The sequence below is a fragment of the Oncorhynchus mykiss genome, chromosome 16 (assembly GCF_013265735.2).
Source record: "Oncorhynchus mykiss isolate Arlee chromosome 16, USDA_OmykA_1.1, whole genome shotgun sequence".
Lineage (NCBI taxonomy): Eukaryota > Metazoa > Chordata > Actinopteri > Salmoniformes > Salmonidae > Oncorhynchus > Oncorhynchus mykiss.
Window position 1 is genome coordinate 40,403,851 of NC_048580.1, and position 72,089 is coordinate 40,475,939.

Genomic DNA, 72,089 nt, shown 5'->3' on the forward strand with positions numbered 1-72,089 from the left:
TTTAACTTCCTGACTGATGTCTTGAGATGTTGCTTCAATATATCCACATAATTTTCCTGCCTCATGATCTATTTTGTGAAGTGCACCAGTCCCTCCTGCAGCAAAGCACCCCCACAACATGATGCTGCCACCCCCGTGATTAACGGTTGGGATGGTGTTCTTCGGCTTGCAAGCCTCACCCTTTTTCCTCCAAACATGCTGATGGTCATTATGGCCAAACAGTTCTATTTTTGTTTCATCAGACCAGAGGACATTTCTTCAAAAAGTATGATATAGATACTTTTATACCTGTTTCTTCCAGCATCTTCACGAGGTCCTTTGCTGCTGTTCTGGGATTGATTTGCACTTTTCACACCAAAGTACGCTCATCTCTAGGAAACAGAACCATTCTCCTTCCTTCCATTCCTGAGCGGTATGACGGCTGCGAGGTCCCATGGTGTTTATACTTGTGTACGATTGATTGTACAGATGAACGTGGTACCTTCAGGCATTTGGAAATTGCTCCCAAGTATGAACCAGACTTGTGGAGCTTTGCCATTTTTTTTCTGAGGTCTTGGCTGATTTCTTTTGATATAACGATGATGTCATCCAAAGAGGCACTGAGTTTGAAGGTAGGCCTTGAAATACATCCACAGGTACACCTCCAATTGACTCAAATTAGGTCAATTAGCCTATCAGAAGCTTTCCAAGCTGTTTAAAGGCACAGTCAACTTAGTGTATGTAAACTTCTGACCCACTGGAATTGTGATACAGTAAATTATAAGTGAAATAATCTGTCTGTAAACAATTGTTGGAAAATGAATTGTGTCATGCACAAAGTAGATGTCCCAACCGACCTGCCAAGACTATAATTTGTTCACAAGACATTTGTGGAGTGGTTGAAAAACTAGTTTTTAATGTCCCCAGCCTAAGTGTATGTAAACTTACGACTTCAACGGTATACTATTGCAGCATACAGGGGGTTCAGGGGACACTGAAACCCTCATATCAATAGAATACACTACTATTATCAGCAAAGGGAGGGTATATTACTTTCAAAGTTTACCGGTAAACTACCAGAATCTTTGGAAAACGATCACAAGACGTCTAGTGGCCCTTTTGGGTACTTCATATTATCACAGGTGTCTGTAATAGTCTCTGTCCCTCTGTGTGGCCTCATCAAATGTTAATAAGGGTGGGGGGGGGGGGGGGTACTGTCATGCTTGCTCCAGCTCTCCCTCCCTGGTGCTCAGCACTACGCACTCCTGCCGCCATCATTGCGCACACCTGTTTCCCTCGTCACGCACATCAGCGATTCATTGGACTCAACTGGACTCAGTCACCTATGTCATTACCTCCCCTATATCTGTCTGTTCCCCAGCTCAGTTCCCGACTTCAGCATTAATTGTCGTATGTCGTTGTGCTACCCGGGTGTGACGCTTGACATTTATACACAGTAGTAACATTTATATATACATATTACACTTTGCATAGATGTAATCAGACGTCTATATATAGTGTTTTCAGTCAAGCTATTACCGATCATGATATTCTTTGACTGTGCTGTGATGTCTTACAAGACAGCATAGTTTGCACAGATCGTATGTTAAAGATGAACAATTTTCCTACGGGTAATATCATATTATTGATTGATTGAATATGGCTTTCCAAATCTCCCAGCACTGCTATTTGTACGGTTCATTTTAAATGAATGTTGTTATTTTTCAGCTATTCCTTAACCTGTGTCCAGGAAAGCGTGGTAATTGCTTTGGAGAAGAGCCTGTCATGATGGACAGGTAAAGGATTCATTTGGCCTCCATACATCCCCTGTGTTGCTCTTCCTTTCTCTTATGGACATCAGTGAGTCTATTGTGTGGAAAAGAGTGGTATACTGGTATTCATCTTATGACGCCTGGCAACAAGGGCACATCCGGTGTATCCCGATTGTTTTCCCACTCACAAACAAGCAAAGCATCGTACAATTTGTCTAAACTATGAAATAAGCTGCACATCATTTGAAAGATATGTTCATTATATGTTGAGGCAAAATTATGCTGATGCTAACGAATGGTGGCTTCCTATACTACCGGAAAACAAGCGTTTCAATATGAGCGGTAGGGGGAGTGAACACAGTTATGCAACGATATCAATGAAAGCACAGATTTTCAGGCAATTGGATGTTACTGAGCTAATCGAGGGTCTCTGGAACGGAGGTATCTGTGTATGAGAGACGACTGTCGGTGTGCCTGTGTTCTCCTCAAAGCCAGAGGTATCTGTGTATGAGAGACGACTACCAGTGTGTCTGTCCCATTGAATCCCCACAATGTCGCCACGAAGACGCCAAAACGTATTAGAACAGGTGTCCCTTCTCCCTGGGGTCATCTACTCATCTACCTGCGGGCTATCCTGTCCTCCACTACCTCCCCTATCTCTTAATTTTGCTTGTCTTGCTGCTAGCCAGGTTTATCAGGTGATATGAGACTTTAAATGAACCAATCCACGTGTCCAAGCCCCTTGTGCCCTGGGCATGATGCCATAACGACTCAGGAAGGCACGCACCTGAAGTTGGCGTCCACTTGAGACCCGGGAAATGGAGGAGGCTCTTGTTAATTGACGCTCCGTAGCAAATGGGCTTGGTGAAAGGTTTCGAGGCAGCTGCGGTTGTTTCTGCCTCTGGGTTTGAAACTGAGACTTCTGTAAGCTTTACTGCTCATCACCGCAGTAAGAGTGAAGAGTTGGTGAAATGATATTACTCAGCTCAACTCAGCTCTGCTCAGCTCAGCTCAACTCAGCTCCCATCAACTTTCATTGGCATGATTTGTATGTATCTCGTGGACTGGTGCCCCACCCCGATCCCTCTTCTGCTGCTTATTGCCTTCTCTCCTGCCTGCTCATCAGAAATATTCAGGTGGAAATTAATGGGCATGACAGGGATCATGGTGGTTCAGGCAATAACAGAGACGGAGATTGGAAAATACAAAACACTTCCAGATTGCATTATGCACCTACTGATTGCATTGGAGTGGTTGTTATCGGGTCAGTCCGGTTGTTACGGGGTAATGTGCGTGTGTGCGTGCTTGTATTCGTACATGCGTGCGTGTGTCTTTCATTGGAATGATTTGTGCCTCCTTACTCCATCCTTACTAGGCAAAGCAGTCCGTTGAAGAAGTTGATGAAAATGACGCAATATCAGTATGATCACGACAATAAAAACAGATAGAGGTTTATTTTCCTACCATCATGCATTGTGTTGTGTCCCCCCCCAAAAAAATCAAAAAGGAAACATTACAAGCTTGCAACACACGTCTGATTATTCATTATGAATAGGATTTATTACATTTCTATTCTCAATTGTCACCGCAATGTCACAAATAACTGAACACACACACACACACACACAACATGAGCAGATTAACTTGGTCAAAACATTTCTTTATTAAAGACAATCACACATGGTACATATTTATTTTGATCCAAAGCCACAATGAGTGAGTCACTCAGCTTTATGCTGACAAATACAGTTGTATGCTGCAAAATAGCCTACTAAATAGGCCAAGCCTAAACGAATACATTAAATCGCCGAAATAAACTAGAAACATTTCCTAAATAAAAGTAATTCATTAAGTAGCTCAGGTCTTTAAAATATGGGCAACCTTTAATCCCCTCCCTATCCTCGCTGGACTCTCTTTCATTCAGTTTCTTCTTCACATCAGCAAAGAAGGACTCTGTGTTTCAGAAACTCTTTCACCCTGTGGTAAATAAAGGTAGTTTCTTATTTAGAATGATTTATTTCTGTTTCTAGAGGGAGAGAAACCTTTAAAGCCCACCGTGCCTATTTTTCAAAAATCAGCAGTCCACATGTCACGTGTAAATGCGCCATTGTATTTACCCACGTTCTCTGGCAACTTTTTTTGTTGTTGCCTGATGCAGGACTCTAGTGCCAAAGGAGAGTGACTCTCAGACTGAAACATTCACACCTTCATTTATTTACAAAGCGACAGTCTAACAGCTCAGCTAGTTGTGAAAAATCCCCTAATTTGTTGCCACAGTTTAGACTACCGATAGATCAGCGTTCTAACTCCCCCTTGTGATGGTGTGGTGCAATGATAGAATGACACAATTTACCACCATCTGCCACCATCCACCACAAAGTGTTTCGGCATAAACTCAAAACTTTTAATTGAGGAACCACTCTACATACATTATGACAGGATTAACCTGGGTAGCGTTAGCATCCTTAGTGTTAGCTTCATTAAGGTTAGCATCATTAGCGTTAGCATAATTGCCGTTTAGGTCTCATCCGTGGCTCTAGAGGCTGAAGGCAGAACACCTGGCAGAGCAACACAGCTCTCAGTGGGCTCCTCTATCCTTGCCACAGCTGGCTAGCACCCCCCCCCCCCCCAAGCCACAGAGCCCAAACCACTTTCCAGAAGCCACAGCATGCACCATGCACCTGCACATGTAGTTAATTTCTTTGTTAGTAAGACATAATACACTGCTCAAAAAATAAAGGGAACACTAAAATAACACATCCAAGATCTTATTAAATACTTTTTTCTTTACATAGTTGAATGTGCTGACAACAAAATCACACAAAAATTATCAATGGAAATCAAATTTATCAACCCATGGAGGTCTGCATTTGGTGTCACACTCAAAATTAAAGTGGAAAACCACACTAAAGGCTGATCCAACTTTGATGTAATGACCTTAAAACAAGTCAAAATGAGGCTCAATAGTGTGTGTGGCCTTCACATGCCTGTATGACCTCCTTACAATGCCTGGGCATGCTCCTGATGAGGTGGCGGATGGTCTCCTGAGGGCTCTCCTCTCAGACCTGGACTAAAGCATCCGCCAACTCCTGGACAGTCTGTGGTGCAACATGGCGTTGGTGGATGGAGCGAGACATGATGTCCCAGATGTGCTCAATTGGATTCAGGTCTGGGGAACGGCGGGCCAGTCCATAGCATCAATGCCTTCCTCTTGCAGGAACTGCTGACACACTCCAGCCACATGAGGTCTAGCATTGTCTTGCATTAGGAGGAACCCAGGGACAACCGCACCAGCATATGGTCTCACAAGGGGCAGAGGATCTCATCTCGGTACCTAATGGCAGTCAGGCTACCTCTGGCGAGCACATGGAGGGCTGTGCGGCCCCCCAAAGAAATGCCACCCCACACCATGATTGACCCACCGCCAAACCGGTCATGCTGGAGGATGTTGCAGGCAGCAGAACGTTCTCCACGGCGTCTCCAGACTGTCACGTCTGTCACATGTGCTCAGTGTGAACCTGCTTTCATATGTGAAGAGCACAGGGCGCCAGTGGCGAATTTGCCAATCTTGGTGTTCTCTGGCAAATGAAGAACGTCCTGCACGGTGTTGGGCTGTAAGCACAACCCCCACCTGTGGACGTCAGGCCCTCATACCACCCTCTGTTTCTGACCGTTTGAGCAGACAGATGCACATTTGAGGCCTGCTGGAGGTCATTTTGCAGGGCTCTGGCAGTGCTCCTCCTGCTCCTCCTTGCACAAAGGCGGAGGTAGCGGTCCTGCTGCTGAGTTGTTGCCCTCCTACGGCCTCCTCCACGTCTCCTGATGTACTGGCCTGTCTCCTGGTAGCGCCTCCATGCTCTGGACACTACGCTGACAGACACAGCAAACCTTCTTGCCACAGCTCGCATTGATGTGCCATCCTGGATGAGCTGCACTACCTGAGCCACTTGTGTGGGTTGTAGACTCCGTCTCATGCTACCACTAGAGTGAAAGCACCGACAGCATTCAAAAGTGACCAAAACATCAGCCAGGAAGCATAGGAACTGAGAAGTGGTCTGTGGTCCTCCTGTATTGGTCTGCAGAAGTGACCTGATCAGAACACATGTGGTCACGAGACAGAAAAGACTGGATTCAATCGCAGATGTCCAGCAGCATGCACAGTGGACAAACACATACAGACGCATGGCACGCACGCACGCGCGCACACACACACATACCAGCGCATCAGTGGTTAGCTACAGATAAAAGCAACACTACAGTCAGTGCCCCCTAACAGTCCACGTTGCCATATGGGCCCAACCAAGGAAAATGGTATGCTGACAGGTTAACAGTCTGGGGACAGTCTACAAACACAGTCCATGTACAGAGCTGTGCTTTCTGTTCATTCAAATACTCTTAATCTAGAAAAAGGTTTGCAGTATCGATTACCGTCAGAAAGTGACAGAATAAACATTGACACTTTATTTGTATAGTCCATCTGTAGATGCTCTACAGATTATCTCTACGTAACATTTCAATTCACCCTAACCCTAGCTCTAACCCTAACCTCAACCCTTACCCTTATTCTAAACCTAACCCTAACCATGACCTTAGCAAACAGTTCCTTATCAACAGATAGTTTGTTGATAGTATCATCTGTAGAACATCTACAGACGGACTATTCAGACTATCCAAATAAATTGTGAGTGAATTAACACTTCATTCTCTCACCCATATGCAGTGTGAATGACTACAACACATCAGCCCATCACTTCCCAGTTACCAATGAAAAGAGGACGTACAAATCTAAATTCTATACATGTACAGTATAATGTGAGCATTTCATGTCTAAATCAAGACGACTACCTAAATAGGACTGAATAGAAAAGCATGTCAAAGGGGTGTTTTCATGGAAGATTTACAAGTCCATTTTATCTGTAACAAATCTAAATAGTGTTTCTGATACTGTGCTCTGACATGTTGTAGTCTACTTTGAAAATCCAACATTCTGGTTAGAATATAATCTTGTCCCAAGCCAGGTCTCTCTGTCATATTTGAGCCTGAGTGCAAGGTTAGTTAGTTGAATGTAATATTGAATGTTTGGTTGGAAAGAGGGTCTGGAAACTAAATAATTTTCCAATTGTTTCGTTCTGAACAGATCCATATTTTTTATTTTGTTCTGTTCCAACAAGCAAAATAAAGTTTTGAACCGGTTCGAACATTTCTGTTCCCTTTTAAACCTTTGAATTTAAAAAAAAAAATGTATGTGAAATTACTTCACCAATCATGCAGTGCGGATGGAGCAGCTTGCTGTAGAGCGGGCAAGCTATAGTTCAGTGAGTTGTTTACATGCGTGATGGAAAGACAAGTGTAGGGTGAGAAATACAACTGAAATTTTGAAGGTGGGAAGAGAGTGCGAGAGGGTGGAGGAGGAGGATTGTGATGACATTAATTGTCCAAATTAGGCCCACAGAATTATACCTATGGAGGAGTGGCTTCTGTGGAGGGTCTTTTAATGTCTTTGAACTTCAGAGTTGGCTTGACATTGGACAAGAGAGGCTAGCTAGCTAACAAGCTTGTGTGTGCAGAGAGACACCAGAATTAAAAACACGTCTTACCTTTTCGTAGTTAATAAATCCAAAATGAAATGGGATAACCGTAGTATCCCTAACTAGCATTGAAAAAGTTAATCCATTCTCTAATAAAAAATCTTCTCTCTATATTCTGAATCATGCTTGTGACTACAGTAGGCTACAGCAGGTAGGTAGCCTATACGCACAAGCTGATTTTCAGCTGGCAGGCAGACACTGGAAGAAGTTTCTCATTGACAGAGGGAGGGCGTTGCATAGGCACTATGTTGCATGGTTTCCATGCTTTTAAAATAATGGTTATGTTCCGGAAACAGTATAGATCACAGTCATTCCCGGTTCTGATTCTGTTCCTTGAACATTTTTGTTCAGGTTTTCGATTCTGTTCACTAGTTGAAAAAAACATCTCAAGACTGCTGCAGTTGCAGACAAGAATACAAATAAGAGGATGTTTCTTGATGGAGCCAAAAACACACACACACAGAAACACTGATTGCCCCTGTGACAGGACACTAATGTCTTCTTCCTTGCTAAACCACTTTTATTTCTTTATCAACTGAATGACGAGCAGTAAATGGGAATCAACTCTACCAAAAGCACCAAAACTGTCCTCTGATTTAAAAAAAGTTTGAGGCTAAACAACATTGAAGTGTCTTGTTTTTCCGGTTTCTCTCGTACTCACCATCTGAATCGTTTTCATTGTCATAAAGTGCAGGAACAGATTTTTGAAGAGAATACAAAACACTTTCAGGCCCTAACTGGAGAACATTGAAACCAGACACACATGCACTCATGCACTTACACACACCAGGCAAATCACTCAAGATTGACTTCGAAATTGGACGTCTGTCCATGTCCTGAGGATGTCGGGAAATGCCTTCAAAACCAGCAATTAGGGGCAACAGTGAGCGCTATTGCCATCAAGTATTCCCATGACTCTGAATCCGAAGGTTACGTGTTCATTCCCAGTGGTAGACATTAATTTAAAAAAAATTTAAGCCTAAGCCTTAACCTTAAACTTATTTTTTTGTGATTATAATATTCACTTGGAAAAGTCCATAGACCCACTCCAAAAGGCTTTCGGAGCCATCATCGACTCAGTGGGTTTTGTCCAACATTTCTCTGGACCTACTCACTGTCACAGTCATACTCTGGACCTAGTTTTGTCCCATGGAATAAATGTTGTCTATCTTAATGTTTTTCCTCATAATCCTGGACTATCGGACCACCATTTTATTACGTTTGCAATCGCAACAAATTATCTGCTCAGACCCCAACCAAGGAGCATCAAAAGTCGTGCTATAAATTCTCAGACAACACAAAGATTCCTTGATGCCCTTCCCAAGGACGTCAGAGGACAAAAATCTGTTAACCACCTAACTGAGGAACTCAATTTAGCCTTGCGCAATACCCTAGATGCAGTTTCACCCCTAAAAACTAAAAACATTTGTCATAAGAAACTAGCTCCCTGGTATACAGAAAATACCCGAACTCTGAAGCAAGCTTCCAGAAAATTGGAACGGAAATGGCGCCACACCAAACTGGAAGTCTTCCGACTAGCTTGGAAAGACAGTACCATGCAGTATCGAAAGCCCTTACTGCTGCTCGATCATCCTATTTTTCTAACTTAATTGAGGAAAATAAGACCAATCCTAAATTGATTTAAAAAAGCTAACTAAAAAGCAACATTCCCCAAGTGAGGATGGCTTTCACTTCAGCAGTAATAAATGCATGAACTTCTTTGAGGAAAAGATCATGATCACTAGAAAGCAAATTACGGACTCCTCTTTAAATCTCCAAAGCTCAGTTGTCCTGAGTCTGCACAACTCTGCCAGGACCTAGGATCAAGAGAGACACTCAAGTGTTTTAGTACTATATCTCTTGACACAATGATGAAAATAATCATGGCCTCTAAACCTTCAAGCTGCATACTGGACCCTATTCCAACTAAACAACTTAAAGAGTTGCTGCCTGTGCCTGGCCCCCATATGTTGAACATTATAAATGGCTCTCTTTCCACCGGATGTGTACCAAACTCACTAAAAGTGGCAGTAATAAAGGCTCTCTTGAAAAAGCCAAACCTTGACCCAGAAAATATAAAAAACTATCGGCCTATATCGAATCTTCCATTCCTCTCAAAATTTTTAGAAAAAGCTGTTGCGCAGCAACTCACTGATTCCTGAAGACAAACAATGTATACGAAATGCTTCAGTCTGGTTTTAGACCCCATCATAGCACTGAGACTACACTTGTGAAGGTGGTAAATTACCTTTTAATGGCGTCAGACCGAGGCTCTGCATCTGTCCTCTGCATCTGTCGGAAAGATATTAGTTTGTCTCTGTGAATGGCTTGTCCTCTAACAAATCAACTGTACATTTTGGTGTTCCTCAAGGTTCCGTTTTAGGACCACTATTGTTTTCACTATATATTTTACCTCTTGGGGATGTCATTCGAAAACATAATGTTAACTTTCACTGCTATGTGGATGACACACAGCTGTACATTTCAGTGAAACATGGTGAAGCCCCAAAATTGCCCTCGCTAGAAGCCTGTGACATAAGGAAGTGGATGGCTGCAAGGAAGTGGATGGACAAAACAGAGATACTTGTTCTAGGTCCCACAAAGAGATCTGTTGAATCTGACAATTAATCTTGATGGTTGTACAGTCGTCTCAAATAAAACTGTGAAGGACCTCAGCGTTACTCTGCACCCGGATCTCTCTTTTGACGAACATATCAAGACTGTTTCAAGGACAGCTTTTTTTCCATCTACGTAACATTGCAAATATCAGAAACTTTCTGTCCAAAAATGATGCAGAAAAATGAATCCATGTTTTTGTTACTTCTAGGTAAGACTACTGCAATGCTCTACTTTCCGGCTACCCGGATAAAGCACTAAATAAACTTCAGTTAGTGCTAAATATGGCTGCTAGAATCCTGACTAGAACCCAAAAAATTTATCATATTACTCCAGTGCTAGCCACCATATACTAGCTTCCTGTTAAGGCAAGGGCTGATTTTAAGGTTTTACTGCTAACCTACAAAGCAGTACATGGGCTTGCTCCTACCTATCTTTCCAATTTGGTCCTGCCATACATACATACCTACATGTACGCTACGGTCACAAGACGCATGCCTCCTAATTGTCCCTAGAATTTCTAAGCAAACAGCTGGAGGCAGGGCTTTCTCCTATAGAGCTCCATTTTTATGGAATGGTCTGCCTACCCATGTGAGAGTTGCAAACTCAGTCTCAACCTTTAAGTATTTGCTGAAGACTCATCTCTTCAGTGGGTCATATGATTGAGTGTAGTCTGGCCCAGGAGTTTGAAGGTGAACGGAAAGGCTCTGGAGCAACGAACCACCCTTGCTGTCTCTGCCTGGCCGGTTCCCCTCTCCACTGGGATTCTCTGCCTCTAACCCTTTTACAGGGGCTGAGTCACTGGCTTACTGGAACGTGGACAAACGTCAGAATCTAAAGTCAAATTGGTCAAACTGTGAGATCTTGATGCACACACACCCCACAATGAAAGTGTATCTTGTTGCACACACACGTTTGTGATACACCACTAGACTTCCCTCTGGTTGTTTTTATTTCTGGCTTTGCTGTGTCGCCGTTGGCCGTTTACGTATTTCCTGGTAGTGTGTTCACACCTTCTTCAAACGCACACACACACATGTACACAAGCACGCACACACACGTATGCACGCACATACACACATACACACACAAACACACACCACATCGGTCCCTGAAATTCATTGACAATCGATCATCAGTTATGTCTCCTCTCATAGCCTGCAGATACAGCTGTTTTTACACCCACAAGCTCTACTCACAGCTCCATCCTCTCTCTCTCTCTCTCTCTCTCTCTCTCTCTCTCTCTCTCTCTCTCTCTCTCTCTCTCTCTCTCTCTCTATCTCTCTCTATTTCTCTATCTCTCTCTATTTCTCTCTCTCTCTCGCTCTCTCTATTTCTCTATCTCTCTATTTCTCTCCCTTTCTCTCTCTCTCTCTCTCTCTCTCTCTCTCTCTCTCTATATATATATATATATATATATATATATATATATATTTCTCTATCTCTCTCTATTTCTCTATCTCTCCCTTTTTCTGCTCTTTCAGAACTCACATATTCATTACTGTTTTTATTGTGTTTTCTATTTCCTTTTTATCACTGTAGCAAATATTGGTCTTAATCTTTAACTCTGCATTGTTGGGAATGGACTCGTAAGTAAGTGTTTCACTCGAGTGACGTCACTCACACTCTCTACTCTTTTGACTAGTTGAAGACTTCAAAACTAGAAAAAGTTGTATTTTTCCCTTTCAGACCTTTTAGGGATAGGGGGCAGCATTGGGATGTTTGTATGAAAAAGCGTGCCCAGAGTAAACTGCCTGTTCCTAAGGCCCAGAAGCTAGAATATACATATAATTAGTATATGTGGATAGAAAACACTCTAACCCTAACCCTACGTTTCAAAAACTGTTAAAATAATGTCTGTGAGTATAACAGAACTCATATGGCAGGTGAAAACCTGAGAAAAATCCAACCAGGAATTGGGAATTTGGAGGTTTGTAGTTTTCAAGTGAATCCCTATCGCATATCCAGTGTCTGTGGGGTCCGATTGCACTTCCTAAGGCTTCCACTAGATGTCAACAGTCTTTAGAAGTTGTTCCAGGCTTCTATTGTGAAAGGGGAGCGAATAAGACCAGTCAAAGTAGTGGCTCAGCTGAAAGCCTTTAGTTTAGTCACGCGCGTGGCCTTGAGCGCGAGCTCCGTTCCCTTTCCTTTCTAATGAAAACAATATTGTCCGGTTGAAACATTATTGAATATTTATGATAAAAACACCCTAAGGATTGATAAGTAACATCGTTTGACATGTTTCTACGAACTCAAAGGGAACTTTTTTGACTTTTCGTCTAGACTTTGTACCTGTGCTTTGTGCATTTGGATTACTGGACCATGCGTGAACAACGCATGAACAAAAAGGAGGTATTTGGACATGGAACATGGAGACCTGGGAGTGCCATCAGATGAAGATCATCAAAGGTAAGTGATTAATTTTATTGCTATTTCTGGCTTTGTGACACCTCTCCTTGGTTGACACCTCTCCTTGGTTGGAAAATGGCTGTATGGTTTTTGTGGCTAGGCGCTGACCTAACATAATCACATGGTGTGCATTAGCCGAAAAGCCTTTTTGAAATCGGACACAGCGGCTAGATTAACAAGAAGTGTATCTTTAATCATATGTATAACACTTGTGTATCTTATATCAATGTTTATGATGAGTATTTCTGTAATTTGATGTGGCTATCTGCATTTTCACCGGATGTTTGTTTGAGACAATGCATTTCTGAACATAACACGCCAATTTCAAATTAGGTTTTTGGACATAAAGATTAACTTTATTGAACAAGACAAACATTTATTGTCTAACATGGAGTCCTGGAAGTGCCACCAGATGAAGATCATCAAAGGTTAGTGATTCATTTTAACGCTATTTCAGACTTTTGTCTCCTTTTTTGGAAAATGTCTGTATGTTTTTTTTGTGGCTAGGTGCTGTCCTAACATAATCTCATGGTGTGCTTTAGCCGTAAAGCCTTTTTGAAATCGGACACTGCGGTTGGATTAACAAGAAGTTTATCTTTAAAATGGTGTATAATACTTGTATGTTTGAGGAATTTTAATTGTGAGATTTCTGTTGTTTGAATTTGGCGCTAGCGGAACCCCCTTCCCAGAAAGGTTAAAAGCACAAATAGATGATACATCAGCAAAGCAGAGTGGAAGGACAATAAGGGTATTATGAGGATGTTATCCTGTCTGTGTCTGTTGATGTCCTCCACCACAGGCAAGTATTCTGCGAACAAAGAATTTTGATAGAAATGTGTTATCTCGTAGACATCCAAATCTAAAGCAACAATACTGTGTTATAATTGTTTTTGCATGGTCTTTTACTGAGTGGGAGTGGGAGATGTGATCAACAGTTCAAATTCACACTCCTTGAACACACACAGAGTCATTTACAATGACTGAGGACCCTAAGGTCATTCCAATTTGTTCTAACTCCTCTTCTCTCTTTTCATAGGTGTTCTACATCAAGGTTATCATCAAATTTAACTCGTAGTTACGGTGACTGTGTCTGGACACAAGGAATGTGAATGGCACTGAAGCCAAGGAGCATAGGGAAATGATTAATCGACGACCCAGTAGGCCTTTACCATTGACTGCAGTGTACAACATCTTAAACTAGCCACGGTGAAGGGCGGAGGAAAGTGCCCTACATGTTACCTACAACAGAAGAAATCGCTCTGAGAGGAGAGAGGCATAAAGATAGAGTTTGAATTGGCTGAAAAGGACTAGGCCATAATAGAGTTTCATTTCCTGAGTCACACAAGGTCCACACTCTTCATAAACTGCTTCAGATTCCTTTCCTGCTGTATGACAGTACACTGCCAACTCTATGGTAAAGAGATTCCATTGACAAATGGGTAGTGCATAATTGGCCCGTAGGGTAATGCGACCCAATCAACAAATTTTCAATGTCAACGGATTCAGTGCATCCCTAGGTTTTCAACTCTTCCAGAAGAGACCCGCGCACACACTCACGTTGCACTCATCTCAATTTCTTGACATCTCAGTCAGCCAGACAGGTCCTACTGCCCAGTTGTGTGGTCAGGTGCAGCAAAGAAGGACATAGGCAAATTGCAGTTGGTGCAGAACAGAATAGCACGTATTACACTCAGATGTACATGAAGGGGCGGATGTCAGTAGCATGCATGTCAATCTCTCCTGGCTCAAAGTTGAGGAGAGATTGACCGCGTCACTACTGGTCACAATATGGTGATCGCTGTATCCAATGGGTATGGATACAGCTTTAGAACAAAGTTCTACAGTATTGTACTATGTATGTAGTGTTATGTGACAATTGGTTGTGTCGCCTGGCTATCTTGAGACGAATGCACTAGCTGTGGGTCGTTCTGGATGGGAGCATCTACTAAATGACTCAATTGTAATGCAGGTATATACTACATGCATTCCATTTGTTGTGTCTTGCTTCCTGTTTGGACACCAGGAAGCGTAGTCATTGCCTCGGCAGCAGCCTCACGTTTGTGTCGCGCGATTCAAATGGTTGTCAATCACAGCAGCCCCAGTGCTGTCTTTGTCTCTGTTGTTAATGGCGTTGTTTATTTACTGTATGACGCTGGTGTGGTCTCCCATGACGCCCTCCACCTGCTGTGATGGAGTTGACCATGCGGAGCCCATGCAACCTGCTGTGTGTGTGTGTGTGTGTGTGTGTGTGTGTGTGTGTGTGTGTGTGTGTGTGTGTGTGTGTGTGTGTGTGTGTGTGTGTGTGTGTGTGTGTGTGTGTGTGTGTGTGTGTGTGTGTGTGTGTGTGTGTGTGTGTGTGTGTGTGTGTGTGTGTGTGCGTGTGTGTGCGTGTGTGTGATTCAGTGTGCTGTCAGACCCCATCATTTCAACATGTCATCTGTCACCTCTCAATCACTCACTATATTAACTCCTATTGGCAGTAGAGGGTGTGTCTGAAATGGCATCCTATTCCCTATATAGTGCACTACTTTTGACCAGGGCCCAATGGGCTCTGGTCAAAAGTGGTGCTCTCTGTATGGTACAGGGTACATTTTCGGACGCACCGCGGATATGGTTGAGGTTTCAACCAATTGAGCAAGGTTCAGGGAGTCCCAAGCTCCGGACACGCAACTCTGATCCCCAGTGACTGTAGATGGCACCTCGCCACTCAAGGAAATCTTACTTAGGCTCTATTCAGTCTGTATCGCTGGAGCGTTATGTGATAGAAATGTTAAGGTCATTTCCGACTGAACCGACGTATGCAGCGTTTACCATGTATGCAGTTTTCGTTAACGTGGGAACATTGTTTTTAAACTTTAATCACACTGTAACTCTGAACTTCCGTGATACAGATTGAACATAGCCATTACTATCACGTTTCAGGGAAGACCCAGATGCAGACGGTGTCGAAGTAACAAAAGTTTATTACTAGAACAGGGGGCAGGCAAAACGACCGGTCAAGGGCAGGCAGAGGTTAGTAATCCAAATCAGAGTCCAAAAGGTACAGAACGGCAGGCAGGCTCAGTGTCAGGGCAGACAGAATGGTCAAAACCAGGAAAACTAGAAATCAGGAACTAGAAACAGACAGGAGCAAGGGGAAAAACGCTAGTAGGCTTAATGAACAAAACAAACTGGCAACAGACGAACAGAGAACACAGGTCACTGGGGATAATGGGGAAGTTGGGCGACACCTGGAGGGGGGTGGAGACAAGCACAAAGATAGGTGAAACAGATCAGGGTGTGACACTTCATTCTCATTCACCTACAAACAAGCAAGATTTCTGTCTCTCACAGACCTGTAATTTCTTCTTTAAGAGGCTCCTCTGTCCTCCACGTGTTACCTGTATTAATGGCACCTGTTTGAACTTGTTATCAGTATAAAAGACTGTCCACAACCACAAACAGTCACACTCCAAACTCCACTATGGCCAAGACCAAAGAGCTGTCAAAGGACACCAGAAACAAAATTGTAGACCTGCACCAGGCTGGGAAGACTGAATCTGCAATAGGTAAGCAGCTTGGTTTGAAGAAATCAACTGTGGGAGCAATTATTAGGAAATGGAAGACATACAAGACCACTGATAATCTCCCTCGATCTGGGGCTCCATGCAAGATCTCACTCCGTGGGGTCAAAATGATCACAAGAACGGTGAGCAAAAATCCCAGAACCACACGGGGGGACCTAGTGAATGACCTGCAGAGAGCTGGGACCAAAGTAACAAAGCCTACCATCAGTAACACACTACGCCGCCAGGGACTCAAATCCTACAGTGCCCGTCTGAAGTTTGCTAGAGAGCATTTGGATGATCCAGAAGAAGATTGGGAGAATGTCATATGGTCAGATGAAACCAAAAATAACTTTTTGGTAAAAGCTCAACTCGTCGTGTTTGGAGGCCAAAGAATGCTGAGTTGCATCCAAAGAACACCATACCTACTGTGAAGCATGGGGGTGGAAACATCATGCTTTGGGGCTGTTTTCTGCAAAGGGGCCAGGACGACTGATCCGTGTAAAGGAAAGAATTAATGGGGCCATGTATTGTGAGATTTTGAGTGAAAACCTCCTTCCATCAGCAAGGGCATTGAAGATGAAACGTGGCTGGGTCTTTCAGCATGACAATGATCCCAAACACACCGCCCGGGCAACAAAGGAGGGGCTTTGTAAGAAGCATTTCAAGGTCCTGGAGTGGCCTAGCCAGTCTCCAGATCTCAACCCCATAGAACATCTTTGGAGGGAGTTGAAAGTATGTGTTGCCCAGCAACAGCCCCAAAACATCACTGCTCTAGGGGAGATCTGCATGGAGGAATTGGCCAAAATACCAGCAACAGTGTGTGGAAACCTTGTGAAGACTTACAGAAAACGTTTGAACTTTGTCATTGCCAACAAAGGGTATATAACAAAGTATTGAGATAAACTTTTGTTATTGTTGTTATTGTTGGATTTTTTTTCTCATCTTGTCTGTCATAGTTGAAGTGTACCTATGATGAAAATTACAGACCTCTCTCGTCTTTTTAAGTGGGAGAACTTGCACAATTGGTGGCTGACTAAATACTTTTTTGCCCCACTGTATATACTGTATTCTAGTCATGCCTCATTCTATATAATTACTGTTCTACACACCTTTACTATTCATATACTGTCCATATTGTCTATACACACCATTCACATACATATATATTTATATTCTGGACTTCGGTCAGGAAGCTAATTTCCGGCAATTTTATCCATGGTGTCATGGGGTTTTGTTCTGTTTCTTTAAATACTGTATTCTTGACATTGTCACATTTTTACTACAGTACATTACATCTTAGTTACACTGTTTATACACACTGCATAATTATGTATATACTGGATTCTTGACATAGCTCACTCTACCATATCTACTGCTGTATATATCATTCTTAGTATATCTGGTGCAAATTCATCTGGTGTACATACATATAGATTGCATTTGGATTACTGTTACAGTGCTATTTGGGTTGTTAATCAGATTTGTTTCAGTAGCAGACAGTATCTGCTGTGTCAACAGTTTTCATTGTATAGAGACCAGTGTCTGGCCTTCAGACTACAAACTGGAACCATCTCTCTCTGGTACGGTATAGAACAGGAAGAACAGAACATGCTCTGGAATGCTCTTTAGGTTTTGTCACCCGAAAGACATCGTAAATCTCCTGTCAGTGTGATCTCCCAGAGGCCCATCCTCAGTAGAACACACACACAATAGTTAAGAATACTCTATTCTGTTGAATAAAACAACCAGTTGATGCAGTAAAAGTATTGTAACACATTCTTGCAATTTTGCCAGAGAGAGAGAGGCAAGGCAGTTGGAGCTGCAGCAGGAGGTGAACATACTCCATCCAGTCAGCACAAAAAATTGTCCGTCTCAACAACACCCCCTCAACCAGACCCAGAGAGTTGGAGGTGGAGAGAGACATAGCTGGACTCTGGTGAGACAACATCGACAGGAGAAAGAGAAGGAGCAGGAGAAGAACATAGCACTAGAGGAGAGGATCAGAGTGCTGGAGGAGAGGGTGAGGGGATGGCGTGTGACAGAGAACAACCTACTAGAGAGGTGGCCACCCCCACTGAGAAGGGAGCAGAACAGCCCACCTCAGCTCCCGACAAAAGTCTTGACACCACAGCAGAACAGTCCACCCCAGACCATAGCGTCGACATCACAGCAGGACAGACAAATGAAGAATCCCAATCCCCCCCCCCCTCGGTCAGCCACCCTGATAGTGACAACCCCACCACACCCGCTGAGGACATACAAAAGCCACAGATTGTACTACTTATGGACTGAAATGGGAAATATGTAAACATCCAGCACGCCCTAGACATTCTGTCTGAGGACCAACTAGGGACACCCAGCCACATAATAATACACTCAGGCACAAACGACCTGAGAGCACAGCAGGATAGTGTGGCCACAGCACTCAAGGGAGAGATTGAAAAAGCTTCTTCTACTTTCCCCAACGCACACGTGGTTATCTCCACCTTGCTACCATGAAAAGACTTCCCCCCCCTGCTACCATAAAGCGGGTGAAAGCAAGTATTTCCCGTGACTTTGCCTTAAAACCAAATGTTTACCTGACCCGCCACTCCACCCTGGACTTGAACAGCCTTTAAGACCAGGTCCGCCTATACAAGGCAGCAATGCCCACCTTCGCTTGGACCCTAAAGGACATCGCCCTTCAACGCAGTCCCAAGACTTCACACAGAAGCAACAGATTAATAAACACCCCTACCAGACCAGCAAGACACGCTCCCAGACCTGCGGGACCCCCCCCTCGGACCTACACATAGAAGACACACGCCGAGAGGGCCTACATTCAGACCAGAGCACCACCAACCACATCCACACCCCCAACCCCAAACAATCAACACCCCCTCCAAGCCAACCATGCCCACACCTCATTTAGGCTCCTCCGATTAGACCTATGCCCCCAAACGCTTCACTATCTCAACCTGGAATATTCAAGGCCTGAGGTCATGTGCCTTTGGCCTAAAAAGCAGGATCCTGGACTTCACCAAAGAAATCAGAAATACAGACATTGTCACCCTACAAGAAACATGGTATAGAGGAGATGGACCCACTAGTTGCCCTCTAGGTTACAGAGAGCTGGTTGTTCAATCCACTAAACTACCAGGTGTGAAACAGGGAAGGGACTCAGGGGGTATGCTAATTTGCTGTAGAGCGGACCTAACTAAATCTATTAAATTAATCAAAACAAGAACATTTTACACTTGGCTAGAAATTCAAAAGGAAATGATCGTAACAGAGAAAATGTCCTCCTGTGTACTACCTACAAAGTCGGAAATGTACATACACTTAGGTTGGAGTCATTAAAACTTGTTTTTCAACCACTCCACAAATTTCTTGTTAATCAACTATAGTTTTGGCAAGTCGGTTGGGACATCTTCTGTGTGCAGGACACAAGTCATTTTTCCAACAATTGTTTACAGACAGATTATTTCACGTATAATGCACTGACCCAGTGGGTCAGAAGTTTACATACACTAAGTTGACTGCCTTTAAACTGCTTGGGAAATTCCAGAAAATTATGTCATGGTTTTAGAAGCTTCTGATAGGCTAATTGAAATCATTTGAGTCAATTGGAGGCGTACCTGTGTATGTATTTCAAGGCCCACCTTCAAACTCAGTGCCTTTGCTTGACATCATGGGAAAATCAAAAGAAATCAGCAAAGTCTGGTTCATCCTTGAGAGAAATTTCCAAATGCCTGAAGATACCACATTCATATGTACAAACAATAGTACGCAAGTATAAACACCATGGGACCATGCAGCCGTCATTCCGCTCAGGACAGAGATGCGTTCTGTCTCCTAGAGAGGAATGTACTTTGGTGTGAAAAGTGCAAATCAATCCCAGAACAACAGCAAAGGACCTTGTGAAGATGCTGGAGGAAACAGGTACAACAGTATCTGTATCCCCAGTAAAACAAATCCCTTATCGACATAACCTTAAAGGCCGCTCAGCAAGGAAGAAGCCACTGCTCCAAAACCGCCATAAAAAAGACAGACTATGGTTTGCAACTGCACACGGGGGCAAAGATCATACTTTTTGGAGAAATGTCCTCTGGTCTGATGAAACAAAAATAGAACTGCTTGGCCATAATGACCATCGTTATGTTTGGAGGAAAAAGGGGGATACTTGCAAGCGGAAGAACACCATCCCAGCAGTGAAGCATGGAGGTGGTAGCATCATGTTGTGGGGGTGCTTTGCTGCAGGAGGGACTGGTGCACTTCACAAAATAGATGGAATCATGAGGATGGAAAATTATGTGGAAATATTGAAGCAACATCTCAAGACATCAGTCAGGAAGTTAAAGCTTGTTCGCGAATGTGTTTTCCAAATGGACAATGACCCCAAGCATACTTCCAAAGTTGTGGCAAAATGGCTTAAGGACAACAAAGTCAAGGTATTGGAATGGCCATCACAATGCCTTGACCTCAATCCTATAGAAAATTTGTAGGCAGAACTGAAAAAGCATGTGCGAGAAAGGAGGCCTACAAATCTGACTCAGTTATACCAGCTCTGTCAGGAGGGCCAAAATGCACCCAACTTATTGTGGGAAGCTTGTGGAAGGTTACCCGAAACGTTAGACCCAAGTTAAACAATTTAAAGGCAATGCTACCAAATACTAATTGAGTCTATGTAAACTTCTGACCCACTGGGAATGTGATGAAATAAATAAAAGCTGAAATAAATAATTCTCTCCACTATTATTCTGACATTTCACATTCTTGTGGTGATCCTAACTGACCTAAGACAGGGAATTTTTACTAGGAATAAATGTCATGAATTGTGAAAAACTGAGTATAAATGTATTCAGCCAAGGTTTATGTAAACTTCCGACTTCAAGTGTATATCCCCCCACTAGAATCCCCATATTTTAATGAAGACAGCTTCTCCCTCCTGGATGGGGAAATCATATCATTTCCAGGCCCAGGGACATGTACTGGTCTGTGGTGGCCTAAATGCCAGAACTGGACAAGAACATGACACCGTCAGTACACAGGGGGACAAACACCTTAGACCTTAGACATCTTAGACTACCAGAACCCACTGTAATCCTCCAATTACATTGAATGAACTACAGGACAAAATACAAACCCTCTAACCCAAAAAGGCCTGTGGTGTTGATGGTATCGTCAATGAAATGATAAAATATACAGACAACAAATTCCAATTGGTTATACTTAAACTCTTTAACATCATCCTTAGCTCTGGCATCTTCCCCAGTATTTGGAACCAATGCCTGATCACCCCAATCCACAAAAGTGGAGACAAATTTGTCCCCAATAACTACCATGGGATATGCGTCAACAGCAACCTTGGGAAAATCCTCTCTATTATCATTAACAGCAGACTCTTATATTTCCTCAGTGAAAACAATGTACTGAGCAAATGTCAAATTGACTTTTTACCAAATTACTGTACAACAGACCACGTGTTCACCCTGCACACCCTAATTGACACGCATACAAACAAAAACAAAGGCAAAATCTTCTCATGTTTTGTTGATTTCAAAAAAGCCTTTGACTCATTTTGGCATGAGGGTCTGCTATAAAAACTGATGGAAAGTGGGGTTGGGAGGAAAACATACGACAATATAAAATCCGTGTACACAAACATTCTCAAAAAACACACACATTTCTTTCCACAGGGCCGTGGGGTGAGACAGGGATGAAGCTTAAGCCCCACTCTCTTTAACATATATATCAACGAATTGGCGAGGGCACTAGAACAGTCTGCAGCACCCGGCCTCACCCTACTAGAATCTGAAGTTGTTTGCTGATGATCTGGTGCTTCTCTCACCAACCAAGGAGGGCCTACAGCAGCACCTAGATCTTCTGCACAGATTCTGTCAGACCTGGGCCCTGACAGTAAATCTCAGTAAGACAAAAAATAATGTTGTTCCAAAAAAGGTCCAGTCGCCAGGTCCACAAATACAAATTCTATCTAGACACCGTTGCCCTAGAGCACACAAAAAACTATACATACCTCGACTTAAACATCAACGCCACAGGTAACTTCCACAAAGCTGTGAACTAGCTTATAGTCAAGGCAAGAAGGGCCTTCTATGTCATCAAAAGGAACATAACACTAGACATACCAATTAGGATCTGGCTAAAAAAAGTTGAATCAGTTATAGAACCCATTGCCCTTTGTGGTTGTGAGGTCTGGGGTTTGCTCACCAATCAAGAATTCACAAAATGGGACAAACACCAAATTGAGACTGCATTCAAAATTCAGCAAAAACATCCTCAGTGTACAACGTAAAACACCAAATAATGCATGCAGAGCAGAATTAGATCAATACCAGCTAATTATCCAAATCTAGAAAAGAGACGTTAAATTCTACAACCACCTAAAAGGAAGCAATTCCCAAACCTTCCATAACAAAGCCATCACCTACAGAGAGATGAACCTGGAGAAGAGTCCCCTAAGCAAGCTGGTCCTGGGGCTCTGTTCATGAACACAAACAGACCCCACAGATCCCCAGGACAGCAACTCAATTAGATCCAACCAAATCAGGAGAAAACAAAAATATAATTTCTTGACACATTGGAAAGAATTATCAAAAAAACAAAGCAAACTAGAATGCTATTTGGCCCTAAACAGAGAGTACATAGTGGCAGAATACCTGACCACTGTGACTGACCCAAACTTAAGGAAAACTTTGACTATTGTTTGTACAGACTCAGTGAAAGGCCGCCGTAGGCAGACTTGGCTCTCATGAGAAGACAGGCCATGTGCACACTGCCCACAAAATGAGGTGAAAACTGAGCTGCACTTCCTAACACGCTGCCAAATGTATGACCATATTAGAGACACATGTTTCCCTCAGATTACCCAGATCCACAAAGAATTTGAAAAGAAACCCAATTTTGATCAATTCCATATCTACTGGGTGAAATACCACAGCGTGACATCACAGCAGTAAGATGTGTGACCTGTTACCACAACCAGTGAAGAACAAACCCCATTGTAAATACAATTCATGTTTACGTTAATTTATTTTCCCTTTTGTACTTTACTATTTGCACATCGTTACAACACTGTAGACAGACATACTATGACATTTGGAATGTCTTTATTATTTTGGAACTTCTGTGAGTGTAATGTTTAGTGTTACAGTTTTTCTCAATTGCTAAAACACAATTTCTGAAACCTTGCTCCATTTCCTGAAAACATTCAACACAAAACCTCATCTTCAAGCACTATTTACAAAACCTCTGACTCCTCTTGCAAAATGAAACATTCACCTCAAAACAGTTTTACCTGTGTTCAAAATCAAACACTGCTCTCAAATCATAAACAAAGTGATCAAAATGATATACACTCTCAAGCAGTCAGTAAACAATACACCGAAAAATAGAAAACACATTGTTCAAAACATACAATTCTCAGGGAGAAGTACATTTTTAATCTAAAAAAATATTCATATTTTTCCGTCATTTTCTTTTGATGAACGAAAACATGTTCTATCATAGTAGCTCAAAATTTATCATAAATTACTACTCTGCTTTGCTCTTTGCAATTTTGTTTTTTGTTCTTCCTCCTCTTTGTACCCCTATTTTTACAGTACTGTACCCTGCATATCACAAACTTGTCCTTTGTCTCGTGTTCTTTGTTGATATGAACCTGCAACCAGTCAAAATCTATTGAGCAGTCAGTACTGTTAACGTTTTTTTTTATTACTTAAGCACGATTTTCAAAACAGGGCCCGTGTTTTCAAAGCACTACACACAATTAGCACAACCACACACCCAATAAGCAAAACACTACAGATCCTTTGCAAAATTAAACACTCTTGTAAAAACTATACACTTCTTTTTAAAAACCACACTTTGTTACCATATGAAACACACGTTTCACATTACTATACTCTGTTTGCACGAGTTACACTCTGCTGTGATAAACCTAAAACCCTTTTAGCACTTCTACTTCCCTATGATTAGAGTAGGCTACTATCAACAAAGTACAAATATAATGTAAATTCACCAAACACTACACAAGACCAATGTTGCAGACTGAAGAAACTCATTTATTTCTCAACACGCCCAAAATGTTGACATGGAGATTCATAATACTGTAACCAAACGTCACTTTACGTATTGTAAGTTCAAAAAAATAAATACAAAAATAACTAGACATTGTCTCTTCGCCTAGCTGGATCTGGCCAGAGAATTTCATCAACATCGCAGGCAATGTTGTCATTAGCAAGACACCTTGGAAAGAAATGTCTTGAACGACGAATCCATCCTTGCATTGCTGCTACCTCCATATGGTCACAGCCCACAGCCCTGGCTTGGATGAGGGGTACCTCAGCCTGGAACGGAGATCATATACCTTCCACCGCCATGCCGAGAAAAAAATATTCTATAGCGTTGAGGAATGTAGAGTATGGTGGAAGATATAGGACTGTGAAATGTGGATGTTGCTGAAACCAGTTCTGAACCAGAGCAGAGCGGTGGAAAGACACATTGTCCCAGACAACAATTGTATTGCATATGATCGATTTGATTTGCTGCTGTTATGTTGTGCAATTGGTCCAAGAATGTAAGTATGCGTGCTGTGTTGTAAGGGCCCATATGGGCATGGCGGTGGAGGACCCCATTCTGTGTAATGGCTGCACGTTGCCCTGGGACATTGACTACAGCCCTGTGGCCAATGATGTTTCTTCCCCTCCTTCGTGTACTCGTCAGGTTGAACCCAGCCTCATCTACGTAAATGAACTCATGCTGGATCTCCTCTCCATCCATTCGTAAAACTCTGAAAAACAGTGTCAGGCAAAATTGTGTAGTTCAGTGTAGATCTAGTATACATATTACAGTACAGTAAAATATTATGAGACAGTATGCAAGATCACACTGCTGAAGTGAATACATACCTCTGCATAATCATGCCGCAGTCGTTTCACCCTTTCGGAATTGCGCTCGAAAGGCACTCGATAAATTTGCATCATTTGAATATGTTATTTGTTTAGGATGCGTGCCAGTGTTGATGTTGAGACCTGATGGATATCGTGGAAAATGGCGTGGTTATTGACAATGTTAGCTTGGAGCTGCTTGAGTGTTATAGCATTGTTGGCCAAAACCATGTTTACTATCTCCCTCTCTTGCTGTTCTGTGAACATAGGAGGCCTTCCCCCTTGTCGTCCCTGACCCTCAATCATATGTAGAAAAAAAACAGTATACAATAGTACAGTAATTTCACAGGAAAAGGTAACAGAAGTGCTGATAGTGCATAGAATACAGTACTGTAAGCAGTTACTGAAACACTGTAGATGTTTTTGATATGATGGTATTTTTACAATACCTATTTTCCAGTCTAAATGTTCTCATCACACTTGCCACTGTATATCGGCTTAGATTTGGCTCCCTCAGCGTCAGGCCGTGGTTGAAAACGTGGTCAACCAGTGTTGCGCGGATCTCATTTGTCAGATTCAGTCCTCTATGAGCACCTTCTTGTCTTCCTCTTCCTCTTCCTCCTCGTTCTCCTCCTCGTCCTCGTCCTCCTCGTTCTCCTTGTCCTCCTCGTCCTCCTCCTCGTCCTCCTCGTTCTCCTCGTCTTCCTCATTCTCCTCCTCGTCCTCCTCCTCCTCCTCGTCTTACTCTTTCTCTGACTCTTTCCATTGTGCTTGAAGACCGATGAACTCACCTGCTGCTTTTTATAGTGCTTATACACCTGATTGGTGTGTCTACAATTGAGCAAACGAGTGTTTGCACACCTGATGACTGTGTTGAACCAATTGGTTGGACGGTGTGGTAATCTGACAGTCAGTGCTTTGGGATTGCAAGGACGTGACTTCATGATAGATTTTTGTGTGTAATGTATGTTAAGTGTGTTTAGTGTTTTGCAAATCACTGTGTGTAGAGTTTTGCAACAAGTGTGCGGTTGACAATGTGCTTATAGTTGTGCAAATATGGGTTGATGTTTTTCTTCTTGAGTGTAAGGTTTTGCTAATAGTGTACTACTTTTAATTTTAGTGTGTAAGCAATCCAAAAAAACTGCAATAAATGGAAAGCACAATGTTCAGGGCCATACAATTTGTCCATTGTACAGTATACAGCCTACAATGCACTGTACTACAGTCTCCATTCTCTGACTTTCTCCTTCCCACCTTCAACAACCTGTTTGCTCTCTGAACGGGTTTATATTGGTTGTGTCGCATCATTTGAAACAGGTTAAATCAATTTTGAGTGGTTGTGTTCAATCAATGACATGTGATCTCTATTTGTATTTGATTGTTGCCACTTGTGTTTGCCAGTATGGATGACACGTGCGTTAGAGTGCAGAATGTGTTTTGATAATGAGAATGTGTTTAGAGTTTTGCTGAAAAGTCTAAGTCAGATCTGCAAATTGTGTTTTACCATGTGAAATGGTTTAAGGTATTGACAACAGACTGCATAATTAGCTTTATGAGTCCAGGCAACTGAGAACTTTGTTCAGCCAATGGGTTTTAGTGTTTTAGCAATTGAGAAAAACTGTAATTTGTATTGTTTATTTCACTTTTGTTTATTACATACTTCACTTTCTTTGGCAATGTTAACATATGTTTCCCATGGCAATAAAGCCCTTGAATTGAATTTAGAGAGAGAGAGAGAGAGAGAGAGAGAGAGAGAGAGAGAGAGAGAGAGAGAGAGAGAGAGAGAGAGACACATACAGAGATAGAGAGGGTTCCCCATACCCAGCTAGGGACCAGTAGCAGCAGGTAAACATCCCCTCTGGCACCCAGCCCCAGGTCTCACTTATAGCCCACTGTTAGTATTCAGAGTGAGGTCCTTTGATTAGAAGGAAGGGTAAAATCATCAATAAAAAATCATCAATTATGTAACAGATTAACGACTTCCTCGCCCCCACTTCTGTCAGATCTCTCCACCCCCGACCCCCGACCCCCGACCTGACATCTCCGCACACCAGCTTGGCCACCACACACACCAACACCCACTCTTTGGTCTACTTGTGTATCTAGAAAATACAGGAACAACCAAATATGGCCTGGAGTTCATTATTAAAACACTACACTGTTAACCTTTTGTAATATGAAACCATTGGAACATTTGCTTCCATGCCTGTCCTTTGTTGTTCCATGTATTTAGTCCCTCCTCTTTCTAATCACAGTCCCTAGAGACTAAAGTTGTTCATATCTGTTATCTCCCCAATGGTGTGTGTGTGTGTATGTGTGTTGTTCTCATCTGTTATATTCCCCACAGCCATCGTCCCCAGGCGCAACGATCTTTAAAGTTTATATAAATTAAAAATGAATGGCTTGTACAGATGCGGTATGCTGTGATTCACAAAACATCCATTGTAGTTGAATCTGATTGCCAATCTGAGTGTGCTTTAATTGTGAGGCAAAATAGTTGCTGATTTATTTGGCTACTGCTGTTAAACACTGCATTGAGTTGAGTTCAAGTGTTGGTAAGAGATTACGTTTTCATTTTTGAAAAACGGAGCGCTAAAAATGTTTTAATTGGGTATAATAATACACATTTGCATATGAAGGAAACACCAAACTATCAAAAATTGTGCATTGTGCTTTTGACATTTCCCAGAAAACAAACGCTTCAACAAATGACTGATACCATGCTTCACACACTTCAATCAATATTCTTCTTCCTTGTGAGGAAAAGAATCATATCCTTTGGGTCTAATGTCATGCTTGAGGAAAGTTGCAGAATTGACCATTGTTGGCAATGGCTGTCAGAAGCGTTTAAGTAAAGATTTAGCAGCAGAGAAAGCAATTTAAAAAGACGTTTGGAAACACAGACCCACAAACACACTCACACCCATACACACACACCGAGAGACTGACTGCCAATCACTTTGGCATCTTTAGCGGATTGAATTGTGATGAAACAATCCCACATTTCTTCTTCTCTCTCGCTAGGCGGCTGGACAACATGGCCTCCACAAATGGACACGGACACACATACACTTATTTGAGTCATGGACTTATTTTATGGCTGCAGCAATCAACTCGTGAGTCACGACAGACTCATTCACATTACTTTGCTGGGTTCAATTAGGTCAAACCTGCATATAAATCAGAAATTTACTTTCAATTCCCTCACACAGTAAACAAATGTTCTAAAATTCACCTCAGAGCAACTATGCTGGACATGCATTTACATTCAAATTTAGCATTCATTTGATGTTTTGGTTTTTGAAAGGGGGGAGAGAATTTCAATTTCCTTATGTATTATCTGAGTATAAAAAAAGTGCAGGTATGTTCATCTGAATAATATAGTTTATTCATCTTCATACTTATTTTCTTAGATCCATCCATCACTCATCAGAGAGCATAGGCCACCGGTGACTCCTTTCTCCCGCTCTCTCTTTCCCTAATCAACTCTGCACGTAGGCAGCAGCTCAATTTGCTCTCTCCAAGACATCCATCCGCGTAGTCTCGTGGCGCTGTGGCAGCTCCTATCTCTGTCGTCTAATGACTTCCTAGATGGATCGTCAATGACCATTACAATTAAGCAATCAAGAGGACAGGGCACCATGAGGAGACAAACTATTTTGCAGTGAATGAGGGCAGAGCAAACAGTATTCAAGTCAGCCAAAGAGAGAGATAGTGAGCAATACAGTTCCACGTGGTACTGTCTTTGAAACTCATATGTTGGTCCCAACCTGTTGAAAAATGAAACCGTTGGGCCTATATATGAATCATCTCCAACCGATGGATAGTCCTACAGTCCTTACCACAACTATTTGAAAATAAGAAACACAGCTGAAATCATAAGACCAGCATCCGTTGAACTTCACAAGCCTACCAATCAGATTTGTGTAATGTCGCCTATCAAAGAATAGGACCATGGAACGTTTGGGGACGCTGAATGGATCATGGTGTTCTTTTTTCGGATGACAGCTAGGCGCCATTGGCTCCATTTTAACATCCTGATCATTATCATCATCAGTGGTATGACTATGGGGATACACGAGAATGTGATATAAGACGTCGAGACCCCACCTACGTTTCTGAAGCTGATTGGACTCGCGCAGATACACAGCTATGATTTAATAAACAGAATAGTGGACACATCACTCTGTCCTCGCGGATCTCGTCGCTGCACTGCAGGAGCTATCCGAATCATCGTTTCGCTCTCACCACCAAGCATCCGCACCCGGGCGCGCGCACGGTCTTCTCCAACTGTCTCTAACATAATATTCATAGTCGAATATTACCACGTCGGAAAACAGGTAAATATATATATATTTTTTTTATAGATCTATACCGTATTTGGTTTGTTATAGAGCCTATTTCAAGTTATTCCGAATGTATTTGTCCATCAATTGGATGGCGGGAGTTTTGCAGGGACATTTGGAGACGCAACGAATCAACTTTGTCTGCAAGCTGAACAACAAAAACATTTCGGACTTTTTCTATAGGCCTATAGCCTACATGATAGCGTAATTGTTGTAGCCTATTCGGAAAACATATCTACAAATCAAATGACTGTCAAGGTTTAGTAATATAGCCTTTCATTTCACAATAAATGGAAAACATTCCGTGCGCATTACGCACAATTTAAAACCAGTTTATCACTACATTTTAGAAGAGAAACGAATGTTTAGGCCTGCTGTTGCAGTCTTCTAGTCTATTATTCATTGTGTATTTTCAATGTCAAGTCCGTTTCATACTTGGTGCGCGTTTGCTGGTTTCCGCTGAGCTCTAATGAAGCATTTTGCAGCTTGTAAGTTATTTATTCTAATGCGTCAAAAAAAATGTATCTCTAAATGTTGATATTATTGTCAACCCAACATCACAGCTTGTCTAGGCTACAGGTGGTGTTAATAAGAAGATGAAAAACGGATTGTTGCTGGTGGCTCTGTTCCTCGTCATGAAACTCCGCTCAAGCCAGTCCAGCTGCGAGGAGCCTGCTGCTGGGGCGCTCAGATCAACTGCTGACTCAGAGGTAAGGAAGTTTCTCATCCAACCGTATCTATTTAACCCTCATATGGTAACGTACATTTGTATTTTATTTTATTTATCTAGGTATATAATGGTTTAAAACATAACTGTGAATTCAAAGCAAATGACTGTAGGGGTCGGATCAAATTATCATCCCGATTATTATTTTTTGGGGGGGACTGATTTCATGTCTACGAATGAGAGAAAACGATGCTTATTAATGGCATATCATCGTTGTCTTTACAGGATACTCCAGGTCTTGAAAACCTCAAGCGGACCATTCTGAAGAGATATAACGACCTAGATTATGACAGCTTTGTTGGGCTGATGGGTAGAAGGGGCGCTGGTAAGCTTCAGCTCTGTCTCTGCGTCTTACCATCAATCAATCAAAGTTAAGACCCTCAGCAGACAACAGTTGTCTCGGTGCTTGACTTGGACTGTTATAGGTTCCTGTACTCATTTTGGGTTCCGGTACTGTTTATATTTAAGTGCAGGAGCGCCACTATACTTTTGAGCTAATATTCTGTAAGAGGAACAGGAGATCAAGCAGTAGATAATTGGAGGTGCAGGTACTCAGCTCCGGTGAGCTCCTGCCCAATTCATGCACTGAGTCATCTTTGATGATGTATAGAGGGGGTTATACTGATACTGTGTCACTGAGACTTCTCTGTTTTGACTAAATTAGCAATGTGTCCTAGTCTTTATTTACTCAAACATGTTCAATGTTGAAGCAGGAGTTCACTGCAGGGAAATTACAGTATTCACACCACTAATTTACTTTTTTATTGAATAAACAATTTTTATTGGGTTTTATGCATTTTTTACAATTGACTTGCTTTTTCACAGATATTTATGAAGTACCTCCCTCTCCACATAAAAGTAAGGAATAACCATTGATTTACTGTTTGTTTTACACATCAATAGGAATGTTATTAGCTTTTAACAGAACAATCATGACCAATGTAACTTAATATACTGCGAACAGCGGCATTTGATAATGATTTAACCGTGTTTGTCACAGGAGAGATGGATGATGTCTTTGTTGGGCTTATGGGCAGAAGAAACTTGGAACAAGGTGAGTGCGGGTGGGTGGGCGGGCGGGCATGAGAATCTAATCTAATGGTCCTCTGCAGCTGGGTTTGTGTGGCTCAGTTGATAAGAGTGTGGTACTAGCAATAAACACCAAGGTCATGGGCTCATTCATACAGGGATCATATTTTAAAGTTGCTTTGGATAAAAGCATACATTACCTGCAGTCAAATGACCAAAACGCCCTCCAGTGGCCTCATGCGTGGAATGTTATTCATATTTTTCATCATTAGTACACTTTTTTTTTTTACGCTGAAAATCAGGTGTTTCTATGTCAAGCGGTTTTGTTATAATTCAGTCTTCTGTGATGTATATGAAGAGTAATATTGCGATGCAAACTAATAATGTAATACATTTCAACTCTATATCTGACATGGTACAGGTGTCTTTTCTTAAGCCAATCGCCATGTGTGTGAGGTGTATACTTTTGTTTCAAAGTAGATGTGTTTAAGACTAGCAAAAAAAAACACTCAGTGTGACCCTGATTTAGTCCACTGCACTAAAGGGTTAATTCATCTATACCTCCATAATAATCCAATGTGCAGTGGAGATAATGCTTTTTTCCCCCCCCAGCTCAGTGACCCAGTGTGTGTTCTCTCTAACAGGCAACATGCGTCCTTTGACAAAGGAGGCATACCCTGAGACAAGAAGAGGAGGCTTATTCTTTAATAAGTGCAGACTGAGGTGTGTGCGTGTGAGGCATTTGCTCTCCCATATCATTTAGTAGACTCCATGCATTTTATGCTACGCAGGTTTCCACATATGCCTTTAAATACAGTACATGTGTCAGCATTAGCTCATCTCTCTACGCAGTACGCTCTTAGATAAAAGGTGGTGTCTCCAACTTTAAAGGGTTCTTCGGGCTGTCCCCATAGGAGAACCATTTGAAGAACTGTTTTTGGTTCCAGGTAGAACCCTTTTGGGTTCAACATAGAACCCTTTCTACAGAAGGTTCTACATGGAACCCAAAAGGGTTCTCCTATGGGGAGAGCAGAAGAACCCTTTTGGAACCCTATTTTTCTCAGAGTGTAGAATACATTGAATAAAAATAAGTTATCAAGTGCTTTATATTTTCTCACGTTCTGCGTTGCATTAAACAATACTAGAAACTTTACTGATGATAAATGTCTAACTAAAAATCCACTGTTACTTTTTTGATCCAGGTTTCGGCGTGGGCTGTAGACAAGACATTCATCCAGACCCATCCCTAACATCCAGCCAAGGCAAAACCCCTTTTCAGAAGATTGGAGTTATTATTATACAATACAGAAAAGAAACAACTATTTATTTTACAAAACAAAGTATTTGCGAAAACATCTATGGAATTTAAACTGACCAAAATCAACCTGCTACTGTAACATGTGCCCGATGGGTTGTCATAGTAACTAATAGCTATAATGTATTACCTGAAAGAAATCAGTAACAGTCCCATCTGATAAGAACTATTTCTTTACCATATGTTTGTGATTCAAATTAAAGAAATAATCAAATGTGGCAACAATACTGACAATTCATTGAAAAATATTTGGTTACAACATTTTAAATCTACCATCATAGCAACGAGAATTCAAAGTGCCGGAATATGTAACCCAAAATGAACATTAAGTAGTACTGTACAAAAAAATACTTTAGTACTGTAGTTATAGTAAGTATAATCTACCCCACTTTAAGGCCATTCAACTGCTTAGCAGATAATCTAGAATAAATGGGAAAAACATATGGCCATTACATTTGACATGAAATACACTCACACTTAGCTACACCACAGAGCAATGTAATACCAATCAAAAATGTGCTCTATCAGCTTGACCTGATGCCGAAAACCTCCGATTCTGCCGAAAACCTCGACAACGTTAAGAAACAACCATTGTTCAGTGCACGCATATAAAGGTCCCTTCATATTTCTCTAAAAGTGCAATACCAATATAGAATTGAATAGTTATGGACAGTCAATTAGGGAATGGAATACAGGAGCACTGTTAGTTGTGGAAATGATGATTTTCCAAATCAACATCTAAGACACAGAAATTCTTGATATCATGCTATAGGAAATGTCCAGGTCAGAATGTTTTTATGCAGCGTGGGCCTCATGAAGTAAATGCTCTAGAAGTTTATACAGATGCATGGTCACTAACGGCATACTATTGGAATTCAAACAGAATATCAGATAAAACAACAACAGATATTGATAAAAAACAGTTAACCCATTCAGGTAAAAAGTTGTACAGTATATGGATGAATAAAATCCCCCACAACCAATTAAACCTGGACTGTGGTGGAACTGGTGCACAACGTTGGAAATATCGAACCTGTTCCTGGCATGACCATTTCACAAGTCCTGTTCCCAATCACACACAACACACTCCCGATACCACCTTAAAAAAACACATTCAAACGCTTCAAACCTGTTCCTGGCATGACCATTTCACAAGTCCTGTTTCCAATCACACACAACAACACACTCCCGATACCACCTTAAAAAACCACATTCAAACACTTCAAATCAAACCGTCCCAAATGACACCAAGTGGAAGTTAGGCGTCGACCCAAAGAGAATCACTGCTGTCTCTCCTGTGTGACTGCAGTCCTGTTATTGTCCATGGGGATTTGACTTTCCCTCGCAGCCCCTTTATATGACACTGCCTCCATTTTGGACTGGTCTCCACCACCAACAACAATAACACCAGCTGGTATTGTCCCTCTACCAGCTGCCCCCACAGTGGCCATTTCCGGCTGGGCCAGCCGCTCCACCAGGCCCTGGGGTAGTGGAGGTCTGTAGCGGTATCTGTAGCCGTAGGCACGGAGGTGGTAGGTCCAGTACTCCAGCGTGTACATCAGCTCTGCGTCCACATAGTGGAAGGATACTGCCAGGTCTGAGCAGCACTGGGGACCCTGGAGGAAAATAGCAAACTGAGCACTATAAAACTTGCTATATGGCCTTCCACTGTATCTTTTGACAGAATCCCACCCTTAAAACACACACCTGTGACATATGCACACGCGTACACACGCACACACACACAGCAATACAGCTCGGAACACACACGCTTACTCCTCTGTAGCATACATCAGATCGCTTAAACAGCTGTTTAAAATGGACTATTGGAGTGTTCACTGTCTATTTCACATTCCTGCAAGTATATTTGACTGGGGGAAAACCTAATAACACATTTCTGACAGTCATTGTTAAGCAGAGGAGACACTGGCTATGTTTCCTCCACAAAGACACCTGAATGGCTTGTTTACCCCCAGGTGTATTGTCATGTGCCTCGGTGGTCCCTGTCTGATAGACTCATAATAAACGTGTCTCATTTGCATTGCAAAGCACAATGAATTAGCACAAATACATGAAAGAAAATGGGAAATGTTCCTACTGTGGACAGTGCATTGTCTCCACTGCAATCATCCACTTTAGCAATCATCCACTTTAATGTAATTCCTTTCTTTCTATGAAGGCTTTAGAAGGACAGACATCTAACGTTGTCATTTTCACAGTGATATATCCTTCACATAACATGTAGCCTATATTCAGGCTGCTCATCGAAAATAAATGTCTATATTCCATATATTGTACCTAGTTTCAGAGAGGGATTGTGCAAGACAGTGATGCCCTGGTCAAAAAAATGCCCTACCTACACTTTAATAGACAAAAAAACCTTGAGCCGCAAATATACAATTGGTGCACAATAGTGTACAGATGGCCATTAATTGAATTAAAGGATTATAAGAGGAAACAAGTTCGAGCTCTTGGAAAACTGTCTTCCTGACCCAGTTTGACCCTCAATTCAATGGTAATCCATTATCTGGGTTCATCTTAAACAGTCTTACATGAATAAGATAGGTACTACAGAGAGAGACTGGAAAGGAAGAAAGAGAGAGAGAGAGAGAGAGAGACTAAGAGCAAGGTGAGCTCTGGCTTGTATCTTAAAAATCAGTGGAACTGAAAGCCAACAAAAGTAACGACAACAAGAGAAGGAGAAAGAGAGAGAGAGCTCAGTGGTGACTGACCTCCACGATGGGGTAGTAGCAGTAGTTCCAGTACCAGAAGCTCTTGGAGAACTTCCCAGTCAGGTGGTGTTCCGGCACGAATGGATGAAACGTCTCCCGCTGCCATGTATCCCTGGAGTCCATGGCCAGAACCCCCATCTTCTCCAGACACTGTCCCAGAGCCAAGTCCTCCACAGAGGTGGTATGGGTACACACCTTGGTCTTGAACCCCTCCACGAACCTCCTGAGGGCCTCCTTACTCAACACATACCCCGCTCCGCCACTCATGTACCCCTGCTTGGCGTAGGGCTTGAAGCGCTTGCCGAAGTAGAGGGGCTCCTCGGGCGTGTGATTGGACAGGACCCAGCGGAGGTTGTCCACCACTACGAAGGTGTCGTCGTCCGCCTTGAGGAACCAGTCGGCTTCGTTCCCATGATGCTCCAGGGCATAGTGGAAGGCCCGGATGGTCTTCCAGTAGAGCTGGTCGCGGCCCTCCCCTGTCCCCAGCCCTACGGTGGGGAAGTCTGGCGAAGAAGAAGAATGCTTTATTGTCCATTTTCCTACTGTTTTTTGCTTTCTAATGCAACCTCCCCCAGAGTCAGTCAGGCACAAAGCACAGAGTCAGCCATTGTGCATCACAGCAGTTAGGGTCATGGGCCTTACTCAAGGGAAACAAGGCACGAGATAGCATCTATATAGGATCCTTTTGACCAGATGTTTCCCGTTGGTTATGGGATTCAAACCGGCCCGCCTCAATACCCTTCTAGGCTACCTGGCTGGGTACCCACCTGGGTCGTCGACAGAGCTCATGAAGACCACCACGTTGCAGTGGCGGCTCCAGGTGGCCTTGACATGGCGGGCCTTGGTCTGCAGGTTACTGGGGCCTGTCATCACCCAGCACAGGATGCGCACCTTTCGGTACAACTCATCTGCCACGCGACTGTCCTCACCTGAAAATCATAGCCACACAACTTTTAAGCTGAAATCCTTAAAGCGGCAATCAGCAGTAGAAACCATAACAAAGCTTTGTCCCCCACCCGTTTCGGTAAAAAAAAAAACTAAGGGTAAAGCTTAGCTAATTCATTAGACAGAGCTATGGATGCCGAGGAAGATCCATGATATAAAAATGATCGTTTTAACCATGTTTTGAGGCTATATAATGTTTTTTTACATTTACTTTGTTTACAAACATTGGTGTAAAACAAGCTTATGTTTCGTGTTCTGATGGGTTACGACAGTGTTGAACTAAGCTCATAAGGCATTTACAAGATATATTCTACAAGAATCAATGGGTACACATCATATCATTTCTAAGTCCAACAATGAATGTAGCAACTGCTGCTTGCCCATCTAATTGGTAGAACCTCCATGATATTACAACAAACACAGTTTTTTTCCCCAACTGACATCACGAGCAATAGAAGAGCAGAATATGTACTGCAATTAGTTTTTACCAAGCTGCCGGAGGCTCCACAAGTTGGTTTCACCAACAAAACAATAACAAAGGCACTGGGGACGAACAGTGCTGCAGTGTCCCCTTATACAGGAATAGAGTAACACTGTATATTAGTCATATTTACATGGCTAGATGTATGTTTTGGAACTAGTCTATTTTTTCATAATTTAGTGTTTTAATAATTTTGGCAGCCAAGAGGTTCATTTTCGATATTAAAGTACAAAACGTTCACAACGCACTTCTTTCAAACTTCCACACAGATTTACGAGATCTTCAGAGGCACTCCATTTCCTTTCACTGGGATGGGCCTTATTGGGCCTGTGTACCTGTGTGGTGCGGGACGTTGAGATTGATGAGGGCTGCTCTCTCCACACTGGCCTGCCTCTCCTCTGCCACCGCTGCTACTGAGCTGCCCTGGACCCCTCCCAGCACAGGGAGCTCCATGCTCCTCTCAAACCATAGCTGTGTGTTCACATTATAAATATGGTGTGGTACAAGTACAAACAAGTTTACTGACTGATAACACCAAGCATCAAACAGCAACACAGTCAACAGTAACGACAGATGTACTACGTAGGTGCACTAATGCAGGGAGAGAGTACCGTAATTACAGGTGTATACGGATATCTGAATAATAATTACAGAAGTATATTATTGTAATATTATATGGCTACCTGAATAGTTGATATAGGTGTTTAAGGCCACTAGATTATAGATGTGTAACACACCTGGCGCAGGAAGAGGTACAGGCTGAGGGTCCCCACTACGAAACCCAAGTAGAAGCAGAACCTGGAGGCACTCAGACCTTTCATGGTGGTATCCTCCTCTTCCCTCCTCTCCTCCTCCTCCTCCTCCTTCTCCTCTCTAGTACTTCCTGGTCCACTCCAATTACAGCATCTCTTCTGAGATTGGAACACAATGGGATTGAAAAGGCAGAAACATATGTCGACCATTTACTTCACCTATTGTTTTCGTCAGGCACAAAATATTCAGAATATAGCTGATACTAATCTCTATTTATCTTGCATGGAACATGATAGTTCTGTCCAACTGTCTGTATTATATACACACTGAAGGCCAAGTCAGGGGCCTTGTTCTATTTCGTTTTATTTTCCCAGGTAAGTTGACTAAGAACACATTCTCATTTACAGCAACGACCAGGGGAATAGTTACAGGGGAGAGGAGGAGGGATGAATGAATGAGACAATTGAAAGGTGGCCATGATGGTATGATGGCCAGATTGGGAATTTAACCAGGACACCGGGGTTAACACCCCTACTCTTACGATAAGTGCCATGGGATCTTTAGTGACCACAGAGAATCAGGACACCCATTTAATGTCCCATCCGAAAGGCAACTGTCACAGGGCAATGTCCCCAATCACTGGCATGGGGCTTCTTTTTTTTTTTAACCAGAGGATCTCTACGGATCAATATTTTTGGGGAACTCAGAGTTTCAACTTATTGTTGAGAGTTAGAATAGTAGAATGCACAAGGTGCAATTTCAATATTTGGTTGTGCATCAGCTAACCTTTTTGAGATTGGTAAATGAGTCTAGTGGAAGGCTATCTAAATTTGTAGTAATCATGGTCGAATTACCGACTGGGGGGCACCCATTCCTTTTACTAGTGACGCTTCATCTTAAAAACGGCAAACATTTCTCTTCACCCTATGACAAAATGTGTAGAATTGCAGAAAATTAGCTGTAAAACTAAAAATTATTTTCTCCGCCCCAGGGAGTGGAATGGAGTGGAATTGCATGATATGAGTTATAAAATAGCAAAATCAACTCTCTACCCCATTGCAAAATATGTAGATTTGCAGCCAAGTGCTTTAAAAACTGAAACGTTTTCTATACGCCACATGGCAAAATGTGTAGAAAATGTTTTGCTCGCAAGGTGTGGGAAACAAAATGTAGTTTAGGGCCCCTAAAATGGTAGAGCCAGCTCGGACTACATGTGTGTGGGTATGGATGTGTGTATGCAGACCCTTGAGCCAATGCAGCCTCCCATGATGAGTTCAGATTTTTTTGTGGCACCCACCCCCCATCTAAATTGCCAATCTCTGTCCTAGTGAGATAAATCTATCCTCTTGTTGTATAAATAACTTTTAGATGAGATTGAAACTACTACAATGGAACAGCAAACAGGAGTGGCTAATGTCTCTGAAACGTCTTTCTAAATGTCTTTCTGACATTCTGCTGTAGCTCAATGGACGACATTCTAACAAATTGGCCACTCCCGTTTGCTGTTTCACTCTAGTAGCATTGAGGTTATATTGAGGTGAGAGACCGCTAATCGTGGACGAGGAAGTTAATAATGTACACTAAGTAGGCCACGCATATCCCCTTAACAGACAGACTCTGCTGCCTGCCAGCCTTAAAATGACTGAAAAACACGTACAACACAATAATAACACAGAAGCTACGTTGTATACAGTTTAGAGCTATCGTCATTCAACCACTATCTTCTATCTATTATTGGTGGTGTGTGAGAGTTATAAGCAGAGTTTAGATTCATTGCAGGATTCCTAATTCTTCTGAATTGATATTCTTCAGAAATGAAACACAATTATATTCACAACATTGTCATATGACATTTTTACAACAGTAGCCGGTCTTGAATGGAGATTCACTGAGTCAACGTTACAGAGACCGTCAAGACAACATCACCGTGACGCTAATTACCGCTATGATTTTATCACCGTCAAAATCATTTGGATAAAGCAATAGCTTTCCATCAGACAAAGACATTGCATCTGTTTATCACCAGTTATGGTGTCCCGAAATATTATCATTACCTGCGTTTGTTGATCAGAGTCGCTTGTAACCAACGTGAGAAGGAAAACCTCTACGTTGAGTGCATCCTAGACTACAATGAATTCCAAAAGCCTATTGTTTTTCATACATTTCGAGACTAACCGACGGCATAGAACATCACACCATCAACAGAAAGAGTGGGTCAGACCTATATTTAAGTTTGTAAAGCCCCCCCCGTGTATTTAATCGCTCGGGAAATAAAAGACAACATGAGGAGGAACCCTACTGTAAAATCCACATTCTTCAGCATCACGGGGTAATCTCTGAGACCGCAGCATTTGATTTGTTGAAATTGTACTGCTTGTGGCCGGCCTCCTTGCGGTTGAGAGGATCAGCCTGTGCGAGACGCTACACAGAATTAAAAGGATGTTTGAAGCCTGGGTAAAGATCACTTGAAAAAAAAAGTGTAGGTTATTTCGCAATTCCAGATTATTTGTAGGTCAGTGAATCTGCGCATCACCTTGTTCAAACCAATACTCAGAACATTTACATAATCCATTGGATCATTTCTCAATGTTCACTTATTTTGGAGCTAGTCTGTATTAAAAATATATATGCAGCAATTAAACCACGAAATTATACCATTTATAAATGGTATAATTATGTGATATGATTGCGTTTGGCAACGCTGCTCCCTCCATCACCCCAAGATGAATTGTTTGACCACTGTAGTCTTGCTTAACTACACACTTCACTGCTTTGATTGATGCAGCTAAACCACAACTGTCTATCCTAAAATGAACATGCACTTGCAAAAGAAAATTCAAGGAACAAAAATATAAATGCAACATGTAAAGTGTTGGTCCCAGAAATAATCATTACAGACAAAAATGTTGTGCACAAATTTGTTTACATTCCTGTTAGTGATAATTTCTTATTTGCCAAGGTAATCCATTCACTTGACAGGTGTACATGTATATCAAGAAGTGGATTAAACAGCATGATCCTGACACAGGTGCACCTTGTGCTGGGGAAAATAAACGGTCACTCTAAAATGTGCAGTTTTGTCACACAACACAATGCCACAGGTGTCTCAAGTATTGAGGGAGCATGCAACTGGCATGCTGACTGCAGGAGTGTCCACCAGAGTTGATGACAGATAATTTAATGTTAATTTCTCTACCATAAGCCGCCTCCAACGTTGTTTGTCTGAGATCATTCTTCGGAGGTGAAATCGAAATAAGCATTTCTGCTCTAGGGTAGGAATTATGTTGAAATAAGGGCGGCTTTGTAGGCTAGCCTACTAATCTCAATCAAGTATTTAAAGGTCCAGTTGATCATTGTGCCTGCCCTGACCCTGAGCCTGCCTGCTGTTCTGTACCTTGTTACATCTCCCTGGATTACTTACCTCTGCCTGCCATGACCCTGAGCCTGCCTCCCGTTCCGTACCTTTCGGACTCTGCTCTGGATTACTGACCTCTGCCTACCATGACCCTGAGCCTGCCTGCCGTTAGGTACCTTTCGGACTCTGCTCTGGATTAGTGAACTCTGCCTGTTGTTTGCCTTGCCCCCCTGTTTTTGAGGTAAACTTTTGTTATGGTCTGCATCTGGGTCTTCTCCTGAGCCTTGACAACATCGTCATATTTAATCCAAGTTGCTATTTCCAACACACATCTCTGTTATTTCTGATTTTTAAAAATGCAGCATAGCAAATCGAGCGATCCAATACCAACATGTTTTCTTTAAAGATGCAAACGTAGGCCTATCTTTGCTAAAAATGTATTTGACTTATTTATTAAGAAGAATCCTAGAGTGTCAGCTATAGACTTACAAAAATCTCTGGAACATGCTAACATCTCTGTTGACGAGTCTACGATTTGTAAAACACTAAACAAGAATGGTGTTCATGGGAGGACACCACGGAAGAAGCGACTGCTTTCCCAAAACATTATTGCTGCACTTCTGAAGTTCGCAAAAGTGCACCTGGATGTTCCACAGTGCTTCCTGCAAAATTTTCTGTGGACAGATTAAACTAAAGTTGAGTTGTTTGGAAGGAACAGACAACACTATGTGTGGAGATAAAAAGGCACAGCACACCAACATCAAAACCTCATCCCAACTGTAAAGTATGGTGGAGGGAGCCTCATGGTTTGGGCTGCTTTGCTGCCTCAGGGCCTGGATAGCTTGCTATCATCGACGGAAAAATGAATTCCCAAGTTGATCAAGACATTTTGCAGGAGAATGTTAAGCTATCTGTCCACCAATTGAAGCTCAACAGAAGTTGGGTGATGCAGCAGGACTACGACCCAAAACACAGAAGTAAATCAACAACAGAATGGCTTCAACAGAAGAAAATACGACTTCTAGAGTGGCCCAGTCAGAGTCCTGACCTCAACACGATTTTAACACCAGACATCCTAAGAATATTGCAGAACTGAAACAGTTTTGTAAAGATTAATGGTCCAAAATTCCTCCTGACCGTTGTGCAGGTCCAATCTGCAACTACAGAAAACATTTGGTTGAGGTTATTGCTGCTAAAGGTGACCAGTTATTAAATCCAAGGGTTCACATACTTTTTCCACCCTACACTGTGAATGTTTACATGGTGTGTTCAATAAAGACATTAAAATGTATAATTGTTTGTGTGTTATTAGTTTAAGCAGACTGTGTTTGTCTATTTTTGTGACTTAGATGAAGATCAGATCAAATTTTATGATCAATTTATGCAGAAATACAGGTAATTCCAAAGGGTTCACAAACCTTTTCTTGCCACTGTATATGTGTATAAATGGTTTGAATAGACTATATGGACAGTATATATTGGATGAGCCTTGACTAGAATACAGTATATGCATATAAAATGGGTAAAACAATATGTAAACAGCAGTCTCAAAGGTGCAAGGTAGAGTGCTGGGTGGTAGCCGGCTAGTGACAGTGTCTAAGATGCAGGGCAGGGTACCGGGCGGAGGCTGGCTAGTGATGGCTGTTCAACAGTCTGATTGCCTGGAGATGAACAGATTCTATCAGTCTCCTGATCCCAGATTTAATGTACCTGTACTGTCTCCAACTTCTAGATGGTTGCGGGGTGAAAAGGTTATGGCTTGGGTGGCTGAGGTCCTTGATGATCTTCTTGGCATTCCTATGGCACTGGGTGCTGTAGATGTCCTGGAGGAAAGGCAGTGTGCCCCTAAGGATGCATTGGGTTGATTGCACCACCCTCTGGAGAGCCCTGTGGTTGCGGGTGATGCAGTTGCTGTACCAGGTGGCATTACAGCCTGACAGAATGCTCTCGGTGGTACATCTGTAGAAGGTTGTGACGATCTTGGGGGCCAAGCTGAATTTCTTAGTCTCCCCTGCAAACATAATGAGTAGTTAGGACATCCCCGGGATATCACAAAATGGTCACTTAAAGTCGTCAGGCCAGCATCTCAGAGTCGCCTCTTCACTGTTGACGTTGAGACTGGTGTTGCGCGGGTACTATTTAATGAAGCTGCCAGTTGAGGACTTGTGAGGCGTCTGTTTCTCAAAAAACATTGTTATGATTCTGAACGTTCAGATAGCTAGCAACAATAACAAGAAGCTGCCTTGTGGGGAATCGTAGGTGGCTTGTTTTTGTTTTTTTTGGGGGGGGGGGGGTAGATCAGCTTTAATATTGCAGATAGATTGTAGCTTCCATCAATGTAGTTTTCTGCATCATTTTTGCATCAATCGCTCATATTTTGTTTTGTAAATAGATACAGCACCAGTCAAAAGTTTGGACACACCTACTCATTCAAGGGTTTTTCTTTTTTTAACTATTTTCTACATTGTAGAATAATAGTGAAGACATCAAAATGATGTAATAACATATGGAATCATGTAGTAACCAAAAAAGTGTTAAACAAATCAAATATATTTTATATTTGAGATTCTTCACAGTAGCCACCCGTTTGCCTTGATTACAGCTTTGCACACTCATTGCATTCTCTCAAACAGCTTCACTTGGAATGCTTTTCCAACAGGCTTGAAGGAGTTCCCACATGTGCTGCTTTTCCTTCAATCTGCAGTCCAACTCATCCCAAACCATCTCAATTGGGTTGAGGTCGGGTGATTGTGGAGGGCAAGTCATCTGATGCAGCACTCCATCACTCTCCTTCTTGGTCAAATAGCCATTACACAGCCTGGAGGTGTATTGGGTCATTGTCCTGTTGAAAAAAAAATGATAGTCCCACTAAGCGCAAACCAGATGGGATGACGTACCGCTGCAGAATGCTGTGGTAGCCATGCTAGTTAAGTAAGTGTGCCTTGAATTCCAGGAAAGCACCCCCACACCATCACACCTCCTCCTCCATGCTTCACGGTTGGAATCATACATGCGGAGATCATCTGTTCACCCACTCTGCATCTCACAAAGACACGGAGGTTGGAAACAAAAATCTCAAATTTGGACTCATCAGACAAAAAGACAGATTTCCACCGGTCTAATGTCCATTGCTCATGTTTCTTTGCCCAAGCAAGTCTCTTCTTATTATTGGTGTCCTTTAGTAGTGGTTTCTTCGCAGCAATTCGACCACGAAGGCCTGATTCACGCAGTCTCCTCTGAACAGTTGATGTTGAGATGTGTTTGTTACTTGAACTCCGTAATGCATTTATTTGGGCTGCAATTTCTGAGGCTGGTAACTCTAATGAACTTATCCTCTGCAGCAGAGGTAACTCTGGGTCTTCCTTTCCTGTGGCAGTCCTCATAAGCTGCCTCCAACGTTGTTTTAAAGAATTTGGCAGTTCGTCCAACCAGCTTCACAACCGCAGATCACCTGTAACCACGCCAGCCCAGGACCTCCACATCCGGCTTTTTCACCAGCGGGATGGTCTTAGACCAGCCACCTGGACAGCTGATGAAACTGCGTATATAGACGGCTACAAATAATATAGACGAGAACCCTCGTTGTAGATAGTGTGGTCTACAACTTATCATGAGGTACTCTACCTCAAGACTTCTTTAACATTAGACATCGCACACCAGCATTTATTGACAAATAGACCCACAACCCCCACCCCTCGTCTTACCAGACGTCACTACACTGTCCTGGCAGATACACAGAAAAACCAGCCAACTCTATATTATCCATGTTGTCGTTCAACCACGACTTGGTCAAACATAAGATATTTTTTAAAATTATGTACCGTTGGTAGGATAGTCTCGACCATAGATCATCGAGTTTGTTTTCCAGTTATTGTACGTTAGCCAATAATACCAATGGCAATGGCAATTTACTCACTTGCCTATGAATCCTAACAAGACATCCCAACCTTCTCCCGCGGTATCTCCAGCTTTTCTTCAAGCAAATGACAGGGTCTTGGACCTGTTCTCCGGAAAGCAGTATATCCTTTGTGTCGGACTCATTAAAGAAAACATCTTTGTCCAGTTCGAGGTGAGTAATCGCTCTTTTTGGTCATAAGAGACAGTAGCAGCAACTGTATGTACATAATAAGATACACACAATGCGAAAAAAATAAACAAAATAGCCCAGTTGGTTAGGAGCCCGTAAGACGGCAGCCATCCCGTCAGGCGCCATTATTGATCGCGTGGGTGTCAATCTCATTCGATGGAGGGCCTAGTGTCTGTGGGTTTTGGTTTTTCCTTTCACAGTCTGCCCTCTGTGGAAATAGTTTGACACGAGTTTTTAATCCTACTGAAACTGTCTCGACCTCTCCCCCTGCCCAGGGTGGTTGCCAAATAGATATTATTTGTGCTTGTTGAAGGAAATTGGCTGAAGCATTTTAAAAAAACATTTTGGCCTGTAGCAGGTGTAGGCAACTAGATTCAACTGCGAGACGATTTTTGTCTGAGATATTTTAAAATAACAATAATTTCATACCTTGATTACATTGAGACACAATCACATCTCTTTTGTCATTTGAAGGAATACTTGGTGACTTGGGTTTTGTTCCAACTTAAGTGACTTGTGTTTTGTCTGTTTTTGACAACTTGCCAGTTGTGGTTTTGTTTTCCACTGTGACATAGAAAGCAGGTTCGCTCTCAACTAATAGAGACAGTCACTGCACCTTTGAAATGGAAATCATCTGGATATCTTGGCGTTTTGAACTGGTTATACAAATCAAGAGTAGCGCTTGGTAAATCAGGTCAACGTTCAATGATGTGTACACAGACACCCTAAACTAAATGATTTTCCATTGTGAACTCTGAACTCTGGTCATTGAACATTTTCAGCAATAAAACAAGTAATTCATTTTGTCATTCATTTGGATTTGTATGATTTACTCGAATCCACTTGCTGTGATCACAATGTATTTGCTGACAGGCAATGTATTGTGCTTGGCGATTTCAATTCAAATGTGCAGTTACTACCCAGGAAAAGTGCACTTTTGCCCTGTATACCTTTAATCAGTTATTTGGCCTGAAACAACTGATTGCTAAGCCAATCACAGTGTGTATTGACAGTAAATCAACTTTGATTTTTGATTATTGTATAAGACCAAGAAAAAAATATGTCAGTCAGGAGATATTTGTTTTAGTGATGGTAACCTACTGTACTCGTAAGAAAAAGATTTTAAAAAACACCAGGTAATACCTACTGTATGTGAAGATACGGTTTATGAAACAATACTCAAAGGAACGTTTTTTAGAAGTCCTTGGTCATTTTGATTGGTCTGATGTATTCAATTGTGACGATGTTGATCAAGCTTGGTATCCTTTTAAAGAGATGTTGCGTTCTGACCTTGACTCTCTGGCCCCAATGAAACAAATTTGAATCAAACAGAGGTCAGGGAAATATTAGACCTAATTAGGATAATGGATCGCACCTGTCTGAATTCAGAAGGACAAATCTACAACAAGATTATGATGGTTATATATTAAATGTATAATCTAGGCAAGACGCAAGATGGATAAGGGCAAATCCCAGTATTACATAGACACTGTAAATGACAACTTACATCAGCTCTGTGTGGAAAACTTTAAAGGATATTGGCTCAAAAACTGCTCATAAGGTAAAATACTGTGGTATTGTCCTGGATATGGATGATTTTTTATTCTATGACGAAGCAAAGATTGCAGTCATTTTAACACATTATTTACCACTAACTGTAGCCTCATTCCTGGTAATAAAGTTACTGACCTGCTCTGGAATCTAAGGCCAGTCCTTTATTGAAAACGTTTGCCATAGCAAAAATATCAGAAATGCGTTGTTTGAGCTTTGTATGTTAACGTAAGACGAAGTTTCCAATCTATTATGCTCAATGAGCACAAACAAAGTAACTGGTTTTGATAACCTTCCTGCAAGATTCATTAAGGATAGTGCCTGTGTCACTGCTAAAATAATAACGCACATTGTAAACCTTTCTATTAGTAGTGGTAAATTCCCCAATCATCTCAAGACAGCCTGGGTTGTTCCTCTCGAGAAGAGTAGCAAAACAGATGTGGGTAACTACAGGCCTGTGTTGATCCTCAGCACCTTATCTAAAGTTGTTGAGAGATTAGTTCTCAATCAACTTGAGGTTTACCTTCTCGAGCACAAACTACTTTAGGGACTTCAATCTGGTTTTAGAACAGCTCATTCAACTGATACTTGCCTTATTGACCTTTTTGATCATATCAAGCAATAATTTGACAAGGGGAACTATACAGTCAAGTTGGACTTGCAGAAAGCGTTTGACACTGTGGAATATGACATTCTTCCGATGAAACGGAAATGCGTGGGTCTAAGTGATGAGGCCGTAAATTGGTTTTGGGCTAACCTCACCAACAGAACACAAGTATGTAATGTTGGTGATGCTTGGTCAGAGGCCAAAGACATATCCTGTGGAGTACTGCAGGGATCAATCTTAGGGCCATTCTTATTCCTTATCTAAGTCAATGAATTGTCACTACATTTGGTCAAAACTGAATAAAGTTAGTTTGGAGCAAAGCATAGATTGGCTGACAAGATGCAGGTGAACTGTGCAGGCAAGGACATTTAATCAAAGATGAGTGTCACTTATCTTGGTCTATCCCTGAATCAATCTCTATCTGGAGATTACATAGCTGCTAAAATCCTTTCTAAAACAGCAAACAAACTGACATTTCTATATCGCAACACTAGATCCTTTAACTTGTTGCCTCACCCTCGATTCAATGTCACTTTGACTATGTCCAACCCCCCCCCCCCCCCCCCCCCCCTCGTATAGCGGGCTATCAAAAAAGCTCAGGAAGAGACTGCAGGTCATGCAAAATAATGTTATCAGGTACATTCTGAATGTCCCTCCCAAGAGTAAACAGTACTGCGATGAACACGTTTTTCTATACAGGCATTTATCTATGGAATAGCCTTCCCTTGGAGATCAAGCCAACAAATCATAGAAAGACTATAACAAGCAGGCAAAGGTTTTAATCTGGATCAGGTTGTCTGTCTAACACTGCCACCTTGTGCCTCCTTTTGTTACTGCTACTGCTGGTCATGTTTTTTTTTTACAGATAGGGATGATGTGCAATGAACTTGTTTTTTACAGTTAGGAATGATGTGCAATGAATTTGTATCTTTAAAGTTAGGGTGATGTGCAATAATCGAGGTTGTATTTTTAAGGTTAGGGTGATGTTTAGATCCACTTTTTACGATGTCAATATGAATGAATGTAATGTGTTTGTTTGTAATTGTGTCTTTTAATCAGTAGATGTTCTACATGTTTTTACCATCGAGGACCACTTTGGAAACAAGTGTTTTAATTAATATTTTGAAGTGCTATGCTCTGAGAACATATTGTACATATTTATAAATACAATATTGTACATATTGTTGTATATGTCTTTTGCCCAAATAAAATTCAATTAAAAAAATATGCATTAACTTGCTGTCACTTTTTTATACAAGGAACTGACTAATGATCTGTTTGTATTAAATACTCAACTACACCTCCCGGAGCATGATTTCATGCCAATTTAGTAATTGTTTTCTCTTCATAATGAATTCAAGCAGATTTACACTTTTTTTGTATTATTATGAGACTGTTTGAGACTGTTTGGCATCCCGTTAGATGCTGCCATTATACTATTTGACCACAAGGTGGAACCAAAGACCTGAACAATCAGACAGACTATAGCAATCTAATACTGTTTTATCCCTAATATAATGTCAAATTCAGTTTTCGACATTTTAATGATGAAATTGTATTTTTGCAATACAGTATACAAAGAATGGTTAAGATTATGGATTTTGAGGAACTATGTTTGCAATTTCCCTGTTTTACAGTAGGCTGCTAACTGTATGAATTTCTAATTGACTGAGTAGAGTAATAACCAGAGGTGGGTTGTTTCTATTCACTGTTAGGAAACCAAAACCGTCCCTCTGGCAGTCCATTGATCACACTCCATATTCTAGCTAATTACCGGAAGCATCTACCTCTGAGTGGAGTAGTATTACCCGTAGTTGGGTTATTTTGACCAGGAGAAGCTCGTGAGTAAATGCTGCAATACAAGATTGATTTGATTGAGTCCATTGTAGTTGTTGTGGTTGGTTATTGTATATCACGTCTCAAGTCTGTACTTCTACCATTGGCATAATCTAGCAATATCTCATGTGGTTAGTTGCCAAATAGATGCTCCTTGTACTGTCGATAGGGCACTGTTTCGGTTAATCATGTCACATGACTTGTAGTTGAACCTTTGTTTAAAGACTTTTCATCAAAATGTCCCCTTTCTTTTTCTGTCAGATGGTCCAGCACCATCCTCATCCTCATCACTTTCATTTTTGGTCTAATTGTCGTTTCTGGAAAAGGCTTAAAATAAAGGTTAGAATCCAGGTCAGGTGACATGATTAACCAAAACACAGGGGCCTAATCTATTGAATATGATACTGTTGCAATAGGGCTACTGTTCTGTTATTTGAGTTCCTGTCTTGTTTACATTGTACGGTTTATGATTTTATAAGAATCGCCCCAATGGCGACAGCAGGTCTTCCCGGGGTCCGACACATAACGAAAAAAAGACACTACAGGAAAAAATACCTCACATACTTTTATATGTAAAAATGGAATAAAAAACTACAACTAAAGACAAAAATGTAAAACAACAAAAAATAAAAAATACAACTAAAGATGAATAATGTGTGTGTGTGTGTGTGTGTGTGTGTGCATCTGTCATTTACACATACAGTGTCAGTACATACACACAAACATTTGGTCACATGAGGGAGAGGAATTGTGCCGTGAGGTGTTGCTTTATTGTTTAAAAAAAAAAACAGGTTTGCTGTTTACTAGCGCTATATGAGATGGAGGGGAGTTCCGTGCAATCATGTCTTTACATAATACTGTACGTTTTCTTGAATTTCTGGACCTGGGGACTGTGAAGTGACCCCTGGTGGCATGTCTTGTGGGGTAAGTATGTCTGTCAGAGCTATATGTAAGTTGATTATACAGACAATCTGGAATTTCCAACACATGGATATTTCTCACAAAAACAAGGTTTGATGCAGTCAATCTTTCATCTACTTTGAGCCAAGAGAGACTGACATGCATACGGTTGAGATTAGCCCTCTGTGTACATTGAAGGGCTATACGTGTTGCATAGTTCTGGGCAAGCTGCTCCTTCTTTGCAGCACTTGACCATATCATTGGGCAATAGTCAAGATAAGATAAAACTGGAGCCTGCAGGACTTGTTGGGTCGACTGTGGTGTTAAAAAGGATGAGCATATCTTTATCTTTTTTTTATTTTTTATTTTACCTTTATTTAACCAGGTAGGCAAGTTGAGAACAAGTTCTCATTTACAATTGCGACCTGGCCAAGATAAAGCAAAGCAGTTCGACAGATACAACAACACAGAGTTACACATGGAGTAAAACAAACATACAGTCAATAATAAAGTATAAACAAGTCTATATACAATGTGAGCAAATGAGGTGAGAAGGGAGGTAAAGGCAAAAAAAGGCCTTGGTGGCAAGGTAAATACAATATAGCAAGTAAAACACTGGAATGGTAGTTTTGCAATGGAAGAATGTGCAAAGTAGAAATAAAAATAATGGGGTGCAAAGGAGCAAAATAAATAAATAAATTAAATACAGTTGGGAAAGAGGTAGTTGATAGGGCTAAATTATATGTGGGCTATGTACAGGTGCAGTAATCTGTGAGCTGCTCTGACAGTTGGTGCTTAAAGCTAGTGAGGGAGATAAGAGTTTCCAGTTTCAGAGATTTTTGTAGTTCGTTCCAGTCATTGGCAGCAGAGAACTGGAAAGAGAGGCGGCCAAAGAAAGAATTGGTTTTGGGGGTGACTAGAGAGATATACCTGCTGGAGCGTGTGCTACAGGTGGGAGATGCTATGGTGACCAGCGAGCTGAGATAAGGGGGGACTTTACCTAGCAGGGTCTTGTAGATGACATGGAGCCAGTGGGTTTGGCGACGAGTATGAAGCGAGGGCCAGCCAACGAGAGCGTACAGGTCGCAATGGTGGGTAGTGTATGGGGCTTTGGTGACAAAACGGATTGCACTGTGATAGACTGCATCCAGTTTGTTGAGTAGGGTATTGGAGGCTATTTTGTAAATTACATCGCCAAAGTCGAGGATTGGTAGGATGGTCAGTTTTACAAGGGTATGTTTGGCAGCATGAGTGAAGGATGCTTTGTTGCGAAATAGGAAGCCAATTCTAGATTTAACTTTGGATTGGAGATGTTTGATATGGGTCTGGAAGGAGAGTTTACAGTCTAACCAGACACCTAAGTATTTGTAGTTGTCCACGTATTCTAAGTCAGAGCCGTCCAGAGTAGTGATGTTGGACAGGCGGGTAGGTGCAGGTAGTGATCGGTTGAAGAGCATGCATTTAGTTTTACTTGTATTTAAGAGCAGTTGGAGGCCACGGAAGGAGAGTTGTATGGCATTGAAGCTTGCCTGGAGGGTTGTTAACACAGTGTCCAAAGAAGGGCCGGAAGTATACAGAATGGTGTCGTCTGCGTAGAGGTGGATCAGAGACTCACCAGCAGCAAGAGCGACCTCATTGATGTATACAGAGAAGAGAGTCGGTCCAAGAATTGAACCCTGTGGCACCCCCATAGAGACTGCCAGAGGTCCGGACAACAGACCCTCAGATTTGACACACTGAACTCTATCAGAGAAGTAGTTGGTGAACCAGGCGAGGCAATCATTTGAGAAACCAAGGCTGTTGAGTCTGCCGATGAGGATGTGGTGATTGACAGAGTCGAAAGCCTTGGCCAGATCAATGAATACGGCTGCACAGTAATGTTTCTTATCGATGGCGGTTAAGATATCGTTTAGGACCTTGAGCGTGGCTGAGGTGCACCCATGACCAGCTCTGAAACCAGATTGCATAGCAGAGAAGGTATGGTGAGATTCAAAATGGTCGGTAATCTGTTTGTTGACTTGGCTTTCGAAGACCTTAGAAAGGCATGGTAGGATAGATATAGGTCTGTAGCAGTTTGGGTCAAGAGTGTCCCCCCCTTTGAAGAGGGGGATGACCGCAGCTGCTTTCCAATCTTTGGGAATCTCAGACGACACGAAAGAGAGGTTGAACAGGCTAGTAATAGGGGTGGCAACAATTTCGGCAGATAATTTTAGAAAGAAAGGGTCCAGATTGTCTAGCCCGGCTGATTTGTAGGGGTCCAGATTTTGCAGCTCTTTCAGAACATCAGCTGAATGGATTTGGGAGAAGGAGAAATGGGGAAGGCTTGGGCGAGTTGCTGTTGGGGGTGCAGTGCTGTTGACAGGGGTAGGAGTAGCCAGGTGGAAAGCATGGCCAGCAGTAGAAAAATGCTTATTGAAATTTTCAATTATGGTGGATTTATCAGTGGTGACAGTGTTTCCTATCTTCAGTGCAGTGGGCAGCTGGGAGGAGGTGTTCTTATTCTCCATGGACTTTACAGTGTCCCAGAACTTTTTTGAGTTAGTGTTGCAAGAAGCAAATTTCTGCTTGAAAAAGCTAGCCTTGGCTTTTCTAACTGCCTGTGTATAATGGTTTCTAGCTTCCCTGAACAGCTGCATATCACGGGGGCTGTTCGATGCTAATGCAGAACGCCATAGGACGTTTTTGTGTTGATTAAGGGCAGTCAGGTCTGGGGAGAACCAAGGGCTATATCTGTTCCTGGTTCTAAATTTCTTGAATGGGGCATGTTTATTTAAGATGGTTAGGAAGGCATTTTTAAAAAATATCCAGGCATCCTCTACTGACGGGATGAGGTCAATATCCTTCCAGGATACCCCGGCCAGGTCGATTAGAAAGGCCTGCTCGCTGAAGTGTTTCAGGGAGCGTTTTACAGTGATGAGAGGAGGTCGTTTGACCGCTGACCCATTACGGATGCAGGCAATGAGGCAGTGATCGCTGAGATCTTGGTTGAAGACAGCAGAGGTGTATTTAGAGGGGAAGTTGGTTAGGATGATATCTATGAGGGTGCCCGTGTTTAAGGCTTTGGGGAGGTACCTGGTAGGTTCATTGATAATTTGTGTGAGATTGAGGGCATCAAGTTTAGATTGTAGGATGGCTGGGGTGTTAAGCATGTTCCAGTTTAGGTCGCCTAGCAGCACGAGCTCTGAAGATAGATGGGGGGCAATCAGTTCACATATGGTGTCCAGAGCACAGCTGGGGGCAGAGGGTGGTCTATAGCAGGCGGCAACGGTGAGAGACTTGTTTTTAGAAAGGTGGATTTTTAAAAGTAGAAGTTCAAATTGTTTGGGTACAGACCTGGATAGTAGGACAGAACTCTGCAGGCTATCTTTGCAGTAAATTGCAACACCGCCCCCTTTGGCAGTTCTATCTTGTCTGAAAATGTTGTAGTTTGGAATTAAAATGTCTGAATTTTTGGTGGTCTTCCTAAGCCAGGATTCAGACACAGCTAGAACATCCGGGTTGGCAGAGTGTGCTAAAGCAGTGAAAAGAACAAACTTAGGGAGGAGGCTTCTAATGTTAACATGCATGAAACCAAGGCTATTACGGTTACAGAAGTCGTCAAAAGAGAGCGCCTGGGGAATAGGAGTGGAGCTAGGCACTGCAGGGCCTGGATTCACCTCTACATCGCCAGAGGAACATAGGAGGAGTAGAATAAGGGTGCGACTGAAAGCAATAAGAATTGGTCGTCTAGAACGTCTGGAACAGAGAGTAAATGGAGGTTTCTGGGGGCGATAAAATAGCATCAAGGTATAATGTACAGACAAAGGTAAGGTAGGATGTGAATACAGTGGAGGTAAACCTAGGTATTGAGTGATGAAGAGAGAGATATTGTCTCTAGAAACATCATTGAAACCAGGAGATGTCATTGCATATGTGGGTGGTGGAACTAATAGGTTGGATAAGGTATAGTGAGCAGGACTAGAGGCTCTACAGTGAAATAAGCCAATAAACACTAACCAGAACAGCAATGGACAAGACATATTGACATTAAGGAGAGGCATGCTTAGTCGAGTGATCAAAAGGGTCCAGTGAGTGGAGAGGTTGGTTTAGGGTCACGGCGATTTAGACAGCTAGCCAAGCCAACCGGTAGCAAGCTAGCATAGGATGGAGTCTGTTGTTAGCCACCTCTTGCGTTCGGTCAGTAGATTAGTGGGGTTCCGTGTGGTAGAGGGGATTAATCCAAATCACACAACAACAAAAATAAGAACAATAGATATAGTTATAGAGGCCCGAGAAGAAAACATAATAATTCAAATAAATAAATTGTCCGATTGTCTATTCAGATAGCAGCCGGAAAGACAGCTAACGGTTAGCGGGCCGCAGATGGGCGTTCCGGTAACGTCGCGACAGAGGAGCCAGCCGGGTCTCCTTCAGGTATCTCAGACAGACCTCTCCCCATCTTGAATCAATTGAATCAATATGCCATGACAATTTGTGACACCAAGAAGTTAAGTCTTCTCAACTTGCTCAACAGCCACATAATTCATTACCAGATTCAGCTGAGGTCTAGAATTTAAGGTATGATTTGTACTAAATACAATGCTTTTAGTTTTAGATATGTTCAGGACTAGTTTATTACTAGCCACCCATGCCAAATTGACTGCAGCTCTTTGTTTAGGGTTGCAGTGATTTCACTAGCTGTGGTTGCTAATGTTTATAATGTTGAATCATCAGCATACACAGGCTTTGTTTAAATCTAGTAGTAGATCATTAGTAAAAATATAACAGTAAAGGGCCAAGAAAGCTGCCTTGCGGGATACCACACTTGACATGTTTTACATTAGAGAAGATGAGATTAAAGAAGACCCTCTATGAAGGGTTGTGTATTTGTAGATGGTCAAACACCTGTACAATGTATGTGTGTGTGCGTGTGTGCATGCATGTGTGTGCATACATGTGCTCGTGGCGTGTGTCCAAAACCTTTAGATTAGTTTGATGTTTCAGTTAGTGTTGGCATGAGCGGAAGGGAATTGAGGTCTGCTAGAGGTATAGCAGCCTTTGTAAACACTTGGCCAGAGTGAGTCTTGTGTTGTGTACCACCATGGACGCTTTAATTGAAGTGGGCTACTTCCTTCCTGCCTGCCAATTAGTAAAACACTCCTTGAGCTTTAAAGGGAGAAAACCCGAAGGGTGCAACTGTCTAGAGGGTTCTTTGAAATATGCACGGGATAAAAATGAATAACTTCCATCCATGGGCATCCAACATCAAGGAAGCAAATAATTAGTTAGTTAGGATTTTTTTTGGCCCTGTTTTTGAACTCGTACCACATACAGTTTTATCAGGTCAAGGTAATGTGATCATGATGAAGCTCTAAGAAGGGCTCGGCTCAACGCTGGAAGGCCCTAGAAAGGCCTATGACAGCATAGGGCAGTATGTATGCTACGCAGTTCTACTCAGGCCTAATCGCATATCAGCTACAGTATGTCATTGTGTGAAAAATATAAATGATTTCAAAATATGTACTGTATTAACACTTTACCACTGATTTATTTTGATAATTATGATTCAACAACAACAAAAAGCCAGGACTATTCTACTTGTAGTTAAATAGCCATCAAATTGTTATTGGTTTTTCTAATATAGAATATATTTTATATGGATTTCAGGTTGCTTTTGTAAAATTGAATGTAAAATTGCAATGGCGTTGATTCTACAAGTGTCTGGAACTCTATTGGAGGGATGCAAGCGACACCACTCTTCCACAAGAAATTCCATCACTTGGTGTTTTGTTGATGGTGGTAGAAAACACTGTCTCAGCCGCCGCTCCAGAATCTCCCATAAGTGTTCAATTGGGATGAGATCTGGTGACTGAGACGGCCACGGCATACGGTTTACATCGTTTTCATGCTCATAAAACCATTCAGTTACCACACCTGCTGAGGAGTATTTCTGTCTGTAGTAACGCCTTCTTGTGGAGAAAAACCCATTCTGATTGACTGGGCCTTGGCTCCCCAGTGGATGGGCCTGGCAGCCAAGTGGGTGGGCCTATGCCCTCCAAGACCCACCTACTGTATGGCTGCACCCCTGCCCAGTCATTTGAAATCCATAGATTAGGTCCTAATTTATTTATTTTGATTGACTGATTTCCTTGTTGGTGACTGTCCTTTGTACTGCTGTACATTTCAGAGGGGCTAACAGTATTCCCCATTTCTTCACTGTCTGACACACTGACCCACTGAACAAAACCAAAGACTCTTTTGTCTTCTTCCCAATCTGTCAATCAGACAGGCATGCCTAACATTCCACCTTCAGTCTCTCTGGGTTAAATTGGGTCTTCAGGGAAATAATTAGAAATGTAAACTAGTCTGTTTGTGCGTACAGTATTAGATAAAAAAAATATATATAGATTTTGTCAAAATCTGGTAGTTTGTACTTAGAATATGTATTTCAGGAATTGAACTTGTCTAGGGAGAATGCACCATAAATCAGCATTGCTAAATCCCACAAATGTAAAAGTGACCAGGTAAGCTGTACATTTTGAGCATGTTTATTGTAAAAGAACTCAATAAAAGTATTACAAAAACTGCAGGAGGACATTACAGTTGCAGACAATACAGGTATCTGTACGTCATTTCACTCATTTTCTGCAGTGCATTTCATTATAAACACAATGTACAGGTCACAGAAATATACATTTACAACACATAAGGCATTATTTCACGTGAATATACATGTCTCCCTTTTAAGAAAGCATTCAGTGCATTTTATCCATCGGAATAATATTCACTTTTGTATGACAGAACTACAAAACAAATACCAGTAATGGTTGGCCACTATTTCTCCAGCATTCAGATATAATAAGCAATGTTTTAACAGATAATAATCAAATAATGTATATATTTGTGTTTACTAGGGTTATTGTAGGAGATAAACATCTCTCATTGGTCTCTTCTCCTGGATTCCAGTGAGTAGCAGGAGTACTTTACGCGGCATACGTGCTCTGCCACCGTTGTGGTCACTTGTGCAAGTCTCTTCAGTATTGGACCTTCAAAATACTTATTTAAAATACTGGGATTGACCCTTCATTTCATACTGAAATGCTACAATACACTGCTCCCTTCTTGAAGCCCAATCATGGCATACTAGTATACACATTTAACACAGCACTGCACCTGTCTTAGACCAGGAACAAACCTTTATGTACAGCCCTTGTAGAGGGAGAGATGTTTTCCCCCCTGGTCTGTGTCGTGCATGTTACTGCATATCAGTTCATCTTGACGTGTAAAATGGCCGACCAACCATCTCACACCCAAACGGTAGTCGTGTTTTCTGGAGTTTGCTCCTGCCATGAACAAAAACCAAGCACGTTCACAGGTTTTGGTTACTATATTGCCGTAGATATTGAAACTGTGTTCCTGTATAATTACTCTATTACAGCACTACTATAAACGCATTCTTCATCAAGCCTTCAACGTCGTGTCACTGCTTGTGTTTTGTACCTTCTGTTGTTGAATGTACATCACAGCATCGTGGACCGTAACAAAGATGTGTTGTGGGTTCATGTAGTTCATCAGTCCACTGGAGGTTAGGATCCTCAGAACACTCTCTGTCGGGGAAGAGTACCTTCTATCAATGTTCTAGATCCCTCAAATTCAAATCTGGACCTCGAAGCCGACTGCTTTTTAAAAAAATGATTCCCTTCTAACCAGGGACTGATTTAGACCTTGGACACTAATTGGGTTCATTAAATGATCAGGTAGAACAGAAAACCAGCAGTAGTCAAGACCTCGTAGGGTAAGGTTTTACATGTTAGAACTTCAGTCAGTGCTGTAGATCTAGGGTCTGAACATTCCCCGTTCAACATTACATCACACGTCAGACTCCTGCTAGACATACGTTTGGATGATTTAACTTATTGCTATTGAAATGATCGTTATAGATTCATTTGTTGAACTTACCATTGCAATTGGCCAAATATATGCAAACCCCAACTTTCTGGCAGTCAATACACATCTGGAAAAAGAGGCATCGTTAATTCCACCGATACTAGAAGGAAAGATAACATACTGTAGAACAGTATGTTCGTCTAGCAGAAGGTACTGCACAACAAAATACTATATAGTTTATTTTTCTCACCTGTATGAAGAGTCTGGCTCCAGCAACATCGACAAAAATCACACTGCTGCAATCTATTAGTACTGCCTGGACTTCACTTTCAGCTGTTTCTGCAGAGACAACATTAGGGAAGGGAAAGGGGGATACCTAGTCAGTTGTACAACTGAATGCATTCAACTGAAATGTGTCTTACGCATTTGATTCCAACCCCTCTAAATCAGAGAGGTGTGGGGGGGCTGCCTTCATCGACATCCGTGTATTTGGCGCCCGGGGAACAGTGGGTTAACTGCCTTGCTCAGGGGTAGAACAACAGATGCTTACCTTGTCATCTCGGGGATTTGATCCAGCAACCTTTCGGTTACTGGCCCAATACTCTAACCACTAGTTCAGTGTATTACTGCTAGAGAGTTAAAGGCCCAATGCAGCCATTTTTATATCAATATCAAATTATTACTGGGTAACAATTAAATACCTTACTGTAATAGTTTTCCATACAAATTGACAAAAATACCTTGGGAGCAGTCTGAGTGGGGAGGGGAGAAACTTAAAACTGTTATTGGTTGAGAGTTTTGGAACTCTATTTGTTATTGGTCTATTAACCAATGAAAGCTGAAACTCCCGGCCATTGAAACAGGCTGATTAGAAGGTCCTGTCTAGATCACGCTGATCAGATTTTTTGAACACTTTGTTTGTTTCATCGGCTATTGTTCAATATGATACAATACACAAGAAAAACTGGGCCCTTACTTACAGTGCATTTGGAAAGTATTCAGACCCCTTGACCTTTTCCACAATTTGATACGTTACAGCCTTATACTAAAATCTATACACAATACCCCATAATGACGAAGCAAAAACAGGGTTTTCATTTTTTTTTGCAAATGTATTAAAAATAAAAAACAAATATACCTTACTTACATAAGTATTCAGACCCTTTGCTATGTGAATTGAAATTCAGCTCAGGTGCCTAGTGTTTCCACTGATCACACTTGAGAGGTTTCTACAACTTGATTGGAGTCCACCTGTGGTAAATTTTGCCGCAGGCCAAACTGAGCAATCGGGGGAGAAGGGCCTTGGACAGGGAGGTGACCATGAACCCGATGGTCACTCTGTGGAGATGGGAAAACCTTCCAGAAAGACAATCATCTTTGCAGCGCTCTACAAATCAGGTGTTTATGGTAGAGTGGCAAGAGGAAGCCACTCCTCAGTAAAAGTCACATGACAGCCCGCTTGAAGTGTTCCAAAAAGGCACCTGAATACTTTCCGAATGCACCGTAAGTAGTCCTGTACCCAGATTACATTACTGCAAAACTATATACAGTACTTTTATGTATTATCACTCACCAGATTTAAAGAACTCATTCTCAGATGAAAATGATGTGTTTGCGACACCTCTCTCCTGAAAAAAAAAAGACATTGCCAGTAAGTTATAGAACATATGTTTTGATATTTTCTAATGTACAAGATGTGATCTAGCCCAGATATAATGTGCAGTCTTACCACAGTGCTGACAGCCTCTCTTTCCCTCTTCTCCAGGGCCTTCCTGGCCTTCTCTCTACTGCGGATCCTCTCTGGGGTGAGGCCCAGCAGACGACTCATGTCCTCTCTGAAGAAGCTGCGGTTGCCGTAGTAGATAGGCCCGTTGTATGTCAGGATCTTTACACCTGGAACTTCATAGCACTAAGGAGAGGGGACAGAGAGAGGCAGGTTAACAGAGCACTCATCCCAAACATCACTTGTTGTGAGGTGTATTTTCTTTTTTAAAGAGTGCAGACAGAATTTGATTTTCTTGCTTCCCACCCTCCTCTTTTTTTAAACAGTTGAGTCATTTAGAAGACGCTGTAATTCAGTGCGGTTTGCAATAACTAAAGTAAGTTATAAAGTGTGTTTTCAAAGGGACATGGTGACACACCTACAGACGTTGATATAAAGCTCTGCTACCCGACATGTGCTCGACGGGCCCTGACATTATAAATTGGGTTAGGGCTATTTTTTTAAATCCATATCCATAACTAGGGTACAGGCAGGGCTCGAGGATCACTAAAGTTGATTGCTAACATTTTGAAGCTGAGCCATTTGCGCGTGCTCTGCTGCGCAGTAGAGTCATACCTGACTGACACCCTAAGAAAGTGTCAGAAGTGCTTCAACCTCGTCAAATATACGACAGGAGAGATTATGTCACAGAAAATAATAATGCTCCTTGAGTTTTGTCTGAGTTTAAAGGGACGAAAAGTAGCTAACAGCTAACTGCTCTCTAGTGTCTCTTCATTGACTCAGAGCCGCCATGAGCAGAGGGCACGTAGAGCGAGCTGCGCGCGAGTGACAGAGAGGAGCAGTACATGGATTTATTAATGGAGGAAGTTATTCCTGATTTCGGGTTTCGGGCAGAAGCAATCGGACCTCGGTAGGTTAGGACCTGAACATCACGGGCATTGGTAGGGCTCGGTTTTAAAATTCATGCCCGTGCAGCGCTCTACATTGATCACTGTCTGAAACTATGATACTAATGAGGGTTTCTCACGATTGCATCACATTAGCAGTTTTTACTTCACATCTACATCAAGAATCACTGGAAGTATTTGTATTGTGATTAATATGATATCTTTACAGACAGAAAAATATCTCTACGGTGTGAACAGGAGAATTCCTCTCACCTTGTTGTGGTTCTCTAAAGGTCTGTAGATCTCTGTGTTGCTCGCTCTGCCCAGCACGGAACACCCAGCCCTGAGGAAAACAGTGTTATTATTATGGGAGTGTATGCATACACTGAGTATACCAAACGTTAGGTACAACTTCCTAATATTTACTTGCACCTAGGGCTGTGGAGGTCAGAAAAATTTCGTCAGCTGGTGATTGTCAAGGAAATAACTGTCGGTCTCACGGTAATTGACCGTTAATTAACATAAACACATTTAGAATCTCCTGGCTTCAACACAGACTACAAGCCACTGATGCTGATCTTTGGAACATCTACATTTTAAAAAGTCTAATAAATCCATGCAATATAGCCTACACCTTCACAATAAATCCATTATTTATTTTAGACAGGTCTATAGAAGCATGATATGAAGAAAATGTAGTCTATTTCAGAAGAACAGAGTAGCATACTCGTGAGTTGTCCTTATTTTCTTTTTTTACTTTTTATTTAACCAGGTAGGCTAGTTGAGAACAAGTTCTCATTTGCAACTGCGACCTGGCCAAGATAAAGCAAAGCAGTGTGACACAGACAACAACACAGAGTTACACATGGAGTAAACAATAAACAAGCCAATATGTTAGGCCCTGCTCTGGCCATGACAAATGGCTGTGTCCTACACTAGGCAAAATTTGCATATAATTCGGTGGCATTATTTTATAGTAGGACGAATACAATTGAACAAGTTGAATACAATAGAAAATATATTTTCTCCAAACGATATGAGGGACATGCGCACATGCGGCTATTCTGCATGATGCGACTCTAATGATGATTTGAAAAAAGTTGCTTAAAAGGCAGAGTTTTTTTTGCGCAGGCTGTACACACTATATCAGTCACTCGACAAGCACTTGATAATGCCTAGATTTTCACGACGGCATCTCCTTTTTGTGGCTGTAATTTTCCCTAAAAAATCCATGCCTTTTACGGCCAATTGTCCGTTGTGTCCTTCTCCCTGAGTGCTGCCTGCTCCGAAGCACCTCTCACTCACATGGCTCATGTGGCTCTTCTCACAGGCTACAAGTGAAGACAGACATATCGGGGACGCAACTGCACTCCTCCTTTTCCAATTCCGAGGTGCATATCAGATCAGAACTTTTAGTTTAAAATGTTGATAAACTATTGGGCTATTTCTTCACATTATAAACGCAGCAATGCGCACACGGCAGTAGGCTATAAGTGCACATGTTTCATTAGCGGAAAACCATTATCAAAAATGCAATTATGCATGTAATGCTTTTATTATAAAGGTGCATTTTTATGGTGAAAATGATATTTTCCAAACTTGAAACTGACACGCTGCTTATGTATGCCAGTTAGGCTCTATACCCCTTGTAAAGCAGATTCATGTGCTTAATTTTAAGAAGTTATCTGGCCACTTTATTTGTGATATAAACCTTATTAAAACATATAGGCTTATGGGCTAGGCTACATGAGGTGTGCGATTATGATTATTATTATTATTATTATGACTGCGTGGCCACGCACGCCTCCAACTCAATCATCAAGTTTGCGGACGACACAACAGTGGTAGGCTTGATTACCAACAACGACGAGACGGCCTACAGGGAGGAGGTGAGGGCCCTCGGAGTGTGGTGTCAGGAAAATAACCTCACACTCAACGTCAACAAAACTAAGGAGATGATTGTGGACTTCAGGAAACAGCAGAGGGAACACCCCCCTATCCACATCGATGGAACAGTAGTGGAGAGGGTAGCAAGTTTTAAGTTCCTCAGCATACACATCACAGACAAACTGAATTGGTCCACTCACACAGACAGCATTGTGAAGAAGGTGCAGCAGCAGCGCAGCAGCCTCAGGAGGCTGAAGAAATTTGGTTTGTCACCAAAAGCACTCACAAACGTCTACAGATGCACAATCGAGAGCATCCTGGCGGGCTGTATCACCGCCTGGTACGGCAACTGCTCCGCCCACAACCGTAAGGCTCTCCAGAGGGTAGTGAGGTCTGCACAACGCATCACCGGGGGCAAACTACCTGCCCTCCAGGACACCTACACCACCCGATGTTACAGGAAGGCCATAAAGATCATCAAGGACATCAACCACCCGAGCCACTGCCAGAAGGCGAGGTCAGTACAGGTGCATCAAAGCTGGGACAGAGAGACTGAAAAACAGCTTCTATCTCAAGGCCATCAGACTGTTAAACAGCCACCACTAACATTGAGTGGCTGCTGCCAACACACTGACACTGTCACTGACTCAACTCCAGCCACTTTAATAATGGGAATTGATGGGAAATGATGTAAATATATCACTAGCCACTTTAAACAATGCTACCTTATATAATGTTACTTACCCTACATTATTCATCTCATATGCATACGTATATACTGTACTCTATATCATCGACTGCATCCTTATTTATGTAATACATGTATCACTAGCCACTTTAACTATGCCACTTTGTTTACATACTCACCTCATGTATATACTGTACTCGATACCATCTACTGTATCCTGCCTATGCTGCTCTGTACCATCACTCATTCATATATCCTTATGCACATATTCTTTATCCCCTTACACTGTGTATAAGACAGTAGTTTTGGAATTGTTAGTTAGATTACTTGTTGGTTATTACTGCATTGTCGGAACTAGAAGCACAAGCATTTCGCTACACTCGCATTAACATCTGCTAACCATGTGTATGTGACAAATAAAAATTTGATTAGATTTGATTTGAAAAGTTGAAAAAAAGGCATTGTTTCTCATGCTGGGCATCATAGGCAAGTAATATTATATAATTCACAAGTGATAGGCTAATATTGTCACCCATCAGACTATTCTTGATTTAATATTGTCTTTACATATACTAAATAATATACAGTGGGTAAAGTATTTAGTCAGCCACCAATTGTGCAAGTTCTCTCACTTAAAAAGATGAGAGAGGCCTGTCATTTTCATCATAGGTACACTTCAACTATGACAGACAAAATGAGAAAAAAAATCCAGAAAATCACATTGTAGGAGTTGTAATTTATTTATTTGCAAATTATGGTGGAAAATAAGTATTTGGTCACCTACAAACAAGCAAGATTTCTGGCTCTCACAGACCTGTATCTTCTTCTTTAAGAGGCTCCTCTGTCCTCCACTCGTTACCTGTATTAATGGCACCTGTTTGAACTTGTTATCAGTATAAAAGACACATGTCCACAACCTCAAACAGTCACACTCCAAACTCCACTATGGCCAAGACAAAAGAGCTGTCAAAGGACACCAGAAACAAAATTGTAGACCTGCACCAGGCTGGGAAGACTGAATCTGCAATAGGTAAGCAGCTTGGTTTGAAGAAATCAACTGTGGGAGCAATTATTAGGAAATGGAAGACATACAAGACCACTGATAATCTCCCTCGATCTGGGGCTCCACGCAAGGTCTCACCCCGTGGGGTCAAAATGATCACAAGAACGGTGAGCAAAAATCCCAGAACCACACGGGGGGACCTAGTGAATGACCTGCAGAGAGCTGGGACCAAAGTAACAAATGCTACAATCAGTAACACACTACGCCGCCGGGGACTCAAATCCTGCAGTGCCAGACGTGTCCCCCTGCTGAAGCCAGTACATGTCCAGGCCCGTCTGAAGTTTGCTAGAGAGCATTTGGATGATCCAGAAGAAGATTGGGAGAATGTCATATGGTCAGATGAAACCAAAATATAACTTTTTGGTAAAAACTCAACTCGTTGTGTTTGGAGGACAAAGAATGCTGAGTTGCATCCAAAGAACACCATACCTACTGTGAAGCATGGGGGTGGAAACATCATGCTTTGGGGCTGTTTTTCTGCAAAGGGACCAGGACGACTGATCTGTGTAAAGGAAAGAATGAATGGGGCCATGTATCGTGAGATTTTGAGTGAAAACCTCCTTCCATCAGCAAGGGCATTGAAGATTAAACGTGGCTGGGTCTTTCAGCATGACAATGATCCCAAACACACCGCCCGGGCAACGAAGGAGTGGCTTCGTAAGAAGCATTTAGAAAATCTTTGGAGGGAGTTGAAAGTCCGTGTTGCCCAGCAACAGCCCCAAAACATCACTGCTCTAGAGGAGATCTGCATGGAGGAATGGGCCAAAATACCAGCAACAGTGTGTGAAAACCTTGTGAAGACTTACAGAAAACGTTTGACCTCTGTCATTGCCAACAAAGGGTATATAACAAAGTATTGAGATAAACTTTTGTTATTAACCAAATACTTAATTTCCACCGTGATTTGCAAATAAATTCATAAAAAATTCTACAATGTGATTTTCAGGATTTTTTTTCTCATTTTGTCTGTCATAGTTGAAGTGTACCTATAATGAAAATTACAGGCCTCTCTCATCTTTTTAAGTGGTAGAACTTGCACAATTGGTGGCTGACTAAATACTTTTTTGCCCCACTGTATGTGTGAATGTTTTGGGGGATTTAGAATGGATCATTATCATGCACCTGTATCGAAAAAGGGGCAATGGTATAGCTTACACCTATAGAAAGCTTATCCTCCTCATTTTAATAGAGGACATCACACTGTTTGCTCACGCACTTACATAGCCTATAGAAATGTTGCGCAACATGAGCTCATGGGCTTTCATGAAGTGTTTGATTGGATTTTCGAAAACATTTGAATTGATGCCAGAGTGATTAGAGGGACAATAGAGTGCTAAGTACCAGGCAGTTAGCAAGTTTGGTAGGCTACTAATGACCATCAGCAGCATTAGAGCTTGGAGAAGCCAGATTACTGTGACTAAACGGTCACGTGGAATTTGACTGCCTTCATGACTTGTGACCGCCGGTGTGGCGTTATTACGGTCACAGCAACAGCTTTAGTTGTACCCCACCCTTTTGCCCACAGAACAGCCTCAATTTGTCGGGGCATAGACTCTACAAGGTGTCCAAAGCATTCCACAGGGATGCTGGCCCACGTTGACTCCAAAGCTTCTCACAGTTGTGTCAAGTTGGCTGGATGTCCCTTGGGAAGTGGAGCATTCTTGATACACACCGGAAACTGTTGAGCATGAAAAACCTAGCAGTGTTGTAGTTCTTGACACAAGCCAGTGTACCTGGCAACTACTACCATACTGTTTCGTATAGTCAGTGTATAGTGTTAGTCGACCAACAATATAATGTTCAAATCTCAAAAGTTAACTCTGGTTATGTTTACATTACATTTATTTAGCAGACACTCTTATCCAGAGCATAGATAGATTTTCATACTTGTCCCCCAAGGGAATCGAACCCACAACCTTGGTCTTGCAAATACCATGCACTACCAACTGAGCCACTGTATCAATTCTACCTTTGGTGAGTGTATCAAGTTCATATCACAGGTTTATGATGGATATTAATTTGTCCCTATGAGAGACAGTAATCCACAGTGCTCTACTCTAGAGACTTAAATTCCGGCACACAGCGGTCTCTAGAGAATTGCATCACATTATTAGAAGGCATAGTTATAGTTTCGCTAATGATTATTGTTGCTGATGAATGCAGAAATTGAATTAGTACAGATGTAATAACAAATTGTACGCATATACTGTAGAAGTACACAGGCGGTTACGCTTGGCTAGACATTGGTTACATTTAGCAATAGTAACCTGTACAGTTCCAACGGCTGTAGCTCTTACGGAAACATTGATACACTGTGTCTGTGTTGTCAGTGTTGAGAGGGGCGAAGGCATAGCGTACCTCTGTGTGCGACAGATGACTGTCATCATCGAGAAGACCACTCCAATAGCCAGACCCATATCGACATTCAGGACCACAACAGACAGCCAAGTCACCAGCCACACTACCTGCAAAACACATACAGTACAGTCCATATAAGGTCACAGATATGCAGGCCACATTGGTTCACAGGGGTTGATCACTAAACCACTTTCCCAAAAGTGGTATATTTATACAAATCAATGGTAACACTGAGAGACTTACGAAGTCAATCTTGCTGACTCGCCAGAGGTCTGGCAGGTCCTGGAACTGTAGAAACATCTGCCTGAGGCTGGTGACATTGATACAGGCCAGCACTGCCTAGGGAGAGAGGTAACGCAGGGTGGATCAGGACATTACGAGTAAATGACTCGGACGACGAGTGCACTTAATTTCGTTTTATGCCCTTTTGTTTGCACAAACTAGCTAAAGTCTGTATGCCTCCACCTTTTAGTAGACACACACTGACTCACCTTGGGCAGGAAGTAGAAGAGAGGTCCAATCAGCAGTAGAACTATCAGAACCACCAGACTGGTGAACAAGCCAGAGAGCTGAACGGACAGAGAGACAGAGAACATTAAAGGAATGAATGTATCATCATGCCAGAAGCACATGGCGAGGCAGACAAATAGGGCATCGAGAAAGTCATCCATACAGATTCAAGTAAAGACAAAGCCTGGAAAGTAGGCTTGATGTAAAGTAGTGTGTACCTGTGTGAATCCCCCAGAACTCTCCAGGATGTTGGTGGTGGCCAGAGTGGCTGAGCTGGGGAAACAGGTGAAGAGAGACGACACTGTGTTGGAGATACCATGGGCCAGGAGCTCCTGGAGAAACAAGGCAAACATGATGACAATGATGTTGATGATGACAACGACGATGATGATGATGATGGTAATGGTGATGACAACGCTTGTCCTTAAAGATGGACTTTCTTGTCACAGCTCACAGATTACACACACAGAAGTCACATTAAATGTGTAATGTACACGGAGACCAGATTTGAGTGAGTATTGATTTTCCAGCACTACTGAATCATATTAGTCGAGGACCACTGTAGCCTACCTGGTTGGGTTGGATGGAGTAGCCGTGCTTGTCTGCGTAGATCATTGCCAGTGAGACGGACACAGCATAACCCACGAACGTAATGGCGACCGTGTCTCCAGCGACCTCAGGCAACTTGTGCAAGGCAGGCATCCGTGGACTAGGGAAGCTACACAGTCAAAACACTGTCAAAACTTGACACTCACTCTCTGTTTATAATGGTTCATTTCTCTTTTAAAATAAGGTAAATTATGATGATGATGATGATGTCACTAGATGGAGATGCTCAGTTAGTGGATACCTTACCCTGCAGGAATGTGTCCCACTATCTGAACGTCATAGTTTGAGTCCAGAGAGGAAGCATAGGCCACTCCTGTAGCTATTATCACCTGAGAAAGAGAGGCATCAAATTGAGATATAACACACCAATAAGCACGTCACAAACGTTACAGCTACACAGAGCTACATTGAACATGACCAGTATTATAATAGCTGTTCTCTTCGTGACTGACCGTGAGGATCTCTACGGGGATGGGTGTGCGTAGGTACTGTCGGAATCTCATGTTGACTTCTTTGACCGGTACCAGGATGGCCAGACACACCAGGGAGGTCAGTAGCTCAGCCATGTTGGTTTGGGGAAGGTTCTCTATGACAGACGCAAGGGTCTGGAGGACACAGACAGGGGGGAAGGAGTTAACACACACACGTCACCATCTCACAATGATGGGTTTCATCGGGCCATGTTGGTGTGGGGCGGATTATAGTGAAGAGAGGAGCAACTCTTTCAATTGTCTCTTCCCACAACCCGGTGTTTATGATTGTCAAGTGTCTCTTACAAGGTTAAATTTAACCTAGTGAGGTTTTGAGAGCTCCCTCAGTTATTTTATTTGAGACTTCTTCTCTCCTTCAGAGAACCTGGGTTATGATAGTAAACCGTTTTTATTAGAATTCCGCAACATACTGGAGCTCTAAACCACTGTAAACTGAACACTGTATCATCCTGATCATTGTCACTTCTCCAACTGCTGACCTTGAAGAGTGAGAAGGGGCCGGTGTGGCGGGGGAGCCGCAGTCCCAGCATGCTTTGCAGCTGTGAGATGGTGACGTGGAAGGCTGCAGCGCTGGTGAATGCCTTGACGATGGGCTCTGACAGGTATGTAGAGAGGAAACCCAGCTGTAGCCCAAACATACAGAGCTGTGAAACAAACAACATTTAGTCAGGACTACAACATCTAAACACTATAGAAATACCATTCCATCTACAGGGCCATGCCATCTTAAACTTGTCCTTTACCTTGCTTCCTGCTTAAAACATCATAGGGAGGTGAGGAGAGCAGCTCTTCTGATCTTGGCCTCCAATGCTCTCCTCGCTTCCCTCTGAAGTTTTGAGACGGAGATGAGGAGAGGATGCAGGGAATCGAGGGAAATAAATACTTTTGAGATTCAACCAGAGAGAACTCTATGTATCACTCACCATCATGATCCCTGAGAGTAGGGCTACAGCGGAGGCAACCCCAATCCTCTGGGCCTCAAAGTCTGCAGCCTCTGGACTGGAGGAGTTGAGCTGTAGAGGGGTGGGCACCAGCTGTTCCACCACTGAGCCTGTCATCAGGCTCACCACTGCAAAGGTACCTGGGAAACAGACACAGCTAGTCTGTGATTCAACCGCTCAGTACCACTACCAAAACAGCCACGTGGCGGCTCAACAACACAGCAATGAAGCAACTCAGCATCAGTGTGAGCACAGATGCAACGGAAGTGTTTTGGTGAACTAGGCTCTGTTCATATACAATGCATTTGGAATGTAATCAGACCCCTTCAGTTTTCCACATTTTGTTACGTTGCAGCCTTATTCTGAAATGGATTTAAAAAATGTTTTCCTCATCAATCTGCACACAATACCCCACAATGACAAAGCAAAGCAGGTTTTTTGAAATGTTAGCACATTTATTACAAATAAAAAAACAGAAATACCTTATTTACATAAGTATTCAGACCCTTTGCTATGAGACCTGAAATTGAGCTCAGGTGCATCCTGTTTCCATTGATCATCCTTGAGATTTTTCTACAACTTGATTGGAGTCCACCTGTGGTAAATTCAATTGATCAGACATGATTTGGAAAGGCACACCCCTGTCTATAAAGTCCCACAGTTGACTGTGTGTGTCAGAGCAAAAACCAAGCCATGAGGTCAAAGGAATTGTCCTTAGAGCACTGAGACAGGATTGTGTGGAGGCACAGATCTGGAGAAGGGTACCAAAACATTTCTGCAGCATTGAAGGTCCCCAAGAACACAGTGACCTCCATCATTCTTTAATGGAAGAAATTTGAAACCGCCAAGACTCTTCCTACACCTGGATGCCCGGCCAAACTGAGCAATCGGGGGAGAAGGGCCTTGGTCAAGGAGGGCCGATGGTCCCTCTGACAGCGCTCCAGAGTTCCCCTGTGGAGATGTGAGAAGCTTCCAGAAGGTTCTCCCATCAGCACCAGACGGAAGACACTCCTCAGTAAAGTTTCAAGGTTCATATATGGTTGTGCGCCAGTGCACTGAGAAAAACGATCTAGTTGCCACTCCTGAACGGAGGAAAAAGCACCAACTGTGCCATGTACATCTGCACCCTATTATGCACGTTCCTCCGTTCCTCTGGCGCCGAGGAGTGGGAGTCCACAGAGGACGGTAAAACCTGTTCTTTTGGCCAGTACAGTTACACCGCTGGGTTCTTCTCCTTTGTCATGCTATGTCCGCGCATGGTGAGGAGGATGTCCCTGGTCCCGACGATTGAGTACTACAGGGTAGATAGAAAAATTCACTGGATGTTTCGGATAGCCTTCTCGCTCATGTAGCTGCTCATAGGCGAGACGAGTCAGTTGGTCTGACTCTGAGTTTTACAGTTTTGTTTTCTGATACGCAAACACGTACAAACTTGATGGAACACGATATTGGCACTAGGGATGCTGGCCCCATCCGTCAGCGGTTCTATAGAGTTTATTCAGAGAAACGGCGTTGTCTGGATGCCGAGATCAGGTACATGCTGGAGAGTGATATTGCAGAGCCTTCTTTCTCCAGCTGGGCTTCTAAATGTATCTTTGTCAGTAAACTGGATGGGACAAACATATTTTGTATGGACTACCGTAAGGTAAACAGTGTCACTAAGCCAGATTAATTTCCTCTTCCTCGGATAGAGGACTGTGTTAATCAGGTCGGAGCAGCGAAGTTTGTGAGCAAGTTTGACCTATTAAAGGGCTATTGGCAGGTGTCACTGACGTGTAGGGCACATGAAATCTCTGCCTTTGTTACACCTTCAGGTCTGTACTCGTATTTGGTTATGAGTTTCAGCCTTACGCACCTGCCACTTTTCAGCGCCTTATGAACAGGGTTGTCTCCGGTCTTGTTGGGTGTACTGTTTATCTGGACGATGTAGTGGTTTATGCAGATACTTGGGAGGAGCATCTGGCCCGTAATCAAGTTTTGTTTGACTGCCTGGCTGCGGGTCACCTCCCTATCAAATTAGCTAAGGGTGAGTTTGCTCAGGCGACCATTACGTACTTTGGTAAGGTGGTTGGGCAGGGCAAGGTGCATCCTTTCCGAGCTTAAGTGGTAGCTATTGATGCTTTTCTACCGCCAACCACTAAAAAGGAACTGATGCGTTTCTTGGGAATGATTGGTTATTACTATCGTTTGTGTAGGAACTTCTCTACCTTGGTCGCTCCCCTGACAGATTTGCTGAAAGCTAAGACGGTTTATGTCTGGTCCCCTCTCTGTCAACCTCAACTTCGGTGCTGGCTGCTCCTTGCGTGTGGATGTGAGTCACGTGCAGGTGGATGCGAGTCACATGGAGGTAGGTGCAGCCCTGCTGCAAGCAGATGTGTCTGATGTTGAGAGGCCTGTTAGTTGATTTTCCAAGAAGTTGAACCATTATCAGTTGAACTACTCCGTGGTGGAAAAAGAAGCGCTAGCACTCATATGGGTGCTACAACACTTCGAGGTGTATGTCGGGTCGGATGTAGTTTGCTGGGGCAGTGGGGTAGCGTTTACTAGGACAGTATTTTGTTTGCGTTTATGTATGCTTGGTTGCTGTGGTGTTCCCGGATCCTTGGTGGTCCCTGGTTTTATGGATAGGAGTGTGACGAACCTCCCACTCTGTCTGCCTAATTTTTTCTCTTTGCTCTTGTTTTCCTTAATAGGATGTTGGTGGACGGAACTGGGAGGGTCGTCTGCGAAATGGGACACACATGGGCTCAGGTGTGTCCCGGGGATTAATACAGTCGTGGCCAAAAGTTTTGAGAATGGCACAAATATTAAATTCCACAAAGTTTGCTGCTTCAGTGTCTTTAGATATTTTTGGCCAATGTTACTTTGGAATACTGTAGTATAATTACAAACATTTCATAAGTGCCAAAGGCTTTTATTGACAATTACATGAAGTTGATGCAAAGAGTCAATATTTGCAGTGTTGACCCTTCTTTTTCAAGACCTCTGCAATCCGTCCTGGCATGCTGTCAATTAACTTCTGGGCCACATCCTGACTGATGGCAGCCCATTCTTGCATAATCAATGCTTGGAGTTTGTCAGAATTTGTGGGTTTTTGCTTGTCCACCCGCCTCTTGAGGATTGACCACAAGTTTTCAATGGGATTAAGTGTTGGGGAGTTTCCTGGCCATGGACCCAAAAGATCAATATTCTGTTTCCTGAGCGACTTAGTTATCACTTTTGCCTTATGGCAAGGTGCTCCATCATGCTGGAAAAGGCATTGTTCGTCACCAAACTGTTCCTGGGTGGTTGGGAGAAGTTGCTCTCGGAGGATGTGTTGGTACCATTCTTTATTCAAGGCTGTGTTCTTAGGCAAAATTGTGAGTGAGCCCACTTCCTTGGCTGAGAAGCAACCCCACACATGAATGGTCTCAGGATGCTTTACTGTTGGCATGACACAGGACTGATGGTAGCGCTCACCTTGTCTTCTCCGGACAAGCTTTTTTCCAGAAGCCCCAAACAATCGGAAAGGGGATTCATCAGAGAAAATGACTTTACCCCCGTCCTCAGCAGTCCAATCCCTGTACCTTTTGCAGAATATCAGTCTGTCCCTGATGTTTTTC

The 72,089-nt window shown here is 42.3% G+C and overlaps 3 protein-coding genes across 5 annotated transcripts in view; 1 reads left to right on the forward strand and 2 right to left on the reverse strand.

Moving 5' to 3' along the window:
* Positions 1-28,018: 28,018 nt before the first annotated feature.
* Positions 28,019-32,431, forward strand: tac3a (tachykinin precursor 3a). Of its 2 annotated transcripts, none has more exons than XM_036946873.1 (7): positions 28,019-29,140; positions 29,719-29,856; positions 30,099-30,198; positions 30,699-30,731; positions 30,874-30,927; positions 31,547-31,625; positions 32,105-32,431. In XM_036946873.1, the coding sequence occupies exons 2-7, from the start codon at positions 29,743-29,745 to the stop codon at positions 32,121-32,123; spliced, it is 399 nt and encodes a 132-aa protein (XP_036802768.1). In that variant the 5' UTR covers positions 28,019-29,140; positions 29,719-29,742; the 3' UTR covers positions 32,124-32,431. The 2 variants fall into 2 exon arrangements, with proteins under 2 accessions (XP_036802768.1, XP_021421533.1); XM_021565858.2 differs by having other exon boundaries at positions 28,026-29,140; positions 29,710-29,856.
* Positions 32,208-39,514, reverse strand: LOC110491958 (glycoprotein-N-acetylgalactosamine 3-beta-galactosyltransferase 1-B). Of its 2 annotated transcripts, XR_002468933.2 has the most exons (7): positions 39,183-39,514; positions 37,113-37,286; positions 36,711-36,846; positions 35,717-35,878; positions 34,950-35,452; positions 33,347-33,833; positions 32,208-33,250 (listed from the first exon to the last, which is right to left on the reverse strand). XR_002468933.2 is itself a non-coding variant. In XM_021565856.2 (6 exons), exons 2-6 carry the CDS (start codon positions 37,194-37,196, stop codon positions 33,498-33,500), a joined length of 1,221 nt encoding a protein of 406 aa, XP_021421531.2. In that variant the 5' UTR covers positions 37,197-37,286; positions 39,183-39,514; the 3' UTR covers positions 32,208-33,497. The 2 variants fall into 2 exon arrangements, 1 of the variants encoding a protein (XP_021421531.2); XM_021565856.2 differs by having other exon boundaries at positions 32,208-33,833.
* Positions 39,515-55,979: 16,465 nt separating this feature from the next.
* slc26a10 (solute carrier family 26 member 10) overlaps positions 55,980-72,089 on the reverse strand; it is a 20,984-nt gene continuing 4,874 nt past the window's right edge. Inside the window, exons 3-18 of the mRNA XM_021565860.2 lie at positions 68,470-68,627; positions 68,026-68,190; positions 67,508-67,660; positions 67,302-67,384; positions 67,017-67,164; positions 66,665-66,778; positions 66,428-66,505; positions 66,180-66,275; positions 65,937-66,043; positions 60,214-60,283; positions 59,060-59,239; positions 58,904-58,958; positions 57,581-57,669; positions 57,403-57,457; positions 56,944-57,050; positions 55,980-56,786 (exon numbers count right to left, since the gene is read on the reverse strand). Coding sequence (XP_021421535.1) covers positions 56,748-56,786; positions 56,944-57,050; positions 57,403-57,457; positions 57,581-57,669; positions 58,904-58,958; positions 59,060-59,239; positions 60,214-60,283; positions 65,937-66,043; positions 66,180-66,275; positions 66,428-66,505; positions 66,665-66,778; positions 67,017-67,164; positions 67,302-67,384; positions 67,508-67,660; positions 68,026-68,190; positions 68,470-68,627 — 1,697 coding nt within the window. The 3' untranslated portion in view covers positions 55,980-56,747. The remainder of the gene's footprint in view (positions 56,787-56,943; positions 57,051-57,402; positions 57,458-57,580; positions 57,670-58,903; positions 58,959-59,059; positions 59,240-60,213; positions 60,284-65,936; positions 66,044-66,179; positions 66,276-66,427; positions 66,506-66,664; positions 66,779-67,016; positions 67,165-67,301; positions 67,385-67,507; positions 67,661-68,025; positions 68,191-68,469; positions 68,628-72,089) is intronic.

Excerpts from the sequence above, each read along its gene's own strand:
- tac3a (XM_036946873.1), top strand. The coding sequence starts at position 29,743 with ATGAAAAACGGATTGTTGCTGGTGGCTCTGTTCCTCGTCATGAAACTC. Across the intron at positions 30,199-30,698 it reads GATGGGTAGAAGGGGCGCTG|ATATTTATGAAGTACCTCCC; the intron begins GTAAGCTTCAGC and ends GCTTTTTCACAG. Across the intron at positions 30,732-30,873 it reads ACCTCCCTCTCCACATAAAA|GAGAGATGGATGATGTCTTT; the intron begins GTAAGGAATAAC and ends TGTTTGTCACAG.
- LOC110491958 (XM_021565856.2), bottom strand. The coding sequence starts at position 37,196 with ATGAAAGGTCTGAGTGCCTCCAGGTTCTGCTTCTACTTGGGTTTCGTA. Across the intron at positions 35,879-36,710 it reads CAACGTCCCGCACCACACAG|GTGAGGACAGTCGCGTGGCA; the intron begins GTACACAGGCCC and ends TATGATTTTCAG. Across the intron at positions 33,834-34,949 it reads GCTACTACCCCATCGTGGAG|GGTCCCCAGTGCTGCTCAGA; the intron begins GTCAGTCACCAC and ends ATTTTCCTCCAG.